At 47.4% G+C, this 72,089-nt stretch overlaps 1 protein-coding gene across 1 annotated transcript; it reads left to right on the forward strand.

Annotated features, from left to right (window-relative positions):
- The first annotated feature begins 27,385 nt into the window (after positions 1–27,385).
- serpine1 (serpin peptidase inhibitor, clade E (nexin, plasminogen activator inhibitor type 1), member 1) lies at positions 27,386–47,475 on the forward strand. Its single transcript, XM_072591436.1, has 9 exons — positions 27,386–27,487; positions 31,212–31,498; positions 35,470–35,703; positions 36,217–36,414; positions 37,299–37,497; positions 38,939–39,039; positions 40,467–40,553; positions 42,489–42,572; positions 43,708–47,475. Exons 2-9 carry the CDS (start codon positions 31,231–31,233, stop codon positions 43,743–43,745), a joined length of 1,209 nt encoding a protein of 402 aa, XP_072447537.1. The 5' UTR covers positions 27,386–27,487; positions 31,212–31,230; the 3' UTR covers positions 43,746–47,475.
- Positions 47,476–72,089: the final 24,614 nt, after the last annotated feature.

Here is a 72,089-nt window from a genome sequence, read left to right on the forward strand (position 1 = left end):
TATATACAAGATTGAAAAAATGCACAGGATTGTAAAGGACAAGAATAAAGTCGAAGCTGTGTTTGTAAATATGGACATATGTATGGCATGATCCAATGTACAGACCATCAAATCATTTATGAATAAAGTATATTTTTGAAATTAAAAAAAAAAGTTGTCCCATAGTGTCCAGGGATGTGCAGGTTAGGGTGGATTGTCTGTGCTAAATTGCACCATAGTGCCCAGGGATGTGTAGGTTAGGGTGGATTGGCCGTGCTAAATTGTCCCATAGTGCCCAGGGATGTGCAGGTTAGGGTGGATTGGCCGTACTAAGTTTTCCCATAGTACCCAGGGATGTGCAGGTTAGGGTGGATTGGCCGTGCTAAAATGTCCCATAGTGTTCAAGGATGCGTAGATTAGGGTGAATTGGTTGTGCTAAATTGACCCATAGTGTCCAGAAATGTGAAGATTAGGTGCATTAGTCAGAGATAAATGTAGGGAAATGGGTCTGTGTGGGTTACTCTTTGGAGGGTGGAGGGTGGAGGGTGGAGGGTGGACATGGGCTGAATGGCCTGTTTCCACCCTGTAGTAGATTCTGTGATTATTAACAGATACAGCCAATAATGGGCTTTTTATTCTTTTTAATTTAACCAAGTTTTCTAACCAACCCGTTCAGAATTGTTTGTCCTCTGAAGCAGGTGGGATGTTTATTTTTAGAATTAGAATTTTACTGTTACAGGAGTACAGTGAAAAGTTGACAAGTCGCCATTTAAGATGCCTTCTTAGATGCCAAGGTACAAAACTCTTAAGTTACAAATTCTTAGAGAAAGGAATGAGAAAGGTTAAGTAATAAGAATTTCAGCATTAAATTAGAAAAATAGAGAAATGAGAGTTTGGAATAACAGTCCTGCCAATCCAGACCAGACTAGGAGAAAGTGAGGACTGCAGATGCTGGATACTGCAGTGGGAATAGTGTCGTGGTAACACATTGGACTAGCAACTCAAAACCCCCAGCTAATACCCAGGCGCATGGGTTCAAGTCTCACTGTGGGGGAATCTGATAAAATGGGCTAATCCTTGAAGAAGGACTCATGCCTGAAATGTCAACTCTACTGCTCCTCGGAGGCTGGCTGTGTTTTTCCAGCACAATACTCTCGACTCTGGGTTTCAGGTCAAGTCCACACTGAGGCTGGGGGTTCAGGATGTGGCCAAGCCCAGCATTTATTGCCCATCCCCTAATTACCCAGAGGGCAGTTCAGAGCCAACCACATCGCTGTGGGGCTGGAGTCACATGTAGGCCTGACCAGATAAGGATGGCAGTTTTCTTCCCTAAAGGACATTAGTGACCCAGATGGGGTTTTCTGACAAGGGATTCATGGTCACCATCAGACTCTTCATTCCAGATTTTTATTGAATTTGAATCCTGCCATCAGCCCTGCTGGGATTTGAGGAGATGCTGCCTGACCTGCTGCGTTTTTCCAGCAACACATGTTCAGTGCTGGGATTTGAACCCAGCTCCCCAGAACATTAGCAGTGAGACCTGGGTAATGGGATGAGAGCATTGAAAAGGTTAACAACGTGGGATACTAAACAATGCTGGCAAGGGGCCCGCACAAACCAGTCAGCCAGGCTGGTTTTTTTCATCGATTTGGAATTTGGAATGTAAGAAGAGAAATATTCCACTCCAGCGCTCGTAGAGAGATGATCTACCAAATTTGCAGCCTCCACTCATCTCACACGTGGTTCATTTCATACGTCTGATGCAAGCCCATTCCATGGCGCTCAAGGATTCAGCTATTCCGAGCTTCCCTTGTTTATTTCCATAGGGAGTAGATCATTACGAATGCTATTACAGTTAGCGGAGGTCGTCACTCTGCGTGGAGGAGAGTCCGGTTTTAGAACTGACAGGTCATTTGGCCCATCATGCTCCTTCCTCTCCAATTTCCCACCTCCCCCTATCCGACAATCTTCAGCCTCAGTCCGTTGCCTTTTCCCTGCTCTGCGATTGCACTTTGTCAAATATTTCTCTGGATTATGGGTTGGCTTCCTTCCAGTGACTGTGGTCAGGAATTCCTTGGTGTGTGAGCTCATTGTGGGGAAACCGTTGCCAACTAACCTTTGCTCTTTAGTCTTCGCTTTTCCAACATTCTCCATCAGTTTTTCCTGGAGGAGAGAAAGGAAACTTGATCGAGGTGCAGTCATTGATTTATAGGTCTGCAGTACAGACAAAGACTCTTCGACCCATCCAGTCTCTGCTGGTCATAAGCAACCACCTAATTCTAATTCCATTTTCCAGTACAGCACTTGGACTGTAGCACTTGACATTGCAAATGCACATCTATATCCTTCAATGTGATGAGAGTTTCTGCTTCCCCCATCTTCACAACCAGTGAGTTCCAGATCCCCACCACCCTCTGGTGAAACCATCCTTAAATCCCCTCAAGACCTCCTGCCCCTTCCCTTCAATCTATGTCCTCAGTCATTGATCCTTCGGTCCAACTCGTCCATGCTGACCAGACATCCTAATCTAGTCCCATTTACCAGCTCTTGGCCCATATCCCTCTAAACCCTTCCTATTCATATACCCATCCAGATGACTTTCAAATGCTGTAATTGTGCCAGCCTCCACCACTTCCTCTGGCAGCTCATTCCATAAACGCACCACCCTCTGCATTAAAAAGTTGCTCCATAAGTCCCTCTTAAGTCTTTTCCCTCTCACGTATGCCCTCTAGTTTTGGATTCCCCTACCCTGGGGAAAAGATCTTGTCTACTTACTCTATCCATGCCCCTAATGATTTTACAAACTTCAATAAGGTTATCCTTCTGACAATCCAGGGAAAACAGCCCCAGCCTATTCAGCCTCTCCCTATCGCTCAAACCCTCCAACCCCATCAACGTCCTTGTAAATCTTTGCTGCACCATTTCAGGTTTCACAACATCCTTTATGTAGCAGCGAGGTCCGAACTGAATGCAGTATTCCAAAAGTGGCCTAACTAATGTCCTGTACAGCTGCAATATGACCTCCCAACTCCTTAGACGTGGCCAGCTTTATTGAAAAGTTCAATCACGTTGGTCAGACAGGATTTCCCCTTAACTTTAGAGAATGGGAATGGTATCTTGCAGAGGGCAGGAAGCTGGCATGAGGCAAAGGACGGGAAAAACTGCAGTGGTTAAACATCGACGGGGGAAGAATATGGAGCGCTGAGTGGGGCCAAGTGTCAGTTACTTTCCATCAGTGTGGACTTGATGGGCCAACTGGCCTGCTTCCACACAGTAGGAATTCTAAAAGTTTAACCTTGAATTTAGCCTCTTGAAATTGACCTGCAGTCTAGAACGGAAGCTAATGGAATGCTGGCTTTGATATCCAGAGGATTGGAATATGAGGATGCAAACTTCCAATCCCATCACCCACAGTCTCGGCCTCGCAAGGTGAAACATTTCTTCAACCACCATAGCGAGTGGTTGGGTTTGGGGGTGTGCTGCCTGCGAGTGTGGAGGGGATGTGTTCGAATGAAAAGGGATGAAGGACTCACATGGGAAAGCAAGGGCACACACACGCAGCTACCAGCGAGAAAGGGATGACGGTAATTTCCTCATCCGGAGAGCTAGCAGCAGACACGATGGGCCTAATGGCCTACGGTTTGGACTGCAACAGATCTGTGGTCGGAGGAGGAGCAGGAGCAGGAGTAGGCCATTTGGCCCCTCGGACCTGCCCCACCATTCAATAAGATCATGGTTGATCTTTCTTGTGGACTCAGCTCCTCTCACCACTCACTCGCCCTTACTTCCTTTCCTGTTCCAAAACCTATCTCTCAACGTTCAACAAGGTGGCCTCAACTGCTTCCCTGGGCAAGGAATTCCACAGATTCACAACCCTTTGGGTGCAGATGTTCCTCCTCAACTGAGTCTGAAATCTGCTCCCCCTTAGTTTGAGGCTATCCCCCCTAGTTCTAACTTCACCTGCCAGCAACCTCCCTGTTTCTATCTTATCCATTCCCTTCATAATTTTACATGTTTCTATAAGAACATAGAACATAGAACATTACAGCGCAGTACAGGCCCTTCGGCCCTCGATGTTGCGCCGACCTGTCATGTCAATCTGAAGCCCATCCCACCTACACTATTCCATGTACATCCATATGTTTGTCCAATGACGACTTAAATGTACTTAAAGTTGGCGAATCCACTACCATTGCAGGCAAAGCATTCCATACCCTTACTACTCTCTGAGTAAAGAAACTACCTCTGATATCTGCCCTATATCTATCACCCCTCACTTTAAAGCTATGCCCCCTCGTGTTCACCGTCACCATACTTGGAAAAAGGCTCTCCCTGTCCACCCTATCTAACCCTCTGATTATCATATGTCTCTATTAAGTCACCTCTCAACCTTCTTTTCTCTAACGAAAACAGCCTCAAGTCCCTCAGCCTTTCCTCATAAGACCTTCCCTCTATATCAGGCAACATCCTAGTAAATCTCCTCTGCACCCTTTCCAAAGCTTCCACATCCTTCTTATAACGCAGTGACCAGAACTGTACACAATACTCCAAGTGCGGCCGCAACAGAGCTTTGTACAGCTGTAGCATAACCTCATGGTTCCGGAACTCGATCCCTCTATTGATAAATGCTAAAACACTGTATGCCGTCTTAACAACCCTGTCAACCTGGGTGGCAACTTTCAAGGATCTGTGTACCTGGACACCGAGATCTCTCTGCACATCTACACTACCAAGAATCTTATCATTAGCCCAGTACTTTGCATTCCAGTTCCTCCGACCAAAGTGAATCACCTCACACTTCTCCGTATTAAACTCCATTTGCTACCTCTCAGCCCAGCTCTGCAGCTTATCTATGTCTCTCTATAACCTACAACATCCTTCGTCACTATCCACAACTCCACCGACTTTAGTGTCGTCCGCAAATTTACTAACTCAACCGTCTATGCCCTCATCCAGGTCATTTATAAAAATGATGAACAGCAGTGGACCCAACACCGACCCTTGTGGTATACCACTGGTAACTGGACTCCAGGATTTCCCATCAACCACCACCCTCTGTCTTCCTTCAGCAAGCCAATTACTGATCCAAACTGTTACATCTCCCACAATCCCATTCCTCCGCATTTTGTACAATAGCCTACTGTGGGGAACCTTATCGAACGCCTTGCTGAAATCCATATACACCACATTAACCGGTTTACTCTCATCTACCTGCTTGGTCACCTTCTCAAAGAACTCAATAAGATTTGGGAGGCACGACCTACCCTTCACAAAACTGTGCTGACTATCCCTAAACAAATTATTCTTTTCTAGATGATTATAAATCCTATCTCTTATAACCTTTTCCAACACTTTACCAACAACTGAAGTAAGGCTCACTGGTCTATAATTACCAGGGTTGTCTCTACTCCCCTTCTTGAACAGGGGAACCACATTTGCTATCCTCCAGTCTTCTGGCACTATTCCTGTAGACATTAGCGATTTAAAGATCAATGCCAAAGGCTCGGCAATCTCCTCCCTGGCTTCCCAGAGGATCCTAGGATAAATTCCATCCGGCCCAGGGGACTTATCTATTTTCACACTCTGCAGGATTTCTAGTACCTCTTCCTTGTGAACCTCAATCACACCTAGCCTAGTAGCCTGTATCTCAGTATTCTCCTCAACAACATTGTTGTTTTCTCGGGTGAATACTGTTGAAAAATATTCATTTAGTGCTTCCCCTATTGCCTCTGACTCCACACACAACTTCCCACTACTATCTTTGATTGGCCCTAATCTTACTCTTGTCATTCTTTTATTCCTGACATACCTATAGAAAGCCTTAGGGTTTACCCTGATCCTATCCACCAACAACCTCTCATGTCTCCTCCTGGCTCTTCTGAGCTCTCTCTTTAGGTCTTTCCTGGCTACCTTGTAACCCTCAAGTGCCCTACCTGAGCCTTCACATCTCATCCTAACATAAGCCCCCTATTCTTCTAAATTTAAATGAGTTATAGCCCCAGTCTACTCAATCTGTCCTCCACGAGAGATCCTCAAAATCCTACTATTCTCCGTGTTGCATATTCCCAGTGGAGAGTTACCCTCGAGTTCAAAGGTTAACTCTCCGGATCAACAGCATGTCATCACAAGCAAACAGAGCCACAATTCCGTTTGCTTTCAACATGTCTGTCGCGTGGCTTATTTACAAATGAGCCGGATTCTCGGAAAACAGCAGGATGTGCAAGGTCATTGGAATCTGACGGTGGGTTGGGAACTTTCTCACCGTGACAATGAAACCATTGACGGAGGAGATGGTCTCACGAAGGTACTGCAGTGGAGTTCTATTGGCCAATGACCCCTCCCCCACCGTCCAATCAAGGTCATGTGGTGGAGGCAAAGCTCCATTCCTGGCCAAAGAGTTGAATTAGCTTCGTTGTCACATGAGTACAGTGCAAAGTTCACACATCCTCACTGGGGAGACAATGGCCTTGTGGTATTATCACTTGATTGTTAATGCAAAGGCCCAGCTAACGTTCTGGGGACCTGGATTCAAATCACACCACGACAGATGGTGAAGCATGGACTCAGTAAGATCTGGAAGCAAGTGTCGAAGGATGATCTGGAGATGCTGGTGTTGGACAGGGATGTACAAAGTTAAAAATCACAAAACACCAGCTCACACCTTAAACGCATTAGCTGCGTTGACATGACGCCAATTGTTAAAGCTCATTTGATTCGATTTCCTACAATATGGAAACAGGCCCTTCAGCCCAACGCCGATCCTCCGAAGAATAACCCACCCAGACCCGTTCCCCTAACTCATACATCTATCACTATGGGCAATTTAGCGTAGCCAATTCACCTGGTCTGCACATCTTTGGACTGTGGGAGAAAACCAGAGCACCCGGAGGAAGCCCACGCAGACAAAGGGAGAATGTGCAAACTTCACACAGACAGTCACACAAGGCAGGAATCGAACCCAGGTACCTGGTGCTGTGCTAACCACTGAGACACCATGCCACCCCTATTAAAAGAACTTACAACTTACAGATCTTTTCAATATTTCAGTTACATCACACTGTAAACTTTTGCTATAAATTCTGTGTATTATGATCTTATACTCCACAACCAATTGATGAAGGAGCAGCGCTCTGAAATCTAGTGCTTCCAAATCACCCTGTTGGACTATACCCTGGTGTAGTGTGATTTTTAACTGTGCCTAAGGATAACCATGTTTTCCAACCATTGTTGGAAAAAAAATCCCCATCTGGTTCACTAATGCCCTTTAGAGAAGGAAACTGCTGTTCTGGCCCACATGTGACTCCAGACCCACAGCGATGTGGTTGACTCTTAACTGCCCTCCAGGCAATAAATGCTAGCCGAGCCAGTGATGTGCACATCCAGTGAATAAAAACAAACTCCATGATGCCATCTCAGGTACAATGTCTCAAGGTACAGATTCTTCAATGCAAATTCTTAGGGGGCAGAAAAAAGTTCAAGCATTGCAGATGGTGGGAATAAATTATAATATAGAGAAATGAAAAGTTCAGAATAACCATCCTTCCAACCGAGCCCACGCCAGCACCTCCACTGAGCCCTGACCCCAGACTGGAGTTTGGGAAATGGCTCTGGAATCACGCTGGAAGTCCACGCCAGGCTGAGAGACCCACAGTGATGGAGCCATCTGCTTTCCGTCCACTGAATGATGGCCCAGCAAGGCACCCAGCTCAGGGAAGGGCAACGAATGTTGAGAGGCACTCAACCCCATGAAGACCACCCCACATTAGGCGTTATTCCGACTTGAAAATACATCTCGGCTGTGCAGGATGTTGGTTAGGCCACTTTTGGAATAGTGTGTGCAGTTCTGGTCTCCCTCCAATCGGAAGGATATTGTTAAACTTAAAAGGGTTCAAAAAAGATTTACGAGGATGTTGCCAGGGTTGGAGGGTTTGAGCTATAGGGAGAGGCTGAACAGGCTGGGGCTGTCTTCCCTGCAGCGTTGGAGGCTGACGAGTGACCTTATAGAGGTTTACAAAATCATGAGGGGCATAGGCAGGGTAAATAGACAAGGTCTTTTCCCTGGGGTGGGGGCCGTCCAGAACTAGAGAGTTTAGGGTGAGAGGGGGAAGATTTAAAAGGGACCAGATGGGCAACATTTTACACAGAGGGTGGTGCATGTATGGAATGAGCTGCCAGAGAAAGTGGTGGAGGCTGGTACAATTACAGCATTTAAAAGACATCTGGATGGGTATATGAATAGGAAGGGTTTAGAGGGATATGGGCCAAATGCTGGCAAATGGGACTAGATTAATCTAGGATATCTGGTCGACATTGATGAGTTGCTCCAAAGGGTCTGTTTCTGTGCTGTACATCTCTATGATTCTTTTTTTAGCTGTTCCTTTCAAGGTACATTCAAACATATGAACAAGGAACAGCATTAGGCCATTCAGCCCTTCGAGCCTTCCCCACCATTCAATAAGATCATTGGCCGATCTTATTTGGTATTCAACCCTACATTCTCTGCACATCCCCACCCCCAATAGTCCTTCATCCTCTCGGTCGACAAGAATCTATCTGTCTCTGCCTTAAAAATAAATATTTAAAGTTTCTGCATCCATCACCTTTTGAGGAAGGGAATTCCAAAGACTCAATATGATTGAGAAAACGGATGTTTCCTTATTTTTAAACAGGTCAATCTGCTGGGACTCGACTTGCATGACAGGAGGCCCACACACTCAATGAGTCACAGAGTCTTAGAGATGTCCAGCGTGGATGCTGGCCAATTATCCGAACCTAATCTAGTCCCATTCGCCAACACTTGGCCAATATCCCTCTAAGCCCTTCCTATTCATATACCCATCCAGATGCCTTTTAAATTCTGTAATTGTACCAGCCTCAACCACTTCCTCTGGCAGCTCATTCCATACACGCACCACCCTCTGTGTGAAAATGTTGCCCCTTAGGTCCCTTTTAAAGTTTTCCCCTCTCACTCTAACTTGTATGACTCTTTGATCTTTTACTTATAGATTCTGTGTTGGATGTCTCCTCTCTCACTAGCACCTGAAGAAGGAGTGAGTCTCCGAAAGCTCACGATTTCAAATTAACCTGTTGGGCTATAGCCTGGCATCATGTGATTTTTGACCTTCGCACCACAGGAAGACCAGAACTGCACACATCATCCAACAAGATTGTGACTGGTCTGATCTCCCCACATTCCTGCCCAATCCCTCGTGCTTATCACAAAACTATCCTTCTAGAATCCTTACAGTGCAGATAAAGGCTATTCAGCCCATTCAGATGCCTTTTTAATGTTGTAATTGTACCAACCTCCACCACTTCCTCTGGCAGCTCATTCCATACACACACCACCCTCTGCGTGAATAAGTTGCCACTCAGATCCCTTTTATACCTTTTCCCTCTCACCTTTGCCCGTTAGTTCTGGATTCCCTCACCCCAGGAAAAGACCTTGGCTATTCACTCGATTCATGCCCCTCATGATTTTACAAACCTCTATAAGGTCACCCCTCAGCCTCTGACCCTCCAGGTAAAACAGCCACTCCTTATAATTCAAACCGTTCAACCCCGGCAACATCCTTGTAAATCCTTTCTGAACCCTTTCAAGTTCCACAGCATGTTTGCTATAGCGGGGAGACCAGAACTGAATGTAGTACAGTCAGTTCTGCTGTAACGGGTGTTTCTTCAATGTGATTCAGCTTTAACACGATTTAGACCATTATTTGCAGAATGTGAATTATCCTTACCTGTATTGGCCATAATGTGATTCTGCCCTCGGTTAGTTTAATAGGCGCGGCTATTGTGCAATTTTCTTATAACGTGGGATTGCACAAGAATGAAACGATCACGTTATATCTGAACCCACCGTACTCCAAAAGTGGCCTCACTAATGTCCTGTACAGCCACAACATGACCTCCCAACTCCTGTACTCAATACTCTGACCAATAAAGGAAAGCATACCAAACGACTTCTTCACTATCTTGTCTACCTGCAACTCCACTTTCAAGGAACAGTGTACATGCTTCCCAAGGTCTTTTTGTTTGGCTGTATCTGGTTGAGATTTGGTGTGGATAGGTGGATGGAAGGGTTAGGGTACAGCACCCAATGGTCAGCCATGGTCCCAAAGATGGCGTTGGAGGAACGCTTCCCAGCATGGTACCCCTCTGCTCCGTCCACGTTTCTTCTCTCATCCACGTCTCTTTTTCCTTTCTCTTTCCTCTTTCCTTTTATCTCACTTTCCTCTTGTCGAAGAGCAATGACGGAATTGGTCTGAATTGTGTTTAGAAGCTTCTGCATTGATGTGGTGATCCTAGTGCCCACCCACCCCCGACAAGGCATCCCGGGGTGGGGGGCAGTGATGGAGCCGGGTTTGGGTTGGTGTGGTACCCGATGGTCGTCTGCGTTGGTGAGCTCCAGCAAGGACTCGTGGTTGGTGGAGGAGAGCAGGCGCTGGAGAGTGGCAACTATCGCTCCAGCAGCCAAGGGGACCCGTACCGGATAATAACTAAACAAGTCAAATATTGAAGGGCGGAGCGAGAGGCTGAATGGCCTAATCCTGCTCCCAATGTTTGACATGGAGCCACCTTTGCCCAGGCCATAGACGGAGGCAGGGTACAGATGCCAACCTTATCAGATTTCTGAGAAAGCAAGAAACAAACTCAGGAAACGAAGTGGGGTGGCACAGTGGCTCAGTGGCTAGCACTGCTGCCTCACAGCACCAGGGACCCAGGTTCAATTCTACCCTCGGACGACTGTCTGTGTGGAGTTTGCACATTCTCCCCGTGTCTACGTGGGTTTCCTCCGGGTGCTCAGGTTTCCTCCCACAGTCCAAAGATGCGCAGGTTATGGCTGTGCTAAATTGTCCTGTAGTGTTCAGGGATGTGTAGGTTAGGTGCATTAGTCAGGGGTAAATGTAGGATAATAGGGGAGGGGAATGTGCCTGGGTGGATTCTCTTCAGAGGGTTGGTGTGGACGTGTTGGGCCGAAGGGGCTGTTCCCACACTGTAGGGATTCTATGAGGAAGAGTCAGGGACTATCCAACTGGATGGCTAGACAGGAGCGTAGGCGCTGAATGGTCTTCATCTCTTCCTATATTTGCTACCACACATTGGGAAAGCATTCCATCGTTGTTGTTGATGTTTAGTCTCTCCAGTGGTCTACTCAACTGGTTGCTAAGGGCGTTCTGTCAAATGCAGCTGTTAATACAATCAGGGTTAGGAAACTAAATAAAGGCTTGTCTGTTTGCATTAAACGTTCAGAGAAAGAGAAAATAAACCAAGCCAATGGGAAGCGTGCTCCATCATGGGCTCCAAAGAGAACTGATCTTGAAAAACTATGGTCATGAGTTTGATTCTCACTGGGGCCTTAGAGGAATTTTTCGGGGTTGGGGGAGTAGTACCGTGGCTCAGTGATTAGCACTGCTGCCAGGGACCCAGGTTCAATCCCGCTTCGGGTGACTGTCTTTTTAGAGTTTGCACATTCTCCCCGTGTCTGCATGGGTTTCCTCCGGGTGCTCTGGTTTCCTCCCACAGACCAAAGTTGTGCAGGTTAGGGTGGACTGGCCATGGGAAATTGCCCCATAGTATCCAGGGATGTGCAGGTTAGGGTTGATTGGCCATGGGAAATTCTTACGTAGTGTCCAGGGATATGCAGGTTAGGGTGGATTGGCCGTGCTAAATTGTCCCATAGTGTCCAGGGATGTGCAGGTTAGGGTGGATTAGCCGTGCTAAATTGTCCCATAGTGCCCAGGGATGTGCAGGTTAGGGTGGATTGGCCGTATTAAATTGTCCCATAGTGCCCAGAGATGTGCAGTTTAGGGTGAATTAACCATGGGGAAGTGCAGGGGTAAGGGTGAGGGGTGGGTCTGGATGGGATTGTCTTACAAGGATCAGTGTAGACTCGATAGGCCGACTGGTCTGCTTCCACACTGTAGCAATTCTCTGATTAAATTGGTGCCCCTTTATTCTGAGAAAGTGCCGTCTGGTCCTAGACTCTCCTGTGAGGGGGAGCATCCTCTCAGCACTGACCCTGTCAAACCCATTAAAAATCTGGTAGGTTTGAATGACATTAAGGGGTAACCTCATCAAGGTTTATAAAGCCCTGTGGGACATGGATTGGGTGAACAGCCATGGTCTTTTCCCTGGGGTCAAAACAAGAGGGCATAGGTTTAAGGTGAGAGGGGAAAGATTTAAAAGGGACCCAAGGGGCAACATTTTCACTTGGAGAGTGGCGCTAATGGAATGAACTGTCAGAGGAAAAGCTGTAGGCTGGGACAATGACAACATTTAAAAGGCATTTTGACAGGTACATGAATAGAGGGATATGGGCCAAGTGCTGGCAGATGGGACTCAAGTTGAGTAAACCTGGTCATTGTGGACAAGTTGGAATGAAGGGTCTGTTTCTGTGCTGTATGACTTTAAAGACACCTCTCATTCTGCTAAACTCCGGAGAGTAGAGACTCAATCTGTTTAGCCTTTACTCATAAGTCAATCCCTCCATCCCAGGGATCATCTGAGTGAACTTTATCTGAACCGTCTCCGATAAACTGATATCTTGTTTTAAACAAGGGAAGCAAAACTCCAGATGTGGTCTCCCCAGCACCTTGTACAGTTGCAGTAAGACTCTCTACGTGAAAAAGTGACATGAAACATTAACTCTGCTTTCTCTCCACACATGCTACCAGACCTGCTGAGTTTCTGCAACACTTGCTGGTTTTATTTCTGGGAAAACATCACTCCAGAATCTGCTAATTCTGCGTGCAGGAGTCAACAATTAATCAACTGCAGCATCAAGTTTAGAATCATACAGTATAGAATAGACCCTTCGACCCATTGAGAATGTACTGCCAAAAGTATACAACTACCAACACTCGTCCCACTTTCCTGCGTTAGGACCGTAGCCTAAATTCTAATACATTATAAACTTTAAGAAGCCTTAAACATCGTGACTTCACTTTGTTCTGTCTGTGTCAATCTCTGTTCTTAAAATAACCATCATTACCTGCGTTTGTGCATGTGCGGATGATCTTATTGAGTTGTCCAGCATGGAAACACACCATTTGATCCAACCCCAGTCCATGCCAACCATAATCCCAAACTAAACTAGTCCTGCCCCAGCGTATCCCTCCAAACATTTCTTATTCAGTAAACTTATCCAAATGTCTTTTAAACATTGTAACTGTACCCACATCCACCAATTCCTCTGGAAGTTCATTCCACACATGAACCAATCTCGGTGTAAAAATGTTTCCCCCTCGTGTCTTTTTAAAATCTTTTCCCCTCTCATTTTAAAAAATATGCCTGCTAGTCTTGAAATCCCCTACTCTAGGGAAAAGACACCTGCCCTTCACCTTATCTGTACCCATTATGATTTTATAAACCTCTCTAAGGTCACCCCTCAGCCTCCCACGTTCCAATGAAAAAGTCCCAGACTATCCAGCCTCTCCTTATAAGGCAAACCCTCCAACCCCGGCAACATCCTTGTAAATCTTCTCTGCGCCCTTTTCAGTTTCACAACATCTTTGCTCCAGCATGGAGGCCAGAAGTGAACGCAGTATTTGAAAAGTGGCCGAACCAATGTGCTGTACAGCTGCAACATGACCTCTCAACTCCAATACTCAACGCACTGACCAATAAAGGCAAGCGTACCAAACCCCTTCTTCAGTCGTCTCGTTTCTGGGGATTGATTCATTTCGATAATATTGTTTCTGGGATAAATGTTGAGAGTCAGTGAGCCAGGGGCTGTGTATAAGAGTGAATCAGTTTGCTTGCTAAGTCGGGACATATTGTGACCATGAGTAATGTTGCCATTTGTTAGCACTCTGAGTGACAAATCTGGCAACGCAAAAATCCACAGTGGGGAATATTCATGTCAGAGGCCATCCCTCCCTGTTTCCAGACAGAGGGTAAACATTCCAGGCCTCCCAGACTGCCTTCTGGATGCAGGGTCCTAGTGCCAGGTTGTGTGTCGTGGGAATGGTTTGTGCAAGTCTATCTTTCACTACAATCAACAAGTCTATTAGAAACAGGAGACGAAGTAGGTGGGTATCGTGAGCATCGAAGAAGGTTACCTCAGATTACAACGGGATCTTGATCAGATGGGCCAATGGGCTGAGGAATGACTGGTGGAGTTTAATTTAGATAAATGCGAGGTGCTGTATTTTGGAAAAGCAAATCAGAGCAGGACTTACGCACTTAATGGTGAGATCCTGCGGAGTGTTGCTGAACAAAGAGATCTTGGAGTGCAGGTTCATACTTTCTTGAAAGTGGAGTCACAGGTAAACAGGATAGTGAAGAAGGTATTTGATACGCGGTCCTTTATTGGTCAGAGTATTGAGTATAGGAGTTGGGAGGTCATGTTGCAGCTGTACAGGACATTGGTTAGGCCATTTGTGAAATATTGCATGCAATTCTGGTCTCCTTCCTATCAGAAGGATGTTATGAAACTTGAAAGGGTTCCGAAAAGATTTACAAGGATGTTGCAAGGGTTGGAGGATTTGAGCTACAGGGAGAGGCTGAATAGGCTGGGACTGTTTTCCCTGGAGCGTTGGAGGCTGAGGGGTTATCTTATAGAGGTTTATAAAATCATGAGGGGCACGGATAGAGTAAATAGACAAGGTCTTTTCCCTGGGGTGGGGGAGTCTAGAACTAGAGGGCATAGATTTAGGGTGAGAGGGGAAAGATATAAAAGAGACCTAAGGGGCAACTTTTTCACACAGGGTGTAGTGCCTGTAGGAATGAGCTGCCAGAGGAAGTGGTAGAGACTGGGTACAATGACAACACTTAAAAGGCACCTGGATGGGTATATGAATAGGATGGGTTCAGAGGGATATGGGCCAAGTGCTGACAAATGGGACTAGATTAGGTTAGGATATCTGGTGGGCATGGATGAGTTGGACCGAAGGATCTGTTTCCGTGCTGTGCATCCCGATGACTCAATGAGTCAGGTGTACTCTGCTGTTTGTAAGAATATGACTGATTCGACTTGGTCTCAGCTCTACTGCCTGGCCTCCACCTCCTCTCTGCCTATCTTGAATCTCTCATTAACCAAGACTCGATCTAATTTTTAACCTCTACATCCTCAGGAAGCTAAGGAAATTCAGCATGTCCACAATGACTCTCACTAATGTTTATAAACGCACAATAGAATGTGTCCTGTCTGGATACATCACAGCTTGGTACAGCAACTGCTCTGCCCAGGACCATAAGAGACCACAGAGAGTTGTGAACACAGCCCAGTCCATCACGCAAACCAACCTTCCATCAATTGACTCCATCTACACTTCCCACTGTCTCGGGAAGGCAGCCAACGTCATCAAAGGCCCCTCCTGCCCGAGCTTACTCTCTTCACCTTCTTCCATCGGGCAGAAGACACACATGTACCAACAGATTCAGGAACAGCTTCATCCCTGCTGTTATCAGACTTCTGAACGGACCTCTCAGATATCAGTCGGCCTTTCTCTGCACCTTCAATGTCACTGTAACACAATATGCTTCCATTTTGTTCTATTACCCTGAGGTACTTGTATAAGGTAGGATGTATCTGGACAACATGCAAAACAGTACTTTTCACTGTATCTCAGTACGTTTCAAATCAAATCAAATCAAAAACTTGAACACATTAGTGGCCTGACCTCCGGGAAAGAATTCCAAAGACAAATGACAGAGGAAATTCTTCCTCATCTCTGTTGTCAATGGGAAACCTCTTGGTTTGAAACCATTCACCCTCTTTCCACTTTCCTCCCAATCTGCCCCACCAAGTCCCCCCAGAACCTTATTGTTGTATTTATTCATGCATCTGAGGCGTCACTGGCTGGGCCACCATTTGTCGTCCATCTCCCGCTGCCCTGGAGGTGGCGATAACGAGCGACCTTCTCGAACTGCTGCAGCCCATTTGGAGTAGGGTAGATGCTTAGTTGGGGTAAGGTGGGGGTGGGGGTGGGGGTAATTTATTGTCCGCCATTATTTAACTTGGAGAATAACTGCCTTCTGGGATGATCGGAACTCCCAAGGTACCATTTGGGAGGAAGTTCTGGAAATCTGACCCAGTGATGTTGAAGATATATTTCCCCAAGTCAGGAGCGCCAAGGCTATGGGTCAAGTACTGGAAAATGGGGGTAATCAGATGATTATCTTTGACTGACCCAGACTCAGTTGGCTGAAGGAAATAACATTTCCTTTCCATTGCCCATTCAATAAATGACAAGGCTCCATTTGCCTTTGTCATTCACTTGCTGGACTTGAAGATTAAGTAGGTGATTCATATTGCAACTCATCAGATGTGGTCTCACACATAGCCTGCTCAAATGTAACAACACCTCTCTGCTTTTAGCTTTCATTCCTCTTGCAACAATCAACAACATTCCATTCAACTTACCAAACACTTGCCGGACTAAATGGCTCCTGAAACCTTCCATCAAAAAACCTGGGTTAGACCACAGCTAGAGTATGTGCTCTTTTTGGGGCATCCCATTTCGATGTTTTTGATGAGAGTGCAAGCATCCTTTGAAGGTGGAGTCGCAGGTAGACAGGGTAGTGAAGAAGGTGTTCAGCATAGGAGGTCATGTTGTGGCTGTACAGGACATTGGTGAGGCCACTTTTGGAATACAGCATTCAGTTCTGGTCACCCTGCTATAGGAAAGATATTGTGAAACTTGAAAGGATGCAGAAAAGATTTGCGAGGATGTTGCCGGGTTTGGGGGGCAGGTGGGGTTGGGGGGGGGGGAAGGCGGGTGGAGGGGCGCAGTGATGGTTGAGCTACAGGAAGAGGCTGGGTAGGCTATTTTTGTAATGCAGGGTTCAATTCCAATCTCACCCCCTCCCCCAGAAAGGAAGGATGTTGTTAAACTTGAAAGGGTGTAGAAAAGATTTAAAAGGATGTTCCTGGGCTTGGAGGTTTTGAGCTACAGGGAGATGTTGAATAGACTGGGTTTCGGAGGCTGAGGGGTGACCTTATTGAGGTTAATATAGAACATAGAACATTACAGCGCAGTACAGGCCCTTCGGCCCTCGATGTTGTGCCGCCCTGTCACACCAATCTGAAGCCCATCTAACCTACACTATTCCATGTACGTCCATATGCCTGTCCAATGACGACTTAAATGCACTTAAACTTGGCGAATCTACTCCCGTTGCAGGCAAAGCATTCCATATCCTTACTACTCTCTGAGTAAAGAAACAACCTCTGACATCTGTCTTATACCTATCTCCCCTCACTTTAAAGTTGTGTCCCCTCTTGTTTGCTGTTCCCATTCTTGGTAAAAGGCTCTCCCTGTCCACCCTATCTAACCCTCTGATTATCTTGTATGCCTCTATTAAGTCACTTTTCAACCTTCTTCTCTCTAACGAGAACAGTCTCAAGGCCCTCAGTCTTTCCTCGTAAGACATTCCTTCCATAACATCCTAGTAAATCTCCTCTGCACCCTTTCCTAAGCTTCCACATCCTTCTTATAATGCGGTGACCCAGAACTGTACACAATACTCCAAGTGTGGCTGTACCAGAGCAGGAGGGGCATTCAAAGGGTAAACGCAAGGTCTTTTCCCTGGGGTGGGGGAGTCCATAACTGAAGGGGCATAGGTTTAAGGTGAGCGGGGGAAGATTTAAAAGGGACCTGAGGAGCAGCCTTTTCATGCAGGGGGTAGTGCGTGTATAGAATGAGCTGCCAGAGGAAGTGGTGGATGCTGGTACAATTGCAACATTTAAAAGGCATCTGGATGGGTGGATGAATAGGAAGGGTTCAGAGGGACATGGGCCAAGTGCTGGCAAATGGGACGAGATTAAGTTAGATATCTGGTCGGCATGGACGAGTTGGACAGAAGGGTCTCTTTCCGTGCTGGATGACTCTATGACATTTACCAGACCAGGAATTAGTTGAAGGGGCATCAGGAAGTAGAGCGAAGGTGACAGTGTTTTCCTCAGAGCTGAGAAAGTTAAGGAGAGATTTAACAAAAGCGCTCAAGATGAAATGGAGGTAGGCCCGAGGCATGTCAGGGCAAAGCAGTTTTACAATAATTAGACAGACATCCTGTATGAGAGATATTTTATAAGGGCCCGTTATGAGTTAGCATAAACACAGAGGAGGCTAGAGACATTCAGCAGGTGCAGCTGCAGCTGTGGAGAGACGGAAACAGAGTTAACGTTTGAACTCGAGAGAGACCTTCCTTCAAAGAAAACTTGTAATGGTAACTCTGTTTCTCTCGCCAGACCTGCTGCATTTCTCTAGCCTCCTCTGTGCTGGTGCCACAGACTGGAAATCTGCTCGGAGACAGTGTAGAACATAGAACATAGTAAAGTACAGCACAGAACAGGCCCTTTGGCCCACGATGTTGTGCCGAGGTTTAATCCTAATGTCAAATAGAGTAACTTAACCTACACACCCCTCAACTCGCTGCTATCCATGTGTATGTCTAGCAGTCGCTTAAATGTCCCCAATGACTCTGCTTCCACCACCACAGCTGGCAAAGCATTCCATGCATATTCCATTCCACTCCATTCCATTCCATGCATTCATGTAGAGGCAGCTTTATTCTGTATCTAACCCTGTGCTGTCCCTGTCCTGGGAGTGTTTGAAAGGGAACACTGTAGAGAGAGCTTTCTCTGTATCTAACCCTATGCTGTCCCTGTCCTGGGGAGTGTTTGATGGGGGACACTGTAAAGGGAGCTTTATTCTGTATCTAACCCTGTCCTGGGAGTGTTTGAGTGTAGAGGAAGCCTTACTCTGTATCTAACCCCGCGCTGTCCCTGTCTTGGGAATGTTTGATAGGGGACTGTGTAGAGAGAGCTTTACTCTGTATTTAATCCTGTGCTATCCTTATCCGAGGAGTATTCAATGGGAACAGTGTGGAGTTAGTTTCACTTTCAGTTTGACAGAGTAGAGGGAGTTTCACTCTGTATCAAACCCACCAGCTTTCTGCCAGCATTCGATTTCCCTGCCTGAACATCCCTCATGTTCAGAAGGGAGGGCAGGTTATTTTCAGAAAGGCTCATATTTCCTGTAAATTAAAAGAGAACGTGGGTAGCAGCTGTGTGTCTCGTTCTCCAGACACTGAGTGTCAGGCATGAGGATGACAGTGAGGAGGTGGGAAGAGCGGTTTGGGCTACGAGGGGGAGTTGGGACCTGATGGATACAGTCTCAGCTCATCCAACTCATTCTCCTATTGGTTGGTTCCTAGCTGAGCAACAGTACGGTCTGAGGCTTTTCCAGAGTTCAAAAACTATGTGTAACCATGGAAACACAAACAAAAGGATTAGACAGGAGCTCTAACCTCACACAGCGATGTCAGCCAAGAACTGGAGGTGGTGATTGTGATGAGGAAAAGTCTCTGACTACGGTTCCCACGAAGAACCCAAGTGTATCTTTTGTCTCTCAGATGCAGGAATTAACCTTGCTTGGGGCCCTAGCAAGACCGCTTTAGCGATCTACCCTGCTCCTCTGTGTCTGCCCTTCCTTGACACAGGAGGGGAAGATATTGAAGCTCTTCAGTTTCTTCAGTCCAGACCCCCTCAATATATTTTAAGAAGCTAGCCTTGACCCTAATATTTTCTTATTTATAAAGGCTGATGGAATGTGCTGTGTTCCAGATCCAATATAACTGGTCGACATTAGGCAAAACACCACTTGTTCAAACACTATAGAGTTGTAGAACCATGGAGTCCTCCAGCATAGAGAAAGCCCTTTTGCCCAAACTGGTCCATGCCGACCAAAATGTCCATCCAAACCCCATTTTCCTGCACTTGGCCCGTCTCCTTCTAATCGTTTCCGAGCCATGTAATGGTCCAAATGCCTTTTAAATGTTATTAATGTACCCGCCTCAACCACTTCTGCTGGCAGCTCATTCCATATGTGTACCACCCTCTGTGTAAAAGAGTTTACCCTCAGGTTCCCTGTTATTCTTTCCCCTCTAACCTTAAACTGATGCCCTCTAGTCCTCGATTCCCCAACCCTGGGAAAAAGACTGAGTGCATTCACCCTATCCATGCCTCTCATGATCTTATACATTTCTGTAAGATCCCCCCCCTCAGTCTTCTATGCTCTAAAGAAAAAATGTTCTAGCTTGTCCAACCTCTCCCTATCACTCAGACCCTTGAGTGCTGGCAAATCCTTGTATATTTCTTCTGCACTCTTTCCAGTTTAATAACATCCTTCCTGTAGGAAGGTGACCAAAACTGAACACAACACTCCAAGTGTGGCCTCACCAATGTCCTGTACAACTGCAACATAACTTCATAACTTCTACACTCAATGCCCTGACTGGTGAAGGCCAGTGTGTTAAAAGCCACCTTCACTGCCCTGTCTACCTGTGACTCCACTTTCAGAGATCTGTGAACCTGGACTCCAAAATCCCTCTGTTGCACTGTACTCCTTAAGGCTCTGCCATTCCCTATGAAACTCTGACCTTGGTTTGACTTTCCAAAATGCAAGACCCTCACACTTATCTATATTAAACTCCATTTGGCATTTCTCAGCTCACTTCCCCAGTTGATCAGGGTCCTGCTGCAATTTCTGTTAACCACCCTCACTGTCCAAGATGCCGCCTATTTTAGTGTCATCTGCAAATTATGCATTACTAATCATGCCTTGTATATTCTAATCGAAATCATTGGTATAGATAACAAACAGCAATGGGCCCAGCACCGACCCCTGAGGCACTCCACTAGTCAGAGGCCTCCAGTCCGATAAGTATCTTTCCAAAATTACCCTCTGCTTCATACCATTAAGCAAATTGTGTGTCAATTTGCCAGCTCCCCTTTGGATTCCATGCAATCTAACCTTCCAATGCAGCCTACCATGTGGAACCTGATCGAAGGCCTTACTGAAATCCATATAGACTACATCTACTGTCTTGCCCTCATCAACCTTCCTCGTCACTTCATCAAAGAACTCTAACAAATTTGTGAGACATGATCTCCCATGAACAAAACCATGCTGACTATTCCAAACCTGTGGGATGCTGGAAAAGCACATCAGGTCAGGCAGCATCCGAGGAGCAGGAGAATCGATGTTGAAGGAACGGTTGATATATTTCCAAGTCAGGATGCGGAGGGGTTTGGAGGAGAGCTTGCAGGGGATGTTGTTCCATGTATCTGCTGCCCTTGTCCTCCTAGGTTGTAGAGGTCGTGGTTTGGAAGGTGCTGTCTGAGATCTTTGGTGAATTCCTGCAATGCATCTTGTAGATGGTGCACACTGCTGCTACTGAGCGTCAGTGATGGAGGGAGTAGATGTGGTGCCAATGAAGTCGGGGGCTGCTTTGTTCCTGGATGGTGTTGAGCTTCTTGAGTGTTGTTGGAGCTGCCCCCATCCAGGGGCAAGTGGGGAGTATTCCCTTACTCTCCTGACTGATACGCTACTTATGTCAGGGTCTAATCATCGTGTGATAGAGAGGTACAGCACAGAAACAGACCCTTCGATCCAACTCATCTAATGCCAACCCAGATATCCTAAACTCATCTCGTCCCATTTGCCAGCATTTGGCCCAGATCCCTCTCGCCACTTAGGTCATGCCACTAAAATTAAGTTTTAAGTGAATCTTCCCAGTCTTTTCTTTGGAAAGTAGCTGGGACAGAGGGAACAGGAATGGCCTACGGCTCACCGGCTTGCGTGATATAAGATGTAGGAGTAGAAGAAGGCCATTCTGCCCATTGACTGATGAGATTGTGGCCAACCTGATCACCTTCAGCTCCACTTTCCTTCCCTTACCCCTCCAATCCCTTCCTGATTATCTCAGCCTTGAATACACTTGATGACCCAGCCTCAACAGACCTCTGTGGGAAAGAATTCCATGGATTCACTCCCCTCGGTGAGAAGAGATTCCTCCTCATCTCTGGGTGACCCCTACTCTGAGATGATGTCCCACTGGTCCCAGACTCTCCCACAAAGGGGAACTGGATTCTGCACATCTCCCCATGTCAAGTGCCCCTCAGAATCTGGTATGTTTCTTCTGAAAACCATTGAGTACAGGCCCAACCTACTCAACCCCTCCTCATAAGAAAATATCTCCATTCCTATTATCTAGTCTAGTGAACCTTCTCTGGACTGCCTCCAACCTCTGTCTATTTTTGCTTCAATCAGGTGCCCAGAACTCTTCACAGTATTCGGTAGCATGACTTATGTGCGAGGTAGCTAAGAAATGATAATGCTCACATCCTTCCCATAGCTGGGAGAGCAGAATTGAATGCAGTGCTCCAAATGTGGCCGCGCCAATCTCCTGTACAGCCACAACATGACTTGGCTATGATTTGATTTGATTTATTGTTGTCCCATGTACCTAGGTACAGTGAAAAGTTTCATTTTACATGCAGTACAGGCAGATCATACTATACAATGATCATAGGGTAATAGGACAGAGCAATATAAAGTTATGGGCTGCAGAGAAAGGTGAACATAGAGTGAGACCAACATTAGATTAGAAATTTGAGAAGTTCAAACAGAAGTCTAATAACAGCGGGAATGAAACTGTTCCTGAATCTGTTTTGTAACTTCTGCCTGACGCAATAGGTTGGAAGAGATTACAACTGGGTGGGAGGGGTCTTTGATGATGTTGGCAGTGGGAGGTGTAGATGGAGTCAATGGATGGAAGGCTGGTGATGGACTAGGCTGTGTTCATAGCTCTCTGTAGTTTCTTACTGTCCTGGGCAGACCATTTGTCCTACCAAGCTGTGATGCATCCAGATAGAATGCTTTCTATGGTGCATCTGGAAAGGTTGGTGAGGGTCCTTATGGACATGCTGAATTGCTTTAGCTTCCTGAGTCTTTGTTGTGCCTTCTTGACCGTTGCATCAATGTGCGTGGTGAAGAATAGATTGTTGCTGATTGTCACTGCTCGGAGTTTGATGCTTATATACTTAATGGTAAGGTCCTAGGGAGTGTTGTTGAACAAAGAGACCTTGGAGTGCAGGTTCATAGCTCCTTGAAAGTGGAGTTGCAGATAGACGGGATAGTGAAGAAGGCATTTGGTATGCTTTCCTTTATTGGTCAGAGTATTGTGTACAGGGATTAGGATGTCATGTTGTGGACATTGGTTAGGCCACTGTTGGAATATTGTGTGCAATTCTGGTTTCCCTCCCATCAGAAAGATGTTGTAAAACTTGGTTTGGTTCAGAATAGATTTACAAGGATGTTGGCAGGGTTGGAGGATTTGAGCTACAGGGAGTGGCTGAATAAGTTGGGGCTGTTTTCCCTGGAGGGTCAGAGGCTGAGGGGTGACCTTATAGAGGTTTATAAAATCATGAGGAGCATGGATAAGATAAATTGGCAAAGTCTTTTCCCTGGGGTGGGGGAGTCCAGAACTAGAGGGTTAGGGTGAGAGGGGAAAGATATAAAAGAGACCTAAGGGGCAACTTTTTCACGTAGAGATGGTATGTGTATGGAATGAGCTGCCAGAGGAAGTGGTGGAGGCTGGTACAATTGCAACATGAAAAAGGCAACTGGATGGGTATAGAAGTAGCAAGGGTTCAGCGGGATAGGCCGGGTATTGGCAGATGGGACTAGATTGGGTTGGGATATCTGGTCGACATGGAGTTGGACGAAGGGTCTGTTTCCGTGCTGTACATCTCTCTGTATGACTCTCGGCCATCTCCAGCTCAGCAACATTGACACAGACAGGGGCTTGTCCTCCAACCCGCGTTCTGAAGTCGATGAGCAGCTCTTTTGTTTCACCAACACTGAGGGAGAGATTGTTATCTTTGCGCCACCGCGCCAAGCATTCTGTTTCTTTCCTGTATTGCATCGCGTCGTTGTTTGAGATCCAGCCTACAACGGTGGTGTGTTCAGCAAACGTGGAGATGGCGTTCCGGTGAAATTTGGTCACACAGTGGCGAGCACGCGCATGCATGTGTGTGCGTGTATGTGTGTGGGGAGTACAGTAGGGCGCTGAGTACGCAGCCTTGGTTGTGGGATGGGGGAATGGAGGACGGCGTCCTTGAGGATTATCATGGAGGAGGTGCAGTTAGGTATCTTCACTGATTGCGGTCTGTGGGTGAGAAAGCTGAGGATCCAGTTGCAGATGGTGAAGGAGGGGGGGGTGGGGTTGCAGAGACCTGCGTCTCAGAGTTTGGTTGGGATTATAGTCAGAAAGTCATAGAGTCATAGAGATGTACAGCATGGAAGCAGACTCTTCGGTCCAACCCGTCCATGCCAACCAGATATCCCAACCCAATCTAGTCCCACCTGCCACCACCTAACCTTCCAAACCCTTCCTATTCATATACCCATCCAAATGCCTCTTAAATATTGTAATTGTACCAGCCTCCACCACTTCCTCTGGCAGCTCTTTCCATACACGTACCAGTGTTGAAGGTTGAGCTGCAGTCAATAAATAAGAAGTCTGACATAGGTACCCTTGTTATCCAGAAGTTTCATCTCAACTCCTGTACATAATGCTCTAACTGATGAAGGTAAGTTTGCCAAATGACTTCGACCTAGGATGCTACTTTCAAGGAACTATGTACCTGCAGCCCTAGGTCTCTCGGTGCGTCAACACTCCCCAGGGGCCTACCATTAACGTTCAAGTTCTGCCCTGGTTTATCTTACCAAAATAGTGGGGTGGGGTAAATAGCTGACCACGTGTCTAAGAACCTGGGCAGACATTAGGGTTGTCTGTGCGTGTCTGTCTGTCTCCTGGCACCTTTGAAACTGTACAGAAAGCGTGTTCAAGAGAGAAATTGAGGAAACGGAATATCAGCGGGCTGGGTTTGATCCTCTTGAACATTTCTCAAGAACAGAACATCTGAGTGCGGCAATCTTCAGAAAAACCTCTGCAAAATCCATTAAAGCACGCTCCCTCACGCTACAGCTCACCAACCCCAGTACAAACGGGAACGTACTGTCCCTACACTGACCCCTGGACTGCTTCCCTTGCTCAGTTCCTGGACATTGGTTCACTGATGGGATAGTACGGAAGTCGGGCGAGGAAGTGCAAGGTCATTTTACTGCCACTTAGTGGAAACAGATGGAAAGACAGCCACGTCCCTGAAGTTAATTCTCTTGTCTTTTGGAACAGGAGAGTGCAGGTTCATTCTGAAATCAAACACAGGACCATCAGTATCTGCCCAGCTTGCCCAGCAGTGAGTTGAGGGCAACGCCTGTGAGGAGGGGGGTCACTTCAGGCTCCAGAATTTGCAAAGCCGGTGGCAAATTGTAAAGGGTATTTGATAACAAAACATTTCGCTCCATGTAAATTTGGACACTTGTGCGGGACTGATCACGAACATAGGGCATCCCTGTACAGTTTGCAGTATTTTTGCAGAGTGTCCTTATGGCTATGGGGATGCAGCAGCCATTTTGTGCACAGGAAGCTCCCACGACCAACACTGAAGTCATGGACAGATTGTTTATCGGTGTTAACTGATGACAGACTATTGGAAAGGGTTTTTCTGCTGTTCTTGAAAAGTGTCTGGGGGGTTTTAGGTGTACAACTGAGGGGTTGGGTATCAGGATGTCACCTGAAAGACAGCACCTCCACCAGGACAAAACTCCCCCCACTGCCTCCAAATGCAATTCCAGCCACATGTTTCTTGAATGTGTTCGGTCCCAGGTAAAGAGGGCTCAATTAGCTCTATCCCCACCAGTACTGTACCCCAGTGTTATACAGTGACAGACCTGTCCCCCACCAGTACTGTACCCCAGTGTTATACAGTGACAGACCTGTCCCCACCAGTACTGTACCCCAGTGTTATACAGTGACAGACCTGTCCCCACCAGTACTGTACCCCAGTGTTATACAGTGACAGACCTGTCCCCACCAGTACTGTACCCCAGTGTTATACAGTGACAGACCTGTCCCCACCAGTACTGTACCCCAATGTTATACAGTGACAGACCTGTCCCCACCAGTACTGTACCCCAGTGTTATACAGTGACAGACCTGTCCCCACCAGTACTGTACCCCAGTGTTATACAGTGACAGACCTGTCCCCACCAGTACTGTACCCCAGTGTTATACAGTGACAGACCTGTCCCCACCAGTACTGTACCCCAGTGTTATACAGTGACAGACCTGTCCCCACCAGTACTGTATCCCAGTGTTATACAGTGACAGATCTGTCCCCACCAGTACTGTACCCCAGTGTTATACAGTGACAGACCTGTCCCCACCAGTACTGTACCCCAGTGTTATACAGTGACAGACCTGTCCCCACCAGTACTGTATCCCAGTGTTATACAGTGGCAGACCTGTCCCCACCAGTACTGTATCCCAGTGTTATACAGTGACAGACCTGTCCCCACCAGTACTGTACCCCAGTGTTATACAGTGACAGACCTGTCCCCACCAGTACTATATCCCAGTGTTATACAGTGACAGACCTGTCCCAACCAGTACTATATCCCAGTGTTATACATTGACAGACCTGTCCCCACCAGTACTGTACCCCAGTGTTATACAGTGACAGACCTGTCCCCACCAGTACTATATCCCAGTGTTATACAGTGACAGACCTGTCCCAACCAGTACTATATCCCAGTGTTATACATTGACAGACCTGTCCCCACCAGTACTGTACCCCAGTGTTATACAGTGACAGACCTGTCCCCACCAGTACTGTACCCCAGTGTTATACAGTGACAGACCTGTCCCCACCAGTACTATATCCCAGTGTTATACAGTGACAGACCTGTCCCCGCCAGTACTGTACCCCAGTGTTATACAGTGACAGACCTGTCCCAACCAGTACTATATCCCAGTGTTATACATTGACAGACCTGTCCCCACCAGAACTGTACCCCAGTGTTATACAGTGACAGACCTGTCCCCACCAGTACTATATCCCAGTGTTATACAGTGACAGACCTGTCCCCACCAGTACTGTACCCCAGTGTTATACAGTGACAGACCTGTCCCAACCAGTACTATATCCCAGTGTTATACATTGACAGACCTGTCCCCACCAGAACTGTACCCCAGTGTTATACAGTGACAGACCTGTCCCCACCAGTACTGTACCCCAGTGTTATACACTGACGGACCTGTCCCCACCAGCACTGTATCCCAGTGTTATACAGTGGCAGACCTGTCCCCACCAGTACTGTACCCCAGTGTTATACAGTGACAGATCTGTCCCCACCAGTGCTGTACCCCAGTGTTATACAGTGACGGACCTGTCCCCACCAGCACTGTATCCCAGTGTTATATAATGACAGACCTGTCCTCACCAGTTCTGTACCCCAGGGTTATACAGTGACAGACCTGTCCCCATCAATACTGTCCCTCAGTGACAGTGAGCTGGTTAAACTGTAGTTTTTGTCGGACACTAGGACCCGCGGGCAGTGCTGTAAGTGAGACGGATGAGACAGCCTGTATTGTCTTGTTTACAATAACTACGGTGGGGGTGGGGGAGGGGGGGCGTGAACTCTGGGTGCAGTAGTGATTTACTCAGCAAATCAGCTTCCGTCCTGAGGAACATAAAAGGCAGAGGAGGGAGGAGATGTGCATAAGAGTTGTAAACTGCACTGAAGCTCTACAAAGTCTACTGTCGACAGAGACAGTGCCAACAGAGAACAGGACAGCACTGCCTGGTACTGTAAGTACTCAATGTGTAGCACTGTATCTTCAGTTGTGTGTGTGCTATTTCTGACACTATATTTGTATGTTTTTTTTCCTGACACTAGACTTGTGTGTTTTTATTCCTGACCCAATATTTGTGCGTGTTTATTCCTGACACAAAATTTTGTCTTTTTTTTGTCCTTAACACAAAATTTGTGTCTGTGTGTATGTATCTACCTTCCTGTGTAATATTAAATCCGATCGTCTACCCCTCTGTATGATCCCCTTTGCATGTGTGTACATGTCTCCCTGGGTCTGTGGGTATTTGCCCTGAAATCTTTCCGAATAACGAGGAGAAAGTGAGGACTGCAGATGCTGGAGATCAGAGCTGAAAACGTGTTGCTGGAAAAGCTCAGCAGGTCAGGCAGCATCCAAGGACTTGTAGAGGGAGGAGGAGAGCTTCTTCAAGGAAGGCATTCCTGAAGAAGGGCTGATGCCCGAAACGTCGATTGTCCTGCTCCTTGGATGCTGCCTGACCTGCTGTGCTTTTCCAGCAACACATTTTTCAGCGTCTTTCCGAATCAGTGTACCTGTAACCCTTGAGCTACTAACCAGAGAGATCAATTGTGCAAAAGTGTGGGTGTCCATCTGTCATTGTGCCTGTGTGTGTGATTGAGAGAATGTGTGTCTCTATTGCTTTGCGAGGCTGTGTTTGAGGATGTATGACTCCGAGTTTAATAGTGTTGTGTGTGTCTGTGGGTGTGTTTACTCCTGTCTTTTTCTGTGCGCTGTTTTTTTAATTTCAAAAATATGCTTTAGTCGTAAAAATATCTTTACATACGTACACAAAGCGTTTGTACAGTTACATATGAAGAAACAAACATTGGAGTTTGACTCCATCCATCAAACAAACTAAAGGCATTTCCTCCTATTCCTACAAGATGATAGTTACATACGTTTGAGGCACAGGGAGGGTCCAATAACTGAACAGACCCCCACTTAACTTCGACAGGAAGACCTCAGACAGTGGTCTTTCCCCACTGCCCCTTAGCAACAGTTGCCCTAAGCCTTCGTGCATCCCTCAGCACATAGTCCCAGACCTTGGGATGTGCCAGTCTGTAATACTGGGTCAAGGTCAGCTCCTTGTTCTGGAATACCAACAGGTTTTGGACAGACCAAAGCGTGTTGCTGGTCCTCCAGGCACAGCTGATGTTTGAACTGTGTATCTAAGATCGCTGTGCTACTGGGGAGGGAGAGAGATAGTGTGTATGTGTGAGAGTGTGCACATCTGTGAGTGACAGAGAGAGTATGTGCGTCTGTTGGCGTGATTGAGAGAATGTGTGTGTTCGAGAGTGTGTCTGTCAATGTGATTGTGATCAAGAGAGAGTGGATGTGAGAGGCAGTGTGTGTTGGTGTGATTAAGAGGAACTGTGCATGTGAGAGATGTGTGTTTGTTGTGTCTACTGATGTGCTTAGCTGGGACTGCCTCTGAGACCGACTCTCTGTAAGAAAGAGCAAGGGTGGAGGTGTCTGGAGAGAGGTCAGTTTTGTTACAAGGGACAACACAGCTGGGCTCTTACCCAGTCCCTCTTGAGATTGGTTTGCGACCGGGGTGGGGACAGAGGTCTAATTTTGTGTCCATCAGGAAGTGACTTTGTTCCAGTTCTGTTTATTTTTGCACTCCGTATGTCTAGGGGAGCTCTGAGTCACAATGTTGTGAGTTGAAGTCCCAGACTGGAGCCTGAACACTCCACTACATTGAGGGAGGGAGCCCCACACAGTCTTTCTGAGCTGGGAGGTTAAATTGAGATCATTGCCTAATCCATTCAACTGGATTAAGTGCAGATTCAACAATGCCACTGCTATAAATAATTAGAATTGTTACAATCCTCTCCGCCTGCTACCCCCATTAATACCAGGAGACTCCCCTTATTTGTTGAGTAATTATTTTCTTTCACAAACCCATAGTTCAAATAATTAACTCCAATCAGATCTGCCAGCCCTCTGTCGCGTCTGAAGATCTGTGTCTTAATACCTGCTCCCACCGCAGAAATGAATGAACTTGCATTTCCTTAGCACCTCTCCAAACCTTCCAAAACGTGCTTCGCAGCTGGACTCTTGCTGTGGTGCGAGTCCGGCAGCGTCCATTTCCCCGTGGGGAGGTCTATTCGGACCATCTGTTTGTGGTTGTCTCCCTCCGGCAAACGCACTCAGCTAGTCAACTGTAGGGGCATGACACAAGTCTGCGTTCATGCATGGTACCGCTGGTGGGGGGGTTGCCGGATTGGGGAAGGTGGTGAGGATTGCTGATTTCCTACCCCCACCACCACACTCCCCCCAGCCCCCTACCTCTTCTCAATGGTACCGAGGACAACTGAGGTTTGGGGCTGGTCTCTGCCTTCACTTCCCCACAACTCAGGCCCTTGATCTTGCTTTCCGCGTTTACAACTGGCTCATCGCCGTATCCCAGGGAGAGGGATTCCAGTGGGGGAGGTGGGGAAAAGAAGGAACTGCATTCTAATAACTCCTGGCACTGCCTCGGGATATCCTAGAGTAATACAGAGAAACCTCGATTATCCAAATGGCGAATATCCGAATTTCGCGTCATCCGAACATTTGATTATCCGAATAAAATATTCCCTGCCCGTGTCGTTCAGATAATCGAGGTTCCTGTGTACTTCACTCAGTGAGTGGCAGGGATCTGCCCGAGAGTTAGACTGCATCGTGATGCATGAGATATAGCAGCAGAATTAGGCCATTTGGCCCATCTAGAGTCAAGATTAGAGTGGTGCTGGAAAAGTACAGCAGGTCCGGCAGCATCCGGGGTGCAGGAAAATCGATGTTTCGGGCAAAAGCCCTTCACCAGGAATGAGCCCTCAGAAGCTGCCTGACCTGCTGTGCTTTTCCAGCACCACTCTAATCTCCAGCATCTGCAGTACCCACCTCAGCCCACTTGGCCCGGCTGGTCTGATCCGCCATTCAGTTATGTCTGCTCTGTTTCTCAACCCCACCCCCAATCAATCCAGGAACTTATCTCTCTCTGTCTTAAAGACACACGCAATGACTTGGCCCCCACAACCCTCTGTGGCAGTGAGTTCCACAGGGTCCCCACCCTCTGGCTGAAGAAATTCCCCCTCATCTCAGTTATTCTGAGGTGAGGGAAGAATACACAGGGCACTGAGCAGGAGACAGGAGGTTGCGACTAAGATGTAAGAACTAGGAGGAGGCCGTTCGGCCACTCAAGCCCGCTGTGCCGTTGAATGCAAACACAACTTTAACCCAGAGAGACTGCAATGATCAGCCAGCAATCCCTCCCCTTTCGAATTAAAAATCAATCTCCTTACATTTACAGAGTGCTCTGTATCCCCGGGAGAGGGGAAGGGGGGGGGGGGGGGCTGTGGAGAGTGAATGCCACAGATTTGAGCTAAGTTATTTCCCCCTCATCTCGGTTTTAAACCTTATCCTAAAAGTAGATTGCCCCAGACGGGGAAACATCCTCTTGACTTTGTCTTTTGGATCTTGTCCATCACTATTAGATCTCCTCTCGTTCGTCCAAACTCAGCATAAAGTGCTCCAGTCTCCCCTCCCAAGGACAACGTCTCCTGTCTCTGCTAGCCCTCGGTGGAGGCAAAGTGGGCCGAAGGGCCTCCTCCTGTGTTGTGGTGGAGCAGCCAATCTGTTCCCAGCGAGCTCCCGCGAGTCGGGTCAGTGTGTCTCTTGCCTGGCAGCTAAGCAGTCTGCCCTGTTCTCTCTCCTTCCAGCCAGTCCAGAGAGATCGCCATGATCAGCCGCCCATCCCTCCAGTTCCTGGTCACCTTCCTGCTTGCCACCGCAGTCAACGTCTGCCAGGCCACAGCTGGACCCCCCGTCTCCAAGCTGGGCACCGATTTCGGGATCCGCCTGTTCCGGGAAGTGGCAGCATCGGCCGGCGAGCGGAACGTGGTGCTCTCCCCGTACGGAGCGACAGCCCTAATGGGGATAGCTCAGCTCGGAGCAGCTGGGAACACCCTCAAACAGCTTTGGAGTACCATGGGATACCAACTGAAAGGTGAGCCCGGGATCCGGGGGCGGAGGGTCTGTAAATGTAACCCTGGTTTCAGCACAGATACTCCCCTGTAGTTATCCCACAGGGAACCTCACTGCTACCTGTCTGTCTGTGTGTGTGTGTGTGTGTGTGTGTGTGTGTGCTTGCCTCTCTCTCTCTCTGCATCTGTGTGTGCTTGTCTCTCTCTGTATCTCTGTGTGTGTGCTTGCCTCTCTCTGTATCTCTGCATGTGTGTGTGTGCTTGTCTCTCTCTCTGTATCTGTGTGTGCTTGTCTCTCTCTCTCTGCGTGTGTGTGCTTGTCTCTCTCTGTATCTCTGTGTGCTTGTCTCTCTCTCTGTATCTCTGCATCTGTGTGTGTGCTTCTCTCTCTCTGTATCTGTGTGTGCTTCTCTCTCTCTGTATCTGTGTGTGCTTCTCTCTCTCTGTATCTGTGTGTGTGCTTGTCTCTCTCTGTATCTCTGTGTGCTTGTCTCTCTCTCTGCATCTGTGTGTCTGCCTGTCTGTCTCTCTCTCTGCGTGTGTGTGCTTGTCTCTCTCTCTCTCTGCATCTTTCTGTCTCTCTGCATCTGTGTGTGCCTGCCTGTCTCTCTCTCTCTTTCTCTGCATCTGCGTGTGTCAGCCTGTCGCGCTCTCTCTCTGCATGTGTATCTCTCGGCATCTGTGTGTGCCCATCTCTCTGTAACTGTGTGGGAGTGAATAAGCGTGTGTCTCTCATTCTGAGAGAGTGTTTCCCTTTCCGTTCTGTGCCTGCGTTGTGTTGGAGCTTTATGCCTGCCAGCTGTTGAACAGGAAGTGGCCCATCCTGGAAAGCTGGGGAGCTCAGGGGCTCGTGTCTGAAGTGTACATCAACAGGATGGACGTAAATGTGAATCAGTCGTCCTGTCTAGTCCTGCTTTTTAGTCTTAGTCAGACAGTACACACACGACCAGGTGTGAATGATTCTGCATACCTTGTTATGTGGGCGTTGGGAGATCGGAGTGAGAGATTAAGGAAACCACCAGTGAAATTGACTGCTAACCTTGCCAACTGCAATAAAGCTAGATCTGCACTGGAGAAACTCAGCAGGTTTGGCAACATCTGTCGAGAGAGTGCGAGTCCAGCATGACTCTTAGAGTTCTGAGGTAGGGTCACTCGACCCAAAACATTACCTCTGATTTATCTCCACAGGTGCTGCCAGACCTGCTGAGCTTTTCCAGCAACCTCTGTTTTGTTTCTGATTTACAGCAGTCGCACTTCTTTTGGTTTTTATGACTGAGAGTCATGCATTGTACAGCACGGAAACAGACCCTTCGGTCCAACCCGTCCATAGCCGACCAGATATCCTAACTTAATCTAGTCCCATTTGCTAGCACTTGACCCATTTCCCTCTTAAAGCCTTCCTATTCATGTACCCTTCACATGCCTTTTAAATGTTGTCATTGTGCCAGCCTCCACCACTTCCTCTGGCAGCTCATGCAGCACCCTCTGGGTGGAAAAAGTTGCCCTTTAGGTCCCTTTCAAATTTTTCCCCTCTTACTTTAACCGTATGGCCTCCAGATTTGGATCTCCCTACCTTGTGGGAGAAGACCTTCAGTATTTACCCTATCCATGCCCCTCATGATTCTATAAGGTCACCCCTCAGCCTCTGGTGCACCAGGGAAAAACAGTCCCAGCCTATTCAGCCCCTCCTTATAGCTCAAGCCCTGCAAAACCCCAGCATTATCTTTTGTAATTCATTTCTGAACCTTTTCAGGTTTCACAACATCCTTCCTATAGCAGGGAGATGAGAATTGAATGCAGTATTCCAAAACATTCTGGGTGTTATGGTATTAAAGAGGGGTAAAGGAACAGAAAAGATTAAAGGAGATTAAAGATGCTGCAGAACAGAAAATAAAGGGAAGGTGATTGTAGGTGAGAAGACAAGGCTTTGAACTGGTGTAGGTAGGTTTTGACAGAATGAGGGTATCTCTGGCTGAAAGCACAACTATTGGAAAAAACAAAACCGGGACCGTGAGTAGGGATTTTGGGTGTAAGTACAGATGCGGGGTAGGGGGGTGGGAAGAAATCACACTGGAGGATTGAGTTCGTGTAAAAGTCAAATGTTGTGGATGCTGGAAATAAAAACACAAAACTGCTGGAGAAACTCAGCAGGTCTGACAGTATTTCAGTGGAGAGAGAAACAGCTAACGACTCTTCTCCAGAACTGAAGGCATGGAAAGGTGATTTGTTTTTCATACATTTTGTTGACAAAAAGGAGGAACCACTGGAATGGATGGAGCCCAGCGCAAAATGCAGTGGTGGTAGAGGAATCCTTTGATGTACGATAGGTGTTAATAGTCCAGAAATGAGTCAGTTCTGTTGAGATCAAAGACACGGAGATGGAGGGAAGGGGTATAACCAAATTAGAAGAACCTGTTCGTGATCTTGAGTTCCTGAATGCAATGTGGAATTCAAAAGGCAGTAAAGTGCCTAAGTGTGAGATACTGAGGTGGTGTTCCTTTTAATAGGCCTAATCAAACTGAGATGCTTTGTCTGGACTTATTGAAGGAAAGGTATTATTTCATTGGAGGTGGTTCGGAGAAGGTTCACCAGGATGATCCCTGGAATGGAGGGAGTCTTATGAGAAAGGCTAAACAGGTTGGGACTCTACTGATTGGAGTTTAGGAAAATGAGAGGTGACCTCATTGAAACATATTAGATTCTTACGGGTCAGTGCTGAGGGGCTGTTTCGCCCTCATGGGAGAGTCAAGGACCAGAGGGCACCATCTCTGAATAAAGGGAGTGTCTGAAATGAGCAGGAATCTCTCCTCTCGGAAATTTTGGAACTCCTTGCCACAGAGCTGTGGGAGCAGAGTCCTTGTGTATACTGGAGGCTGACAGGGACAGAGAGATTCTTAGCAGAAAAGTGGACCTGAGATGTTCCACGATCCTATTGAATGGTGGAGGAGGCATGAGGGGCTGAATGGCCTACTGCTGTTTTGTGCCAATACAGGACTTGCGTCTGCATGGCTAACTGAGGGCCTCTGGTGGCGGGAGTTCAGTACTGCTGAATCAAACTTGGCCTGAGACATGACAGTCAGGTCCAAGCACCCCCATTGAGCTCTCCCCCTGCCCAGGTTCTCACTAAGACAGGCAGCAGGGGCAAGGGCGGGTGACAATAAGGCTCGTTAATCATCATTAGAAGTCACGAAGGAAGCTTGAAAGGGAACTTTCCCCTTGTCAGAGGGTGGATGCATGGGAGACCGATGTCTTGTGGAATAGTGGTGTTGTAAGATGGGAGTTAATCGCTGTCAGTGCTGGGGATGAGGGAACATCTTCTCTGAGAGAGAGTCATCAGTGCGCCAGGTGGAGCTGCATTTCTGCAAAATCTTGCTGTGTGCAACATGGCCACGGCGAGTCCCACTTGCGGCAGTGGCCAACCCCTCACAAAGGACCTCTTCGCCTGCCTCTATCTGCAAACTTCGCAGATCCAACTCCGCGGTCACCATCTCTCTTGACCTTGCCCCACTTCTATCCAGATTCTCTTTCTCTCTCTGTCTCTTTCTCTATATTGTTTTTTCTCTGTCCCTTTCTCTCTCTCCTTCTCTCGGTCTTTCTCTCTCTGTCCCTTTCTCTCTATCTCCCTATGTCTCTCTCCATATCTTTCTCTCTATTTTTCACCTGCGTTCTCTCAATCCGTCTCTCGGACCTCCCTTTGGTGAGATTCATGGAGATCTTCAATATGTTGCACCCTGTTATGACTTCACTCCATAACAACAATTTGCATTCAGATACCAGCTGGTTGCCAGGTAGTGACGGTGGCTTGGGAATGGAGGAGCTGGAGCTGGGAGTGGGGGGGGTTGCCAAGGCGAGCATCTAACCGGAATGGAAGGGTGAGTCTTTGGATCAGATGGACAAATATTTGTCCAGGGAACGGGTGTCTTTAAAGAGACACGGGCAGGACCCAGGCACCTGGAGCTCCAGGCTCAATTGGATTTCTTCTTTCTCTGGGCAGACAAGGGTGTGCCGCTGGCCCTGAGACATCTCCAGAAAGATCTGACCGCCAAGAGCAACCGTGACATTGTCTACTCGGCCAACAGTGTGTTCATCCAGAGGAATATGCAGCTCCCAAATGCCTACCTGAAAAATTATCGCCGGGCATTCAACGGCTGGCCCAAACAGATCTACTTCCAGGATGCCACCATGGCTACCTACCTCATCAACAAATGGGTGGAAATACAAACCAGAGGTGGGTTCCTAGCAACTGTACTGCTCCATCTATATAGCACCAACTTGGAGGGATGGGATTGGGCAGCTGTCCCTGTCCTCGGAGTGTTTGATGGGGGACAGTGTAGAGGGAGCTTTACTCTGTATCTAATCCTGTGCTGTCCCTGACCTGGGAGTGTTTGATCGGGTGACAGTGTAGAAGGAGCTTAATCCATGCTGACTCTGTTCTGAGTATTTGATATGGCGGTCAGTGTAAAGGGAGCTTTACTGTGTATCTAATCCCAAGCTGACTCTGTCCGGGGGGGTGTTTGATAGGGGTGAAGTGTAAAGGGAGCTTTACTCTTTATCTAACCCCATGATGTCTCTGTCCTGGGAGTAATCAGGTAACAAGGTAAAATTTGACCTAATGGTGCTGAGCGTAATATTGGGAAAGAATATTACTTCAAAACCAAACTTGTTAGGGATGGGGTGATCTGGGTTTTAGCATTGTGTTGCTAACTGGATTTCTGGTTGTCTTGGTCCTTCCCCAATCCAGGCATGATTCCCAAATTTCTCCGCCCAGATGTGCTTGACCCAGTTCTGACCCGCATGGTTCTGATCAACGCCGTCTACTTCAAGGGGCTCTGGAAGCTGCCGTTCCCTATTGAGGCCACCCACCGGCGGGTATTCTACAAGGAGGATGGCACTAAGATACTAGTGCCCATGATGTCGCAGAGCGCTAAGCTGAATGCCAGTGAGTGAACTACTTCCTCCACTCTGAGTCCGTGCGTAATCCTTCCCCTCTGTTGTTCCCCTCTCAGCTGCCTGGATACATGACTCCTGAGATTCCCTCCCTGAAACTCCTGGTCCCTCACCAGCCGCTCCGGAAGACCCACCTCTTCCTCGTGGTCTGCTAACTCTCCTGGGAATTCACCAGCGTCAGTGCTGCCAATGGGGGGGGGGGGGGGGGTGCGGTGGCAGCACAGAGGTGACAGCTAACCCCAGAACTGGGGGAGGCAACGAAGAGATGAAACCAGAGCAGTTCAGGAGGGGAGGCCGTGGTTGGGCACATCTGCGGCACCAGCTATTCTGCCCATCGAATCCGTGCTAGAACACCTCCGCCTGCTACCTAATCCCCCACCTTCCTTCGCTCCCCGCTGACTCAGTGGGCTGTGGAACGTGCGTGGGGCATGAAGAGGCACCATGTCAAAGCTGCGGCTCCCAGGCCCCAGTTCCGTAACAGCAGAGATGTTCATAATATCATGAAGGATCCGAACCAATGGGCAAGACCGTAAGGAACAGGAGTAGGCCATTCGGCCCGTCCAATAGGATCCTGGCCAATCTAACATCCCTCATGTCCACTTTCCTGCCCCTTTTCCTGTACCCCTTAATCAAGAGTTTGTTGCAGCCTTCAGTTATATACAAGGACTCTGCACACCCCTCTCCCCAGTTCTTGGTAGCAAGAAACTCCAAATACGCTCCACCCTCCAGGAGATGGAATCCCTTAGTACCTTTAGTCTGAGTCGTCCAAGCAAGGAAAGAGACCCTTCGGTCTGTCTTGTCTGTGCCGACCAAGTTTACCAGACTCAGCTTGTCACATTGGGCCTGGTCACCAATGGCGTTGCTTTCTCTCTGCAGGCGAGTTTGTGACCCCCAGCGGCGTGGACTACGACGTGATCGAGCTGCCCTACCACGGCGAGACCCTCAGCATGTACATCGTGGCGCCCTTCCACAAGAATGTGCCCCTGTCCGCCCTCACAGACATCATCACCGCCTCGCTGGTCGACGAGTGGGCACAAAGCCTCGAGACCGTCAAGCGCCAACTCGTCCTGCCCAAGTAAGTGAGGGGGATGGGGCGGCAGTCTGCGCAAGGGGCAGCACTCGTCCAGAGGCGGGGTCTGTGGGCTTCCTGGTTACCCTTGGGGGTAGGCGGGGAGGTTAGTCCCTGTGCCCGGACAGATCTCCGGCCTAGCTGGCCTGGGCACGGTATACCATTCGGCTCCTTGAGCCAGTTCTACCTAGTTCGATCTGGTTTTGACCTTTCAGTCCATCACCCTTAACCTGTGCCCCCTTCTGCATTTATGCTAACGTAGAAATCTGTCTAATTCAGACTTAAAATCATACAGATAGGATCTTTGACTAACCCAGCAGATTTAACTCTTGCCTGCCTGTCTCTCAGAATGCATTGACACTGTGTTGAGAGGGTAGTTTTTTTTTTGAAAGTATTTGTGCTGGGATGTGGGCATTTACAGGGTCAGAAACAGACCCTTCAGCCTGACTCATCAATACCCACTAGATTTCTTGAACTAATCTAGTACTATTTTGCCAGCATGTCCATCTAAACCCTTCCTATTCACATACCTGTCCCTATTTCTTTTAGATGTTATCATTGTGCCAGCCTCTATCCCTTCCTTTGGCATCTCATTCCATACACGCACCACCCTCTGTGAAGAAGTTTCCCCTCCGGTCCCTTTTATATCTTCCCCTCTCGCTCTAAACCAATGGCCTCTAGCTTTGGACTCCCCTACCCTGGGGAAAAGACCTTGGCTATTCACCTTATCCATGCTCTTCATTTTATAAACCTCCTGTAAGGTCTTCCCTCAACCTCCAGAGACAATACCCCGAGCCTATCCAGCCTCTCCCTCTTGCTCAAACCCTCCAGTCCTGGTAATATCCTTTTAAATCGTTTGTGCACTCTTTTCCAGTTTAATACAAGCCTTCCTAAAGTAGGGAGACCAGAATTGAACACAGTATTCCAAAAGTGGCCCTAAATATGTCCTGTACAGTCGCAACATGAGGCCCCCAACTCCTATCCTCAATTGCCCTTCACCAGCCAGGCTTGTTGAGAGGGGCAGCTGAGAGCCAATCACATCGCTGCAGGCCTGGAGTCACGAGTAGTCTAGGACAGCAGATCCATTTGTGAACTAGGTTGGCGGCTTTTACAGAAATCAACTGCTGTTACACGGTCACCATCAGGGGGCGATCTAAATCAAATTGAGATTTCACCATCCCCTTGCAGTGGGAAGTTGCTGGATGGTCAGTCCAGTGGCATCATTGCTGAGCCCACCACCTTACCCAGTTCAAATCCCACCTCCGGATATGACCTCCTCGGAGATGCGTCAAAATAATTCCGAGACGCGTCAATTGTAAAATAAACCTGATGGTGACAACCTCCAGTTAATTGAATCGGGGGCTTCGAACACTGGGGTAAAATCTTCACTAGGTGTTTTCACCACTGTGTTTATACATATTCATTTTCTCTCTCCTTCTCCTGGCAGATTTTCCCTGGAAAGTGAGGTGGATCTGAGGAAGCCACTGATGGCCTTGGGAATAACGGACATCTTTAACGCAAGAAAGGCCGACTTCAGCAAGATTAGCAGTAAGTATCTGAGGACATAAGGGCAGATCATTGTGGACCGAGGTGGGGAGAACCGTCTTCACCCAGAGAGTGGGGGGGGGTGGGAGGGGGGCTTGTGGTATTCTCTGCACAGAAACCGGTCAAGTGTGTGACTTCAAGAGGGAGTACTTGGGACTCAAGAGATTGAAGGGGAGAATGCAGGAACAGGGAGGCTGAGTTGGATGATCGGCCTGCGATCAGTGAATGGTGCCTACTCCTGCTCCTATATACACTACAGCAAACCTTTTGTTTAAACCAGTGCCCTCGATTACCTGGCACCTTAAATCATGAACAGATGCTCTCAATTAACTGGCATGCGGTCCCCTGAACCGACCTTCTCAACCAGCCCTCTCGATTAGCTGGCGTCTTGTTCTTAACCGGCACTTTCCACACAGTGCACTCTGAATCAACCAGCACAATGTGACTCAAACCTCTCTATTAACCAGTGCCTTTCAGAACTGGCCCTCTCGATAACCCGGCAAACACTACAGCTTTCAAATACCAGGTGTTATTCAGTCCAGTCATTATAGTTTATTTTAATTTATTGACCTTTAGCGTAAATATACTTGCTGTTCAATTGAATGGCTGCATGAAATATCAAGAGTTGATTCAATTTCAAGTCACTTTCTCCTCAAATATTGCAATATCCAAATAGTTGTAGAGATGCACAACCCTGAAACAGACCCTTCCGTCCAACTTCTGAGATATCCTAACCTAATCTAGTCCCATTTGCCAGCACTTGGCCAGTTGAAGGAGTGAGTAAGAAGGCAGTATGTCTAAGTTTTATTTAAGGCAAAGCTGCATTATTATGGAAGTGACTTATGTAAAGTATAACAGTGCCACGTATACCCCCTGCATTACATTTCTTAATGGGTGTTTTCACATTGATGTGGATCACTTCATTATCCAAAATATCTGATCATCCAACACATTCCTGGTCCTATAGGTGTCAGATAATAAAACGTTTGCTGTGCTCTCTCATCAGTAGGCTTAGCACAATAACCATGGAACTTCACTGGTTCCTTTCTGGGACGGTGTGAATGCAGACTATTCTGGGAAGGGCACCAGGGTGGTGGTGGTCTGGTTGGGGATGGGGTTCAGAGCGAACTGGCAAAGGTGGCACAGTGGCTCAGTAGTTAGCACTGCTGCCTCACAGCACCAGGCACATGGGTTCGATTCCACCCTTGGACGACTATCTGTGTGGAGTTTGCATGTTCTCCCTGTGCTTGTTTGGGTTCCTTTCAAGTTTCCTCCCACAGGTTAGGGTGGATTGGCCGTGCTAAATTGTCCCATAGTGCCCAGGGATGTGCAGGTTAGGATGGGTTGGCCATGGGAAATGCAGGGCTCTCTCTCTCTGACTTAGTTGGACCACAGCCTAATCTCCTTTTCCCTCCCCTCTCCCGGTGCAGCAAGTGAGCAATTGTTTGTGGCAAAGACTCTGCAGAAAGTCAAGGTTGAAGTCAACGAGAGTGGGACAAAGGCATCGGCCGCCTCTGGTGAGTTTCAACCTGCAAATTATACCGGAACATTCAACATAACCTTCATCCCAAGGCGTTCCTGAGTTTCAATCCAGAGGGAACTGTATAGGCAGGGATTCCTTGCTGCCCTTTAGTGAGTTGCTTGTGCCTTGCACCTCTCCAGACTCTTGTTTTCATTCACAAGATGTGGCATTTATTGCCCTTCCATATCTGCCCCAGGGGCAGTTGGGAGTCAGTCACATTGCTGTGGGTCTGGAGACACGTGTAAGGACAGCAGTTTCCGCCTTTAAAGGGGCATTAGTGAACCAAATGGGTTTTTCTCCAACGATTGTCATCAATTTCACGGTCATCACTTAGTTCCAGATTCCTTATTGATTTCAATCTGGCCCTGATGGGATTCGAACCCAGGTCCCCAGAACATTACCTGAATTAACAGTCTAGCAGTAATACCACTAGGAACATCACCTCCCCGTGTTGGCTGGGAAAGTATCTATTGCCCATTCCCAATGGCTGAGAGGTCAGTTTAAGAGTCAGCCACATTGCAGGTCAGACTGGGTGAGAATGGCAGATTTCCTTCCCTAAATGGGGTCATGATTGAACCCAATATGACGTTTGCATACCTTCTGCAACAATCAATCCAATTTGCACTCAACGATGTTGGTTGGGTGGTTGGTAATGAGCAAGCTCTTCTAGTTCAGACAAAAATAAAACTGAAAGAACTGCGGACGCTGGAAATCAGAAACAAATTGCTGGAAAAAAAAAACACAGGCAGCAGGTCTGGCAGCCTCTGTCACGAGAAATCAAAGTGAACCTTCCTCCAAACGGTCAGAAGTTCTCTTCTGGTCGAAACTTAAGTTCTTAAAGTTTTAAACTTTCACCATCTGTTGATTCAAACCCACATCCCCTGACCGTTAACTCTGGGAACATTCAGCCCTGAGCCTGCTCTCTCATTGAGAGCACACCGATCTGTTTGCATTCTGAATTCCCATCCACACCCCTGACAGCTCTCTGGTTTTTTTTCCCCCTTCACGGCAAGAATCTTACCTTCTGCCTGAATGAAAATATTCAATCTATCGCCTCCTACGGACTTGGAGCAGGAGGAGGCCATCAGGTCCTTCAAGCCTTCATGGCTGATCTTTTCATGGACTCCTCTCCAGTTACCCTCCTGTTCATCATCCTATGATTCCTTTACAGTTTTAAAAAAAAACTTACTTATCTTTGCCTTGAAAACATTCAATGAAGTAGCCTAGACTGCATCAGTGGCCAGGAATTCCACAAGCCTTTGGGTGAAGAAGTTCCTCCTGAACTCAGTCCTAAACCTGCTCTCCCCTTGTTTTGAGGCTGTGCCCAGTCGTTCTAGTTTCACACACCAGTGGAAACAGCCTTCTATGTTATGTACTTCCTTCATCATTTTATGTTTCGGTAAGATTCCACCCTCCACCCCTTCATTCTTCCAAATTCCAGTGAGGATAGAGACAAACTTCCAAAGTCTCTCAACCCGCAGAAATAATTCTTTGTATTTCTGTAGTGTCCATGGCTGTCAATGCTCTCCTTTGCCTTGGTGTGCCAGGCCATTCTAGGCTCCATTACGGGCTCAGCCGTGATGGCGTGTCTCCGTAGTGGGGAGGTTTTCTCATGCCAGTGCAGCTGAGCACTTCTGCGCCTGGCATTTTGTCCTGGCATCTGAACTTTAGAAGCTTTTGGTCATGAAGGCAAGATGGCAGCAGGAGAGAGACTCTCAACTTGCCCCCCCACAGAGCCACCCTGTGTTTGCAATTACCTCGTCACAGCCGCAGTGTTTACATACAGTTGTCACCTTGCCCCCGATATTTCTCAATGTTTTTCACAGCGTCTCATTCGAGGAGGCTTCAACTGGAAGTATTATTGACAGCTGGTGCAAGAATGAACTGTGTGATTGCGGTGATGGGCTGACATTTTGCTTTTTCTTCGCAGCTGCCATCCTTTATGAGCGCATGGCGCCATTCGAGGTTGTGATCGACAGGCCCTTCCTCTTCTTAGTGCGGCACAACCCCACAGGTAAGGCAACAAGAGGGTCGTTGGGGAGGTGGCTATGTTGGATGCTTGTAGCGCTAGGGACGACAACAGGAACGTGGGTGCTAGGGCTTGTTCTGCCATTTTGGAAACAGGAAGGCATTGACCAATCATGGCTAACCTGTAGCACACTCCCATTTGCCCAACTTTGATGCTGAAGATTTTTCTTTCTGTTCCTGTGTCGGCATCACTGACTAGGCCAGTGTTTATTGTAGTTCATCCCATTGCAGTGGGGTTGTAGTCACATCTAGAGTCGAGCTTTCCCCTAACAATTGATAATGATTTCATGGTCATCAATTCCAGATTTTTATTGGATTCAAATCCCACTACCGTCTGCAGTGTGATTTGAACTCCGATCCCCAGAACCTCTTGGCTAATAGCCTAGCGATCATACTTTGGGGCTTCTGGGTGAGTGGGATTTGTGTCAGCACTTGGTCTGACGGAGATACTCAGTGGTTTTATGGTCGTTACACCATAGTATCGAAGTGAAAAGTCTTGTTTTGTGAGCAGTGCAGGCGGATCATAGCAAACAAGGACATATAGATCACAGGGTGCTTAGAGCGAGTCAAACAAGGGTCTGGCTGCACAGAGCAAGATCAGCACAATTTGAGGTTAGAGAGGTTCATTTAGCAGTCTAATAACAGCAGGGAAGAAGCTGTTCTTCAACCTGATGGTGTGTGTTGAAGCTTCTGTCTCCTCGGCCTGTACCAAGGAATTTGGAAGACCGCATTCCTGGGGTAGGAGGGGTCTTTGATGTTGGCAGCCTTTCCATAGCAACGAGAAGTGCAGATGGAGTCCATGGATGGAAGGTTGGCTTCCATGATGGTCTGGGTGGTGCACACAACTTTCTGTAGTTTCTTACAGTCCTGGGCAGAGCAGTTGCTGTACCAAACCCTGATGCACCCGGATAGAACGCTGTCCGTGGTGCATCTGTAGACATTGCGGAATTTCCTCAGCTAGGTAGATACCCACATGTCGGTGGAGATGCTGCATCTTGTCAGGGAGGCTTTGAAGATTTAATCCCAAGGAAGTTTGACAGAAGGCCAATGGGCTCTGAGTGCAGCAAGGTTGAGTTTTTTGTTTCTATATTGACGTCCCTCCCCCACCTCTCGTTCCGTAGGCACCATTCTCTTCTTGGGCCAAGTCATGGAGCCGTAGAGCACGATGCCAACTCTGAAAAAGACAATACTCAGGTATCATCTCTGTGGAAACCCACATCGGAAGGTAGAAAAAAGAAACTGGAATTAACTGAGAAAAATGTACAATGAGGGAAGGAAGATTTTTTTGGAATCCGGGGATGATATCAATTTTGTGCCTGGATCTTGCTCACATTTAACCAGCTGTGACTTGAACTTCAGCCTTCATTAGACGTCATTTTCTAATCCACGGTCACACGAGTAATCCCCATTCATTGCGAAGTCTCGCTGCATCCAATCACCAGCCACTCGGAACATCTGATGCCATCTGAGTTTGGAATGGCATGTGTGCCTGGTTCCAGCAATGCAACCCTTCCTCCTCCTTCCTCTCCATTGGTGCATTGAATTCTGACATCTCCCCAACCAACTTCGCTCTGAGCAGAAGTACTCCAAAACCTTTGCCCTCAATCACTGCGGCACTTGGGCCAATTGCTTGTCACCTTTATCGCACAGATCCCCCCCCCCCCCTCCCCCCCCCACCTCAAGTTACACTCCAGCCAAAGGGCACACAGCAAGATCCCACATAACCATTAACGAGCGAGTCAAGCGACTTGAGTTGAGGGTTAAACGTTGACCAATTCACCCCATTGAAGATGATGCTGAGTTCAGTCAGGATGGATACGGGATGTTTTTGGTTTGAATGAACTCAGTTACACCCTGAATGGCCCAATTGCATTTCTGCAGGAAGAGGTGCGTTGTGACATCCCTAGACTGGCCCCCTCTTCTTCCACCCACTTCCCCCCCAACCCGCCTCTCTATGAGGGAAATACTGCACTGGGGGAGTGTGAGGAGATGCAAAATTGCATGTCACCACACCCTGTAACACAAATTTGGACTGTCACACTCACCCCACCCCCTTTAAATTCCATTCCATATTCCTCCCCACATCAATTTCCAATTGTCATCTGTCCGTTCCTACCCCTGTGCCAAGACTCTATGTTAATTTCCACACCATTGAGGGAGGAGAGGTTGAAATGCTGGGGGACCAGCTATCTGCTTGCTGACTGTGAATGTGCAGGATGTTTCCATTCTTTCTTACACATATATCTGTATACCAAAACTTGCACTGTTGCTTCACTTTGGAAAATATGAAACCTCATCATGTAGTTTGTAATATATTTTCAGATCTGTGTAATTTATTTCTTTTGACTTTAGAAATTGTTTTGTATTTAAATAAAGAAAAAGCTCAAAGGTGAAGTGGGAGCATTGAGGAGCGAGTGATATTTTTAGTGGGGATTTCAACCATTCCGTTGTGTTTCTAGCAAGTGCATTCTGCAAATATAGGAATTGGAGGGAGGTCATTCAGCCCTTACTGGGGAACCTGCTCACAAAGGCACACTGAGTTATGGACATTGCCCTTTAACAAACCTGGTAAGAAATATTATGACATACCTCTGGGGAAGGTGAGGCTTGAACCAAGGCCCAAAAGAAAAACAAATTGCTGGAAAACCTCAGCACCTGTGGAAGGAAATCAGAGTTAATGTTTCGGAACCATCTTTGGAGCTGTATGAGGACAAGGGGATACTTGCTGTTATTGAAAGGGATGAAGACTCACTGTATGAAATGCCAACTGATTTCTCTCCACGGATGCTGCCAGACTTGTTGAGTTTCTCCAGCAATTTCTGTTCTTGTTCGCAGTTTCTTTAGTGTTTAAATTTGGATCTTGGTTCAGAGGTAAGAATTTACCACAAGAGCACCTATTTCGTGATTTGGAGATGCCGGTGTTGGACTTGGGTGTACAAAGTTTAAAAATCTCCCAACACCAGGTTATAGTCCAACAGGTTTACTCTGAAGCACTGGCTTTCAGAGCGCTACTCCACAACCACCTGATGAAGGAGTAGCACTCCGAAGATAATGCTTCCAATTAAACCTGTTGGAATATAACCTGGTGTTGTGTGATTTTTAACCTATTTCACCATTCAACTTGAGAGTGACTTCACATCATTCCAGTGCCTATTCGAACATAGAACAATACAGCACAGTACAGGCCCTTCGGCCCTCGATGGTTTCACAGGTTGGCACAACAATCTGAAGCCCATCTAACCTACACTATTGTTCCCCATCTCTCACTACACTGGCCTGGCAGTGTTGAAATTTTCAATTGACCTCCAACCCACAATTTCTTTTAGTGTGGCTGGAGGATGGAGTTAATTTCAGATTCCTACTCCTCTGTGTGAAGGTGCACTTCCTGGTATTAACCCTGAGTGACTTGGCTCAAAGTTTAAGATCATCTGCCCTGGTTCTACACTTTCCCTTTACCCCAGAGAAAACATTTCTCCCTATTGTCCCTTTGAAATTCTGTAATCATCTTCAAAATCATCAATTTGATCAGCCCTGAACCCTCTCCATCCTGTTCCTGTTGGGATATCTCCGCCTAATATCCCACACTTGCAAAAAGAAATGCTAAATTTCTGGAGGATATGAGAGACAAATGGGGTTCTTTTTGTGCTTTTTAACCAGAGAGGTCATACAGCACAGAAAGAGACCCTTCAGTCCAACAGTCCAACCAGTCCATGCTGAGTATCCCAAACGGGGTGGCAAAGTGGCTCAGTGGTTCGCACTGCTGCCTCACAGCGCCAGGGACCCAGGTTTGATTCCAGCCTCGGGCGACTGTGCAAACTCCACACAGACATTCTCCCCATGTCTGCATGGGTTTCCTTTGGGTGCTCAGGTTTCCTCCCACAGTCCAAAGATGTTCAGGTTAGGGTGGAATGGCTGTGGGGAAATTGCCCATAGTGTGCAGGTTAGGTGGGTTAGCCATAGGAAATGCAGGGTCACAGGGATAGGAGGATGCTCTTCAGAGGACTGCTGCAGACTTGATGGGCTGAATGGCCTGCTTCAACATTGTCGGGATTTCATCCGAACTAAACTAGTCTCACCTGCCTGCTCCTGGCCCATACCCCTCCAAACCTTTCCTACTCATGGATGAAGAATGTTTCAAAATCGGTCATCCAAGCCGCAAGCTGATTTAAAGCATTTCATGAGTGGTTCGTTTTTACTTTCTGCTGCTGTCCAGCTCCAGATGTAGGACTGAGCTGAGGAGGAACTTCTTCACCCAAAGGGTTGTGAATCTGTGGACTTCACAACCAGTTGAAGGCAAGGGTAGATAGATTTTGGAACAGTGAACGAGTTAAGGGTTATGGTGAGCGGGTGGAGCCCAGTCTGTGAGAAAGGTTCGCCATTGAACGGCAGAGCAGGCTCAATGGGTCAGACAGGCTACTGCTGCTCCGAGTTCTCATATTCACTTCCGACTTGGCCCTCTGGTCCTGAAATCGGAGCCCACTGTAGTACACACAAGGCATTGTGGGTAGCAATGATGCCTTGGGTCACCAACTCATCAGAGTTACGTATAGTAGCTACCTTTTCCAAGGCAAGACTGCATTTGTTTTTGTTCGGGAATCAGTTTTAACATCGAAACGACTTGGCCAGGCCGAGACTAACCAAGAGCAATAAAAATGGGCAGTCATCCTGAATTTGGGAAACATTCAGCCACAACATTGGTTCATTTTTTTTGTATGGTATGAATGTTTACAGTCTACCTAAGCTTGAGAATGTGTTTTTTATATATTGTTTGCGTGATACTGTATTTTTCAATTCACTGTGAGAGTGTGTAAAAATAGAGCTATTTGTATGTTCTATGTTTGTGTCTGTGTTTTGCAATAAGTTTTGAAATAAATATCTCCCTTACTATATTTCCTCAATGATTTACTCCACTCACTTCCCTCCCCTTCAGGGAAGTATTGACCTCTAGCTACAGGGGAATGTTTTTCCATTTTTCTCAGAATTGGTCTGTTCCTTATTTGAATGAGAATTTGTTTGGTGATCCCTCTAACTCAGATGTACAATGGGGAACCAGTCCTCACCAATGCTGAAGCCAAGCCTCAAGAACCAATCTTCAGCCTGGGATCACCTTATCTTGAGATGTTGACCAGCTGAGGATCTAATCCTGAGACACTGACCATCTGAGGATCCAATCCTAAGACACTGCCCACCCAACAAACCAATCCTTATTCACTCAAAGAACCAATCTTGAGACACTGACCATCCAATGATCCAATCTAGAGACACTTACTCCCTAAAGGACCAATCCCGAGACACTGACCATCCAATGATCCAATCCGTAAACAGTGACCACCCAAAGGACCAATCCCGAGACACTGACCATCCAATGATCCAATCCAAAAATACTGACCACCCAACAAACCAATCCTTAGGTACTGAGGACCATCCAATAATCCAATTCTGAGACACTGTCCATCCAATGAACCAATCCTGAGGAAGAGCCTAATGAACCAATTATGGAGCAGACCCCGTAGTCGATGAACCAATCCTGAGGCTGAAACCATTCAACGCACCAACTAAGAACAGAGACAATGCATCCAATCAAATCCAAAGGGGCAGGTCTGTCCTAATCCTGGGACAGGAATCACTCTCCATCTATTTTACGATTGGAATGCAAAGACCAGCAATGACTGAACAGTAACCAACTGCTCTTATCCCCTTTGACTCTGATACAGAAGCGTGTATCTTTGTATCTGGCTAGGAGACAGTAGACAAGTGAGATGCAATGAGGTTCTGAATATATGTCTAACTGTGGCCACTTACTCCTCACAATTGACCACTTAGAAAGTGCACTGTCACACTCTGGCTTCTATATTGGTGTTGGGTGGGACGGTGGTCAATGTTGTGCAAGCTCTGCCCTTTCAAGGCTGGTTGTGGTTGGGGCCAGTGCATCTTTGCCAAGTTTCTGAGGCTTGCACATTCCAAAGCCAATCCCGGACACAGCCTGTGGTGAATTCCTGGCTTGCAGGAGTAGGTCTATGGAATTTAAACCCAAGATTGTTAAAGGAGCAGGGAACAATTTGGATTGAATAAAGGAGTTACCCACTCCCGAATTAGCTGTGGTATCTTCATTCCACAGCTGCCCTGTTGTGTCTCTAACAATCGGTCAGTCCAAAGGAGCAGGAGCAGGGATACATTTGGCAAAGTTCTTGGAAGTAGGGAGGGAGAGTTAAAACAGAATAATTTAAGGAAGGAATTCCAGAAGTTGGGAATGGGATGCTTGAAAGAATGGCCTCTTGTGATAAAGGGATAGATTTTGGTGTTCTACAAGAATAAGACTATGTTCTGCTGGATAAACTGGGACTTTTTCACTGGAGTGGAGGAGGTTGAAGGTTCGGAAGAGATTTACCAGGATGTTGCCAGGAATGGAAAGTTTGAGTTAAAGGGAGAGTAGCAGTTTTTTCACTGCAGTGTAGGAGTTTGAGGGTTGGCCTTTGTAGAGGTTTATAAAATCATAAGGAGTATAGATAAGATGATTGACAGGTGCCTTTTCCCTAGGAACGGAAGATTTCAAAACCAAGGAGCACATTTTTAGGGCGAGAGGAGAAAGATTTAAAAAAGACACGGGGGCAACGTTTTCAGTGTAGAGTGGTTCGTGTGTAGAATGAACTTCCAGAGGAATGGTGGATGCAGGGTACAGTTTAAAAGATATTTGGGTAAGTACATGAATAGGAAAGGTTTGGAGGGATAGGAGCCAGGAGCAGGCAGGTGGGACTAGTTTAGTTTGGGATTATGGTCGGCATGGACTGGTTGGGCCGAAAGGTCTGTTTCCGTGCTGTATGACTCTATGACTTAAGACTGCGAGTGTGAAATGACTCAGTGCTGCTTTGGACTATAGAGAATTTACAGGCTAAATGCAGGCCATTTGGTCCAGCTGCTCTGTACTAGCACTTATAACTCAACACGTGTTGATTCCAGACACAGTCAACTCGTACAACTTACTCTTTTCAAAGCCCCTTATGAATGACAATTGTTTCATTTACGTGGACACATTGCTTAAATACACTTGGTCACTGGCTGATAATGCTGAGAAGGTTCTCCTCCGACCAGGGAAAGTTGCGGGGAAGACTTATTAAAAATTTGTAAGTTGATGAAGGACTTAGTCAGAGGAAACTGGGAGGAACGGTTCCTGCTGGCAGGAGGGAGGACAACCAAAGCCAAAAAACAGCAGCAGAAGGCAAAAGGTGGCACGGTGCCTCAGGGGTTAGCATTGCTGCCTCTCAGCACCAGGAAACCAGGTTCAATTCCACCCTCGGGTGATTATCTGCGCGGAGTTTGCACATTCTCCCCATGTCTGCGTGGGGGTGTATGCTCCAGTTTCCTGCCCTAGTCCAGAGATGTGCAGGTTAGCGTGGATGGGCCATGTCAAATTGCCCATAGTGTTCAGAGATGTGTAGGCTACGTGGATTAGCCATGGGGGGGAATGTGGGGTTACAGGAATAACATGGTGGGGGGGGGGTGGGGTGGGTGCTGTCCAGACAATCAGTGTGGACTTGATGTTCTGAATGGCCTGCTTCCACACTGTCTGGATTCTGTGTGCAGGTTAGGTGGATTGGCTGTGCTAAATTGCCCATAGTGCCCCAGGCATGATGGGGAATGCAGGGTTTTTCGGTAGGCTGCTACTCCACCTTAAGAGTATTCAATGATCACAGGCTTCCATAGGGCGTGGATATTGAAAGGGAAGACGTGCTCTTGGAAGAGTACGTGTGTAGACAGTGTTCACATTGTCCAGACAACCAAAGGATGCATTGCCAGTAAGATCAGAGAGGGGGGAGCTGCGGGGAACTTCCTTCACAACAGAAAAGTACAGCCTGCAGCTAAAGTGGAAACAGATTCAATATCAATCTGAGGTGTCGAACAATCTCCTCCCGTTGATCTGTGGTGGTCACGGCAACAAGAATTTGGCTTCTCTTGACAATCGATTCAAGACTTGCAGGCTAAAAAAATCCAGACTTCCTCTTTCCTTAAGATCCAGACCTTTTTGTCCTCTCAGCTTTTTGGCTCTTAATTCTGCCATGGTTTTAAAAAAAATTGTTTTGTTGTTATTTTTAAAAAAAGACCGGCCTCTCATTTTCCGCCTGGAGACTCTGTGGCCTTTAGGACTCAATATCCAGTTCAATAATTTCAGGGAGAAAGTGAGGACTGCAGATGCTGGAGATCAGAGCTGAAAATGTGTTGCTGGAAAAGCGCAGCAGGTCAGGCAGCATCCAAGGAGCAGGAGAATCGACGTTTCAGGCATGAGCCCTTCTTCAGGAATGAGGAAAGTGTGCCCAGCAGGCTAAGATAAAAGGTAGGGAGGAAGGACTTGGAGGAGGGGCGCTGGAAATGCGATAGGTGGAAAGAGGTTAAGGTGAGGGTGATAGGCCGGAGTGGGGGTGGAGGCGGAGAGGTCAGGAAGAAGATTGCAGGTTAGGAAGGTGGTTCCCAACCCTCAAACTCAGCACCGCCTTCCTAACCTGCAATCTTCTTCCTGACCTCTCTGCACCCGCCCCCACACTGGTCTATCACCGTCACCTTAACCTCCTTCTACCTATCGCATTTCCAACTCCCCTCCCCCAAGTCCCTCCTCCCTACCTTTTATCTTAGCCTGCTGGACACACTTTCCTCATTCCTGAAGAAGGGCTCATGCCCGAAACGTCGATTCTCCTGCTCCTTGGATGCTGCCTGACCTGCTGCGCTTTTCCAGCAACACATTTTCAGCAATAATTTCAGGGCCCGAGCACCCTCTCCCGGCCTGTCGTGGCTTCCTCTTTCTCGGCCTGGCGTGGCGGTCTCTCGGTGGTCCGTGGTGGTCTCCCAGCCTGGCCTGGTGAACTCTCTCTTGGCCTGGCCTGGTGATTTCCCAGCAGCCTGGCATGATGGTTTTCTGGCCCGGCCTCAAAGTGAGGCCTGGCACAGTCTGGGGTCAAAGCCCGACATGGACTGGAGACGAGGTGGGGACTGGGTTGGAAGGGGTGTGAGTCTGAACTCTTTATTTCCCTTTTTTTTACTAATTTAGTCCTAAGATCTGTAATGCTGGACGTTTTAATTTATTCATTTTTCTCATTTTCTTACCTCAGAACTTATACGGAAGAATCCATACCTTGTACCTAAGATGGCGTTGTGAGTGCCGACTTGTAAAATTTTCACTGTACTAATTTGAGTATATGTGATAATAAAACTGATTCAGTTCAACCCCCACACACCAGCCCTTGGCATCACAAGGACTGCTACCACAAACAACCCATTGTCAGTCTCTAACAGTCCCCATCAGCAGCTTCTGGTTCTCCCAGGCTGACTATTATTCACCCCTTTGTCAGTCCAGCTGTTTCTCTCTCTGCTCTATTTTCAACTTTTGTTTACTCCTCCCACAGCTCCCACCTTCAGCAAATGTACTGACCTTTTCCTGTACAACCAGTTCTGAGGACTGGTCCCAAAATGTTCTGAAGTAGGGTTACTGGACCCGAAACGTTAACTTTGCTTTCTTTCCACAGACGCTGTTAGACCCTGCTGAGTTTCTCCAGCAACTTCTGTTTTCATTTCTGATTTCCGGCATCTGCAGTTCTTTTGGTTTTTCGATTTTGACTCTGTCAAACAGCCCCTTCCTGCGCTGTGGAGATTCTGTGATTTTCATGCTGCAACAGCCACTCTGAATGACTTTTCCAATTCAAGTTTTTAGTGTCTGTTATGTTTAGAAGGATGCCTAGTAGCTTGCAGGTCCTCGCCTTTGTTACCAGTATATTTTGGCATGCCACAGTCTTGGGTCAAGATCTGAGAGGCTATCATCAGCTAATCCCTTCCATTACAGAGATCATCCTACAGATAGGGCGGAACTGGGAGAGAAAGGGCTGACCTAGTCATTCCTTTTAGATTAGATTACTTACAGTGTGGAAACAGGCCCAACAAGTCCACACCGACCCGCTGAAACGGAACCCACCCAGACTCATTCCCTTACATTTACCCTTTCACCTATCACTACGGGCAATTTAGCATTGGCCAATTCACCTAACCTGCACATTTTTGAATTTGTGGGAGGAAACCGGAGCAAACCCGTGCAGTCACAGGGAGAATGTGCAAACTCCACACAGAGGCAGGAATCGAACCCGGGTCTATGGCGCTGTGAGGTAGCAATGCTAACCACTGTGCCACCGTGCCGTTCATTTTCTCGAGAACAGATTCAGGTGGCTGGTGCTCAATGCTGGCCTTTACATCCACCGTACTGGAGTACAAGGATGCAGAAGTTATGCCTCAGTTATAGAGAACCATAGTTAGACCCCACTTGGAGTCATACAGCACGAAACAGACCCTTCGGCCCAACTCGTCCATCCCAACCAGATAGCCTAATTTAATCTAGTCCCATTTGCCAGCACATGGCCCTTATCCCTCTAAACCCTTCCTATTCATATAAACATCCAGATGCCTTTTAAATGTTGTAACTGTACCAGCCTCCACCACTTCCTCTGGCAGCTCATTCCATACACGTACCACCCTCTGCGGGTAAAAGTTGCTCCTTAGGTCCCTTTTATATCTTTCCCTGCTCACCTTAATCCTAAGCCCTCTAGTTTTGGACTCCCCTACCTTGGGGGGGAAAAGGCCTTGCCTATTTACCCTATCTATGCCCCTCATGATTTTATAAACCTCTCTAAGGTCACCCCTCAGCCTCCAACGCTCCAGGGAAAAAAGCCCCAGCCTATTCAGCCTCTCCCTACAGCTCAACCCCTCCAACCCCGGCAACATCCTTGTAAATATTTTCTGAACCCTTTCAAGTTTAACAACGTGTGGGGACTGCAGCGGTTCAAGAAGGCAGCTCACCACCACCTTCTCAAGGACAATGGGGGACAGGCAATAAGTGCTAGAGCCACTTGGCATCCCACAAAGGAATTTTAAAAACTTTCCGATAGCAGGGAGACCAGAATTGAATGCAATATTCCAAAAATGAAAGTGGAGTTGAGGGTTATGAGATAGGCCATTCTCTCACTGAATGGTTGAGCAGACTCGATGGGCTGAATGGCCTGGCCTTGCTCAGATATTCTACGGTCTTACAGTCACTAACTGGATGCTATTCCCGAAATTGACTGAAGTCCCTGCGGCAGACCAAATTCCATTGTTCAGCAGACAGAAAAAAGAAACTTTAAAGAGTAGACAGAGACAAAAACATGCAGAAATATCCTATTCACTTGTGTGTGCATACCGAAAGGTTGTGTAAACAGAAGTTTAGGCTCCGACTCACGCCATAGTCTTAAAATAAAGCATCTCCCAAGAGAATGCATGATCTAAATTCATCTGCTGACAATCAGTCTCTCACCAGCACTACAATGCATCAATTCACTGCTCCTCTCTGCCCTGAATCTGTCACCACTGAGGAGGGAGCAGGCAGTGATTCAGAAGGACGGGAAAAAGGCGAGACTCACTTGCACTGCCAATGTCTGAGCAGTAGGAGGCAGGAATCCCTCAGGAAATCCCTACAGATAATGTCTGGCCCTAGGAGAATATGGAAAGGTGTCTGTACAGATCAAGGGAGTCAGTCCACTCCACAGAGACTGGGGCATGTGAGCCAGGCTGAGAGATTAGCTCAGTTGGCTGGACGGTTGCCTTGTGAAGCAGAGTGATGCCAACAGCGTGGGTTCAATTCCCATCACTGGCGGATGTTCAAATGAAGGACTCTCTTTCTCAACCTCTGGCCTCACCCTGAGGTGTAGCAGCCCTTGTGTTAAATCACCAGCAGTCATCTCTCTCTAGTGAGACCATGCTGATGTGACCTAAAGACTATCAGAGGTGAAGATTTGCACAGAGTCAAAGCAGGCCTGCAGTTGTAGGGTGGGTCGGGATCATGTTGGTCCTGGGCGAGAGTGTTGGCAACAAGCTGCATGTGGCACTGCCAGTCTGCCTGGCAACATTGCAGAGGTTCGGCAGGTCCCAGCAACCACTTTGGAGGAGTCAACGAATTGTAGTCCAGAGGCTGGAATCTTTGGAAAGATAGCTTTGATAATGTCCTGGCCCCGCTGCCAACTCATGCACTTTCCCTGCTCAATCCCAATGGCCTCCAACTTGGGATGTCCCCTTCCTGCCCTCAAAGGTCCCTCATAATTTAAGTTAGATAAATATGAGGTGTTGCATTCTGATGGGTCAAACCAGGGCAGGACTTAGACACTTAATGGTAAGGCCCTGGGGTGTGCTATAGAGCAAACAGAGCTGGGGTACAGGTACATAGCTTGTTCAATGTAGAGTCACAGGGAGACAGTGTGGTGAAGAAGGCATTTGGTATGCTTGTTTTCATCAGTCACAGCACTGACTATAGGAGTTGGGACATCATGTTGCAGATTGGTGAGGCCACATTTGGAGTATTGGTACAGTTCTGGTTGCCCTTCTATAGAAAGGATATTATTAAACTTGAAAGGGTAGAGAAAAGATTTATTAGAATGCTTCCTGGACTGGAAGGTTTGAGCTATAAGGAGAGGCTGGGACTGTTTTTTCCCTGGAGCATATGGGGTGACCGTATAGAGATCTATGAAATCACGAGAGGCATGGAGAAGGTAGATAGCCAACTGTTCTTCTTCCATGGTAGGAGAGTTTAAAACAAGACAAATCGGTTGGAAGATGAGAGGGCAGAGATACATGAGGGTCTAGAGGGGTAATTTTTTTCACACCCAGGATGGTGAGTGTCTGGAATGGGCTGTCAGAGGTAGTGGTGGAAGGGAGTACAATTTTGTCATTTGAGAAACATTCAGACAGGTACATGGATGGGCTAGGAGTATAGGGATAACGAACAAACACCGGCAAAAGGGACTAGTTTAATTGTGAAAACTGGGCGGTATGGACAAGGTGGGCCGAAGGGCCTGTTTCCATGCTGTAAACCGCTATGCCAATCTATGCAACCCTACCTACTCTGTATAGCCCCTCATACATCCACGCCAACTCGCAGGACTTTCACCCAGTATGCTCTCTGCACAGGAACAATGAAAATCTGTTGTTACTACAACCCTATAAAAGTGTCAATCCGCCAAAGCATTAAAATATCAACAATGGAAGCAATAAGCAGTTGACACCTCTTTATCTTGTAGGCAAAAGTGAGGACTGCAGATGATAGAAATCAGAGTGGTGCTGGAAAAGCACAGCAAGTCAGGCAGCATCCAAGGAGCAGGAAAATCGATGTTTCAGGCAAAAGCCCTTCATCAGGAATCCTGACGAAGAGCTTTTGCCCGAAACATCAATTTTCCTGCTCCTCAGATGCCGCCTGACCTGCTGTGCTTTTCCAGCATTTCTTTATCTTGTGTCAATAAACGTTGAACCGGTGACAAAATGTTCCGTAGAAAGAAAAGAAAACATTAACAATCTATCAATCAAGAAATATTTTCCCTTCTGTTTTCCAACAAACTAATGGAAGTCTGGGCTCCCAGCCAAACTTTCCTCAGCTAATTTCCTTTAACCAAGTTAGACTCATTCCATGAGCCTTTTCTCCGGGCCCTGTTTTTTGTTTCCTTTTTAAGTATATATCTAATTCCTTTTTGAAACGTATGACTGATGATTCAGCTCACTCCCAGTCTTTCAAGATGAGTGATCCAGATCAGAACACCATAATGTCTGAAAAAAGAAGCGTCTCCTCATCTCTTCCCCTTGACTTTTTTTCAGCCAAGTAATTTAAACTCTGGTTCTCTGGCTGTTACGCACAAAAACACAAAGTCGTGTTTTGTCTTCTTCTCTCAGCATTACATTGTGGCTTCTGGAAGGAGTATCCAACCCTGACCAGTTGTCAAAACAATGTTTCTTTCACAAAAAAAAAGTTTTAGCATTGGTCATCACCGACAATGAAATGAAGGAACGGTAATTTTCGTTTGCTCTATTAGAGCAAATATTGGGAAAGACAGCATGGCGGCTCAGAGGTTAGCACTGCTGCCTCACGGTACCAGGGACCTGGGTTCCATTCCAGTTGAGGGCAACTGTCTGTGTGGAGTTTGCACGCTCTCCCTGTGTCTGCGTGGGTTTCCTCCCACAGTCCAAAGATGCACACATTAGGGTGGATTGGCTATGCTACATTGCCCCATAGTGTTCAGGGATGTGCAGGTTAGGGTAGATTGGCCATGCTAAATTGCCCCATAGTGTCCAAGGATGTGCAGTTTAGGGTGGATTGGCTGTGCTAAATTGCCCGATAGTGTCCAGGGATGTGCAGGTTAGGGTGGATTGGCCATGCTAAATTACCCCTTAGTTTCCAGGGATGTGCAGGTTAGGGTGGATTGGCCGTGCTAAATTGCCCCATAGTGTCCAGGGATGTGCAGGTTAGGGTGAATTGGCTGTGCTAAATTATCCCATAATGTCCAGGGATGTGCAGGTTAAGGTGGATTGGCCGTGCTAAATTGCCCCATAGTGTCCAGGGATGTGCAGGTTAGGGTGAATTGGCCATGCTAAATTATCCCATAATGTCAGGGATGTGCAGGTTAGGGTGAATTGGCTGTGCTAAATTGTCCAGGGATGTTCAGGCTGGGTGGGTTAGCCATCGGTAATACAGGGTTACAGGGGTGGGTTTGGATGGAATGCTCGTCAGAGGGCGTCGGCTCGACAGGCCAAATGGCCTGCTTCCACATTGTAGGGATTGAAGACTGAGTTGCACCTATACCCTTTGCAGGGATTTCTACTATGGGGGGAATCAATAAGTCTTCTCCCCATGTCTGGCCAAAGCCACCTGTCCTGGTTCTGGGGTATCCCTCCGTCCAATCCTGGCACCACTTGCCAATTGCTGCTCGCACAGCGATTTGTCATTCAGCAGGTAAATGCTCAAAGGTTGATATTCCTTGTGCCCATCTTGGAAGGGTGCCATGCCTCTAGACATGGGTTGGCAATCCATCATCGCCCCTCACTGCCGGTGCCACTGCTATGGCACGGTGACCCATAAAGCCACATTGCCCATGGCACATACCCGGCATTGGCTGACAATCCCTTGCACACACAATCAAATTCTTTCACCGAAATTAACCACAGCGCCACATTATACCTGTCAGGATTCGGATACATAATTCTTTGAAAGTTGCATTACAGGTAGACAGGGCAGGTAAGAAGGCGTTTACCACACTTGCCTTCATTGCTCAGACTTTTCAGTGTGGGAGTTGAGACGTCATGTTGAGTTAATACAGGACATTGGTGAGGCCTCTTCTGGAGTACAGTGTCCAGTTCTGGTCACCCTGTTATGGAAAGGATATTGCTTAACTGGAGAGGATGCAGAAACAAATGACCAGGATGTTGCTGGGAATTAAGGATTTGAGTTACAAGGAGAGGCTGGATAGGCCGAGACTTTTGTCACCGGAACGTCGGCCTTTGAGGGGTGACCTCCCTGAGCTTTACATAATCCCGAGGGTTATAGATAAGGTGAACGACATGGCTCTATTCCCTAGGGTGGGGAAGTTCAAAACTAGAGGGCATAATTTTAAGGTGACAGGAGAAAGATTTAAAATGGACATGTGGGAAATCTTTTTATACAGCGTTTCGTGTGTGAAATGAACTGCCAGAGGAAGTGGTGGCTGTGGGTACAGTTACAACATTTAAAAGACACTTATACAAGTACATGAATGAGAAATATTTGGAGGGATATGGGCCAAGCGCAGGCAGGTGGGACTAGTTGAGTTTGGGATTATGGTTGGCGTGGACTGGTTTGATCAAGTGGTGTGTTTCCGTGGTGTATGACTCTATGACTGTCACAGACATGTACAACATGGAAACAGACCCTTCAGTCCAACTCGTCCATGCTGACCAGATATCCTAACCTAATCTAGTCCCATTTGCCAGCATTTGGCCCACATCCTTGTAACTTCTATTCATGTACCCATCCAGATGCCTTTTAAATGTTGTAACTGTACTAGCCTCCACCACTTCCTCTTGCAGCTCATTCCATAAACGCACTACCCTCTGTGTGAAAATGTTACCCCTTAGGTCTCTTTTAAATCATTCTCCTCTCACCTTAAATCTAAACCCTCTCGGCTTGGACTCCCCTCCTGTGGGGAATACACCTTGGCTATTTACCTTATCTATGCACCTCATGATGTCATAAATCTCTACGAAGTCACCCTTCAGCCTCTGACACTCCAGAGAAAAAAGCCCCAGCCTATTCAGCCTCTCCCTAGAATTCAAACTCTCCAGTCCTGGCAACATCCTTGTCAATCTTCTCTGAAGTGTGTCCAGTTTAATAACCTCATTCCTATTACAGGGCAATCAGAACTGGACACATAAGAGGCCCCCAGTCCTGACAACATCCTTGTAACTCTTTTCGGCACCCTGTCAAGTTTAACAACTTGCTTCCTCCAGAAGGGCAACCAGAATTGTATGCAGTGCTCTAAAAGTGGCCTCACCAAACCCTTATCTACATTCTATATGAAGGCCAACTGAGTGCTTGATTTCCCCTTCCAGCCAAGGAACATCGCACACAGGCAAGCACTCGGACCAGTCCAAACATGAGCTTTTACTGTTATTTAGTGAAAGGAAGCGCAAGGGAAATACACACGGGCTGCAGCTCGCTACCACAACGTGAACCAACTGCTAGCGTCATGTCCTTGACAGTCCGTGATGGTCTTCTGTACCTGATTTTAGTTGTATTGTTATGTATGCTCAAGTAGAGGAGTACGATGGAAAGTGTATAATGTTGTCACGTGAGGCATCACAAAAGAGAAGTACAGCACAGGAACAGGCCCTTCAGCCCTCTAAGCCTGTGCTGATCACCATGCCCTAACTAAACTAAAAAACAATCCTTCTTCCCTTATTTGGTCTGTATCCCTCTCTTCCCTCCCTATTCATCTAACCATCCAGATGCCTCTTCAATTTCGAGAGTGTGGTGCTGGAAAAGCATAGCCAGTCAGGCAGCATCCGAGGAGCAGGAGAATCGATGTTTTGGGCATCCTCATTGACGCCAATGTGCCTGCTTCCACCACCCCTTCTGGCAGTGCGTTCCAGGCTCCTACTGCTCTCTGCATGAAAACCTTCCCTCACACATCTCCCTTAAAGCTTCCTCCTCCTCTCACCTTAAACCTGTGACCCCTTGTAATTGAAACTACAACCCTGGGAAAAAGCCTCTGCCTATCCACCCTGTCTATCCCTCTCATCATTTTGTACGTCTCTACCGAGTCTCCGCTCAGACACCCTCTTTCCAGTGAAAACAATCAGAGTCTTTTTAACCTTTCGTCACAGCCAATGCCCTCTCAAGACCAGGCAACGTCCTGGTGAACCTCCTCTGCACTCTCTCCAAAGCTTCCATGTCCTTGTGGTAGTGGGGCTATCAAAACTGCACACAATACTCCAGATGCAGCCTAACAAGGGTTTTATATAGCTTACAACCACCTTAGGGACAAGTACCTAGGTACAGAATCTATGGAATTCCTTGCCCAGCTACTTCAGTAAACGTTTTTAAAGCTAAAACAGATTTATTTCGAACCATAAAGAATTTAAGGGTTATAGTGAGAGCGCGTGTTAAGTGGATCTGAGTCCATAAAAAGATCAACCGTGATCTTATTGAATGCTGGAGCAGTCTGGAAATGCCAGACGGCCTACTCCTGCTCCAAGTTTTTATGAATCTTAAAAAGCAGGTAGAAAGAAAGAACAAAGTTAAAAGTTAAACCTTGCAATAATTATAGTACAGTATAAAACATGTGAAATAAGGTTCATGGCTGGCATGTCCTGCAACCAAGTAGCTGTAGCGCCCAATACAGTAGGTTGCGGGACCCCTGAAAAGCGACCATACTTCAATCAGTATTCCGCTGGCAGTGTAGCACAATGGAACACCATGCGGATGTGACAGGTGCTACAGAAATACAATTCTGCCTGCCTGCCAAGGAACACCTTCTGTGTTCCTGCCTTTGGGTTCCGGGTGTGGAACGTTTGCAAGGTGAGATGAATAAACTTGGGTGTCTCACTGAAATCTGGTGGCGTGCCAATGGTTCAGCGCAGTGTAAAGTTAGCTTGATGACAGCTCGTTAATCATAGCTTTAGCCTTTTACTCAACAGTGACGAGGGTTCCAATGAAAATCTGTGAAAGCTGCGCAGGCCATTTCAATTCTTCCCCTGTTCTTTTTCAAATACACCTGCTCAAACACGAAATGCTGCACGGGCACGGTGTATTGAATTTCTGTGGACTACGGCACTGGGTTAAGACAAAGCAATACAAGATATTGGGTTTCCTCTTTACTAGGTATGGTTCAGCTGGATATGTAGAGCTGTGTCACAGAATCACACAGCGTGGAAACAGACTCTTCGATCCAACCAGTCTATGCCAACCATAATTCCAAACTAAACTAGTCCCACCTATCTGCATTAACTTCAAACATTTCTTATTCATGTACTTATCCAAATGTTTTTTAAATGTTGTAACTGTACCCACATCCACCACTTCCACTGGAAGTTCATTCCACACACAAACCACTCTCTGTGTTAAAAAAAGTTGTCCCCTCTGTCTTTTTAAAATCTTTCTCCTTTCACCTTAAAAATATGCCCCCTAGTTCTGGAAACCCTCACCCTTGGGAAAAGACATCTACCATTATCCAAACCCCTCATGATTTTATAAACCTCCTCAAAGTCACCCTCCACTCCCCCCCCCCCCAATCTTCTACCCTCCTTTGAGAAAAGCCCCAGCCCTTCTTTATAACTCAAACCGTCTATCTCCAGCAACATCCTGGTAAATCTCTTCTGGGCCCTCTCCAGCTTAATAATATCCTTCCTGTAAGAGGGTGATCAGAACTGGACACAATACTCCAGAAGAAGCCTCAGCAATGTCCTGTAGAACTGCAACATAACGTCCCAGTGCTGGGCCAAGAGTTCAGAAGGATGAGAGGTGATAATATTAGATCAGGTAAAATCTGAGGGGACCAGATAAGGGGTGCAGGGAATGCTGAAATGACAGCTCCCCTTTTAGCAGAGACTAAAACAAGTGGACACAGTTTAAAGTTGAAGAGTTTCTGATTTAAAATGGAAATGAGAATGTTTCCTTTTCTCTGAGGGAATCAGATGTCTTGGAACAATAGTCATTTGGCAGTACAGCACTGGAGTATCCTAAGAAAAGGCACATTTCGTATCATAGAGATGGACAGCACGGAAACGGACCCTTTGGTCCGACTCGTCCATGCCGATCAGATATCCGAAATTAATCTAGTCCCATTTGTCAGTATTTAGCCCATATTGTGGGTGGCAGGGTGACTCAGTGGTTAGCACTGCTGCCTAACAGCACCAGGGACCCGGGTTCAATTCCCGCCTCAGGCAACTGTCTGTGTGGAGTTTGCACATTCTCCCTGTGTCTGCGTGGGTTTCCTCCGGGTGCTCCAGTTTCCTCCCACAGTCCAAAGATGTGTAGGTTAGGAGAACTGGCCTTGCTAAATTGCCCGGAGTGAATGTAGGGGAATGGGTCTGGGTGGGTTGCTCTTCGGAGGGTTGGTGTGGACTTATTGGGCCGAAGGGCCTGTTTCCACACTGTAGGGAATCTAAAAAAAAATTCCTCTAAACCCTTCCTATTCATAGACCCACTCAGATATCTTATAAATGTTATAATTGTACCAGCCTCCACCACTTCCTTTGGCAGCTCATTCCATACACGCACCACCCTGTGTGCGAAAAAGTTGCCTCTGAAGATTCCTTTTAAATCTTTCCCCTCTCACCTTTAACCTATGCCCTTTAGTTCTGGACTTCCCTGCCCTGGGGGAAAAAGACCTTGGCTATTCCCCTTATCCTCATGACTTTATAAACCTTTCTAAGTTTATAACCACAACCTCCGATGCGCCAGGGAAAAAAACTCCCAGCCTCTCCTTATCAATCAAACCCTCCAGTCCCGGAAAAATCCTTGTCAATATTTTCTGCACGCTTTCGAGTATGACAACATTCTTATGTAAGTCCTGATGACTCAATGCCCCCATTCTCTCTGGCAGACATATGGCAATGATCTATCAATGCGTTGAAATTAAAATTCCAACCCCAATTATCAAAATCCCTGACTCCACCCCCAGCTGCCAAATCCTGCTCAAACTTATCACACCACCCAACCTCCGTCCCCACAGTTCCCTTCTATCTCCAAATGCTGGCAGATGGCACTAGATTAACTTAGGATATCTGGTCGGCTATGGGATGAGTTCGGTGAAGGGTCTGCTGACTCTAAGGCTCTAAGACTCTGTGGTAATAACATTTTAAATAGGTGAGCTGGAAAATGAAAGACCAGCAGTGCGGTTGCTACTGTAGGAGTAAGGTTTATATGACAGTTGTCGGAAAACCTGATGGCTGACAGTCTGATAGAAACAGTGAGGGAAAGGATGTGGGCTTTCAGGTTGAATTCGCTACAATTTTACACATGGGGCTATTTCCACCACAGCCAGTGACCTCAGACAGAAATGCAGTCTGTGATAAGGCGATAAATGTCCTGCATGTAAATGAAACTCAGAAGTACAGGAAAAAGTAAGATTTGAGAACAGTTTATGAATAGTCGAATCAGACTGTTTTAGCTGAGCCGTTCGGTCCAAAGGGATTGGGACTGAAGAAAAGTCATGAAAATATTAACATGATAGTGCCCAGCCCTGTTGGGTTTCTCATGCCTTCTCTGTGTCTGCTTCAGATTTCCAGCCTCTGCAGTGTTTTGCTTTCATTTAACTTTAATGAATCCAACAGTGAAGTCGCCTCTGTTCTGTCACAACCTGAACCTTTAAAGACCAGACCAGCATAAGGCCCATCTAAAAAAGGGTGGTGAGCCCCTGGATGATGCCAGAAGAGGTGGTGGAAGCAGACACAATAGCAGCTTTCAAGAAACAGCTGGGTGGATAGATAAATAGGAAGGGAATTGAGGGATACAGATCCTGTAAGTGAAGAGAGTTTATGTATGGAAGGGCAAAATGTATCAGCGCAGGCCTGGAGGGCCGAATGACCTGTTCCTGTGCTGTACTGTTCTTTGTTCCTTGTGCTCAGCTCAAAACATCAATACTGTTCACTCTTTACAGATCTGTAAGACCAGATGAAATAGGAGAAGCAGTAGCCAGTCCGGCTCTTTGAACCTGCTCCAACATTCCTCACGTCCACTCTTCTCATTTTTCGTCCCCCCCACCCCAACCATAGATTCTTAACCAGTCGAGGAATCAGTCTATCTCAGCCTTCAATATACACCAGGTCTCCGCCCCCACAGATCTCTGCAGCAAGGAGTTCCAAAGACTGTCAACTCTTGGAGAGAAGAAATTCCTCCTCAGTCTTAACTTGTCACCCCTTTATTCTGCGACTGTACCCTCTTCTATGGAGGGAGAACATCATCTCAGCATTGACATGCAGGAATCCGATATGTTTCAATGAGATCGCCTCTCATTCACCTAAACTCCAGGGAGGAGAGTCCCAAACTGTTTAGCCTTTAAGACAATCCCTCCAATCCGGGGATCATCCAAGCCAACTTTCTCTGGACAGCTCTCTTTCAGCACAAATCCTACTTTCGCTGGGGATTAAGGACATGAACAGTAGTGCCAAGGGCTGTTCATGTAGAGGCCCACATTAATGGTCTAGGGAGCAGTGGGATACATCAGGTCCGTCATTGAAATTTTAGATTCAATTAATTAATCATTCTGGAGTTGAATGCTGGTTTTAGTGACCTTGACCATAAAATTATCGTCAATGGTCACCCATCCAGCTTGCTATCCCCTGAGGGTTCAAAATTTGACAGCCTTACTCAGCCTGGCATACTTGTGGTTTGAGACGCCCAGCTAATGTGGTTGACTCTGAACTGAGATGGCCTAGCTGTCCCTTCTGTTTAGCTGACACACCACGGACAATTGGAACCAGATGGACCGCAGCGGTTCAATTTAGGGGCTCACGACTGCTTTCTCAAGGGTAATTAGGGATGGGCAACACATTCTGTCCTGGACAGCAATGCCCACATCCCAGGGAAGGCTGACGATCTGGCTGCAATCTCATACTGACGCCTGGGCCCAGTAAGATGTGAATTAAACCACCTCAATTACCAATCCGGGCCACAACAGAAACTGTGCGGCTACATTCCCACTGTGAATGAAATGTTTCTGGGAAATTCACTCATCCGTACCATTAAAAACAAAAGGTTTTTTTTTTCTCTGCCCTCTAAGACAACCATGTGCTGAAGCTAAAATTAAAATGGTGCCCACACCCTGAAACCAAAGGCTGGGATAACTGGGAAATTGAACACATCCGCCAAAGCAAACCCACACAACCCCACCCCTGCCAGGGCCAGTTTGCTGTGGGAGATGTTAGGAGTTAAATCGGATTCTAAGTATTCGCCCACAAGGCAGTTTTTGCCTGCGATAGCATCACAACATGTATTCTATAATTCCCATGTTTTTGACAAGTTTGGAATAGCAATCTGCTGGGCGGCACAGTGGTGCCAGGGACCCAGGTTCGATTCCACCCTCGGGCGACTGTGGAGTTTGCACATTCTCTCCGGCTCTGCGTGGGATTCCTCTGGGTGCTCTGGTTTCCTCCCACAGTCCACAGATGTGCAGGTTAGGGTGAATTGGCTGGGCTAAATTGCTCACAGTGTCTAGAGACGTGCAGGCTAGGTGCGTTGGCTATGGGAAATGCAGGGTTACAGGGATGGAGTGGGATGCTGTTCGGAAGTTTGGGATGGGCCAAATAGCCTGCTTCTATACTGTCGGGATTCGATGATTCTACCTAAAGTCTTAGATATGACAAATTTTTCTGTACTTGAAGGGGAATGTATAGATATGTGGGGTGTCCTATTTACACAATGCACACATCCAGGGTCTTTAACACAATTCAAAATAGCCAAAAGTTGCGTCCCAGAATGTCCCAAAGCATAAGCACTACTATCTAGGAGAACAAGGCATGCAGATGCATGGGAACATTTCACTGTTCAAGGTCTGCACCATTGTGACTTGGGAAAATATCATTGTCCTTTCAGTGTCTCTGTGTCAACATTCTGATCCTGTCTCTCTGGCAGCACTGTGGGTATCCGTCCAGCACACGGAGCCCCCAGCAATTCAGTATAACCCCTCAGACTAACCTCCTGATCAATGTGGAAACGATGCCTCATGTGGACTGAGAGTGGAATAGGAATTTATTGCCACAAAACAAAAATACAGAGAAACGTTTCATAAGTTGCCATACCACAGTGTCTAATGAGTAAAGTCATAAAAACAGCAAAAAAAAAAATCAGAGTTCCGTTAACGACTCCTGATTTCCAGGCACACTGGAAAAGTAAGCCAGAACCACCGTATCAGGCCGGCTCCGCCACTCTGGACCGGGATCACCACGCCGGTCCAGGGCGAGACATCCACGCCAGGCCGGAAACGCCACACCAGGCTAAGACCTCCATGCCAAGCCAAGATGAGACCTCCAGGGTGGGCTGAGACCTCTGTGCAGAGCTGAAGACGCCACAGCAGGCCAAGACAAGACCTCCGCGCTGAGCCGAGACTCCCCTGCCAGGCCACAAACGCCACATCAAGCCAGCCCAAAATCACTACACTGGGCCAGAAATGCCACGCCAGGCTGAGATCATCACACTGGCCCGAGACCTCCTTCCAGGCCGGAAATGCCAAGCCAGGCAAAGATCACCACATCATGCCGGAAACGCAATGTCGGGCTGAGATCACCACACCGGGCCGAAACCTCTAAGGCAGGCCGAGGCAAGACTTCCAGACCGGGCCGAGATGAGACTGCCATACAGGGCTGAGACGTCCACACTGGGCCTAGTCGAGACCTCCACGCTGTACCGTGTCCTCCACTTTGGGCCATTGGAAGACCCAGAAGCTACATCGGAAGTGAGGTCCATAAGACCATAAGACATAGGAGTGGAAGTAAGGCCATTCAATCATGGCTGCTGGGCACTTCAACTCCACTTACCCGCATTCTCCCCGTAGCCCTTAATTCCCCGAGACAACAAGAATCTATCAATCTCTGCCTTGAAGACATTTAGCGTCGCGACCTCCATGTCAAGATCAGACCTCCACAACGGGACGAGACCTCCTGGCGCCGTTCCGGACTGTCGGAAGCCACCTCATCACTGGACCTGGGCTGTGATGACGTTTAAGGAAGGCGAGGTACAATAATAAATGGGAATATTAAAAAAGAAAAGACATGGAAAGACAAAAAAAAGTAAAGCACATGGAGTTGATGAACTCCTGGGCTGAAGAGCCTGCACATTATGCTGGTACTGTACCTCCACCTTGGAAGGAGGAGAGTGGTTGGGCCTCATGTTTCCACTGTGCAAAGCCAGAAAAGCTGCCTCCCATTTCCATTTGCACATCTTGCTTACTTCCTGATCTGATTTATGCACCCAGAGTTAATCTCCTCCTGAACGCCATTGTCAGGGATGCGTGCGAGATGCATCGGAAAATACAAACCCACTTAAATAGGAACTGCAAGTCTTCAGGACTGCCCTCAATGTTGTAAATTACATTATTTTGACAGGTCTGGTGCCAAGACTAGGGTTACTGCTAGTTGTTCTGATGAAGAGTACGCACCCAAAACATCACAATTCCTCATTTCCATTCGCAGATGTTGCCGGAGCTGATGGGTTTTTCCAGTTCTCATTTTGAATCTGGATGCTTTTTCAATGGTTTGGCAGCTTAACCAAGTGATGGGTTGTGCTACATTGGCCTTAATAGGTCCCAGGCTCTGTCACTGACTCACAGGATACGGCATAGGTGGCCATTCAGCCCATAGTTCCTGTGCTGGCTTTTGGAAAGGGCTATTCAATTCGTCCCACTCCCCTTGCTTTTCCTCCGATCTCTTACAAATATTTATCCAATTCACCTTTTGTAAGCTACTGTTGAATCTGCTTCTCTGTCTTTCTACTAGCAATGCGTTGCAGATCACAGTATCTTGCTGCATCAAAAGAATTTTTGCCCTTCTCATACTCTGCTTCTTAATGTCTTAACTCATTGGCCTTTGGGAACAATTTCTCTCTATTAACCCTCCAAAAAAATACATGCAGATCTCAGGCAAGGCAGAAGCGATTCTGCTAATATCGTCATTGGGCGATGCAGTTATAAAGCAAAGGTTGACCCTCTTCCTCTGAGAACCAAAAACGACTCACCCAAAGGGGAGCACCTCGCCCAATAACCTGTTAAAACAAGTTAATCTGTTAATCTGAGAGAAGGGTGCAATCCATTTTTTTCAGCAACTGCCTGTGGTTAAGTAAAAGAAATCCCTGATGCTCACTTTACAATCCACAAGTAACAATTTACTTATCAAACTCTTAACAGTGAACAAATTAACTAAACTATTAACAGACCAAACAATTCCCCTTCACTACTAACTATTCCTGAAGAATGCAAGGTTCTAATGGTTTGCTGTTCCAATTAATACATGACCCACTTATATAACGAAACAATAGAATTTAGTCTCTCGAAACTACAGCCTGATTACCTGTCTTCCAGAACTTTGTGTGTTTTCCCTGCTGATCCTTCTGTCAGGTCTACAGGGAGAGGCTGAGTAGGCTGGGGTTATTTTCCCTACAGTGTCGGAGGCTGATGGGTGACCTTATAGAGGCGTATAAAATCATGAGGGGCATGGATAGGGTAAATAGACAATAGGTATTTTCCACAAGGTGGGGGAGTCCAGGGTGGGGGCATAGGTTTGGGGTTAGAGGGGAAAAATCTAAAAAGGACCTAAGGGGCAAATATTTCACACAGAGGGTGGCTGAGAGTGCCATAGGTAGATGAAGATGGGGGTAATGGTGATAGATCAAAGAGGAGAATGGAATGGATAGATGGAAAGGGAGATGGACAGGTAAGACAGGCCATTAGGGCAGTGCCAAATTGGAAGGTTGGATCTGGGTTAAGGTGGGGGAGAGGAAATGAGGAAACTGGTGAAATTCAAATTAATCCCCTGTGGTTGGAGAGTCCCAAGATGGAAGATGAGGCTTTCTTCCTCCAGGTGTCAGATGTTTAGGGTTTTGTGATGGACTTAAACTTAAAACCCTCTTGCCCAGCCTTTCGGTGCAAAATGTTTCAATTTGCTGCTCTGTGTATTAGCAAGCTCAAGCTGCTGCCAGACATCTGTTTTAACTGCAAGCACAGAAAAAAAAACACCTTCTTTTAAAGGGACCATGCAACACCTTCCCGATTTGACCATTTTATACACAGGATCTTTACATCTTGATGCCCTGCTCCAACCACGTGCCACCTTCTTGACATCCCTTGAGTCAGTAGTCAGAGCACCTCAGTGAGATTCAGTGGCAGCTGCACCCACATGCAAGTGACAATCTGTGCCTGGGAAAGATAGGTAACCCAGCAAGGGTCATTGCCAGGCGAGCCAAAGCACAGAATGAGGCAGTGTCTAATGAGTGTTGCGCCAGAGAAAGTAAGGGGCAAGTCAATGTTTTTTTTTATTTCAAAAATATACTTTATTCATAAAATGATTTGATGGTCTGTACATTTGGTCATGCCATACATATGTCCACATTTACAAACACAGATTTGAATTTATCATTTATACAGGTCTGTGCATTTCTCAATCTTATGCATATATTTGGCTGAGGCATCAGCAGAGCCCAAAAAAACGTCCGCATGGGCCCCCTGTTCTTCTTTAGGCAGGCCGATCTTACACGGTGGTCTTTCCCCACCGCGCCTTGGCGGCAGCTGCCCCAAGCTTCAGCACGTCCCTCAACACGTAGTCTTGGACCTTGGAATGTGCCAGTCTGCAACACTCAGTCGGGGTCAACTCCTTCAGCTGGAAGATCAACAGGTTTCGGACCGCCCAGAGAGCATCCTTCACCGAGTTGATGATCCTCCAGGCGCAGTTAATGTTCGTCTTGGTGTGAGTCCCGGGAACAGGCCGTAGAGCACGAAGTCCCATGTCACGGCACTGCTCGGGACGAACCTCGACAAGCACCACTGCATTCCTCTCCAGACTTCCTCTGCATAGGCACATTCCAGAAGGAGATGTGTGACAGTCTCGTCCCCCCCGCAGCCACTTCGAGGGCAGCATGCGGTGTGGCAGAGAGTCCGAGCGTGCATGAAGGATCTCACAGACAGAGCCCTTCTCACCACCAGCCAAGCCACGTCTTGGTGCTTGTTGGAAAGTTCTGGCGATGAGGCATTCTGCCAAATGGCTTTGACAGTCTGCTCAGGGAATCGCTCGACAGGATCCGCCCTCTCCTTTTCCCAAAGGGTCTCAAGGACACTACGTGCTGACCACTTCCTGATGGACTTGTGGTCAAAGGTGTTTTTCCTCATAAATTTCTCCACGAAGGACAGGTGATACGGAACGGTCCAACTACTCGAAGCGTTCCGCGGCAGCGAGGCCAGGCCCATCCTTCGCAATACCGGGGACAGGTAGAACCTCAGTACGTAGTGACACTTGGTGTTTGCGTACCGGGGATCCACGCACAGCTTGATGCAGCCACACACAAAGGTGGCCATCAGTGTGAGGGTGGCATTGGGCGTGTTTTTTCCCCCATTGCACCGGTCTTTGTACATTGTGTCTCTTCGGACCCGGTCCATCTTTGATCTCCAAATGAATTGGAAGATGGCCCGGGTGACTGCAGCGGCACAGGTCCTGGGGATAGGCCAGACCTGTGCCACATATAGCAATACTGAAAGTACTTCACTCCTGATGACCAGGTTTTTTCCCGCGATGGAGAGCAACCGTTGCCCCCATCTGACTAGTTTCTGTCTCATCTTCCTGATCCGCTCCGCCCAGGTCTTGGCGCACGCCCCAGCCCCCCCGAAACAAATACCCAGCACCTTCAGGTGGTCAGTCCTGACGGTGAAGGGGATAGAGGATTGGTCGGCCCAGTTCCCGAAGAGCATGGCCTCGCTCTTGCCTCGGTTTACCTTGGCTCCCGAGGCCCGTTCGAACTGGTCACAGATGCACGAGTCTGTGCACGGACAGCAGATCCGAGCAGAAAACAGCGACGTCATCCATGTACAGGGAGGCCTTAACCTGCAGGCCCCCGCTGCCAGGAATAGTCACCCCTCTCAGGCTCGCATCCTTCCTGATGGATTCGGCAAATGGCTCTATGCAACACACAAACAAGGCGGGTGAGAGGGGGCATCCCTGCCTGACTCCAGATCTTACAGGGAAGCTATCTGATTCCCACCCATTGATTGAGACTGCACTGACAATGTTGGTGTAGAGCAGTCTGATCCAATTTCCGATTCCCTCGTGGGAATGCCCTACGGGGTAGACCATTTAGGACAGAGATGAGGAGAAACTACTTCACCCAGAGAGTGGTGGCTGTGTGGAATGCTCTGCCCCAGAGGGCAGTGGAGGCCCAGTCTCTGGATTCTTCTCACCACCAGCCAAGCCACGTCTTGGTGCTTGTTGGAAAGTTCTGGCGATGAGGCATTCTGCCAAATGGCTTTGACAGTCTGCTCAGGGAACCGCTCGACAGGATCCGCCCTCTCCTTTTCCCGAAGGGTCTCAAGGACGCTACGTGCTGACCACTTCCTGATGGACTTGTGGTCAAAGGTGTTTTTCCTCATAAATTTCTCCACGAAGGACAGGTGATACGGAACGGTCCAACTACTCGGAGCATTCCGCGGCAGCGAGGCCAGGCCCATCCTTCGCAACACCGGGGACAGGTAGAACCTCAGTACGTAGTGACAAGGGGCAAGTCAATGTTAACCACACCAGAGTGACGGTCAATGCCAGGTTGACTGTGCACGACTGAGAGTCAACATTGGGTTGACCACGCTGGACTGATGGTCAATGTCAGGTTGACTGTACACGGCTGAGGTTCAGCGTTGGGTTGACCACACTGGACTGACAGTCAACGCCAGGTTGACCACACACGACAGACAGAGAGCATGGTTCGCCTTGCACAGCTGATATTGGAAACCATTCCTTGGTAAAATGACGTACTATCAGGTGATGGTCCTTCCCCTAAGTGCTGATCTCCCTATCAACGTGCAGTCATTTTAAGAGACCGGCCTCGTATTTATGAAATGGTCCTGTATCTCCAGGAAAGGAAATGAAACAAAGCAAGATGCAATAAAGGAAGATTGAAAAATATGAGACGGAATTTTCTTTGGTGGAGGCAGAGGATGGGAGCTGAACGGAAAGTACCGAGTACAATCGGAAAGACTCGAGTTCATGGATGGCGTCAATCAGCTGCACATTCTTACGCATGCGTATCTCCGGCCAGCTTTGAGGGGGATGAATGGTAAAAGGAGGGCTCAGCGGAAACTGCCGAGTGTTGCCGGAAATACCCGAGTTCTCCGTGACTTGCCAAGGGCCGCATGCGCATGTCCGCGCTCACCCACATCGATGAGGGCTGAGCGGAAATTACCGAGCGCGGTCGAAGATATCCGAAATCCGCGAGAAACTCTGTGAGCCTCTCTGTCTGACGCATGTTCCTCTCCATTCCTTCCCACGAGTGGCGAAAGGTTGGCGAGTAGGGTCACAAGCGGAAGATGCCGACCGGGGACGAAAGAAGCACTTATATCGCATGCGCATGGCCAGCCCTCTCCTGTCTTTGAGATGGAAGGGGAAAAACCAAGCGGAAAATGCCGAACAGTGGCGAAAATACCCGAGGTCCGGGATCACTCGCTATGACGCATGC

The sequence above is a fragment of the Chiloscyllium punctatum genome, chromosome 21, assembly GCF_047496795.1.
Source record: "Chiloscyllium punctatum isolate Juve2018m chromosome 21, sChiPun1.3, whole genome shotgun sequence".
Classification (NCBI taxonomy): domain Eukaryota; kingdom Metazoa; phylum Chordata; class Chondrichthyes; order Orectolobiformes; family Hemiscylliidae; genus Chiloscyllium; species Chiloscyllium punctatum.

Bases quoted from the DNA above. Each gene is read 5' to 3' on its own strand.
- serpine1 (XM_072591436.1), top strand. From the start codon at position 31,231: ATGATCAGCCGCCCATCCCTCCAGTTCCTGGTCACCTTCCTGCTTGCC. The intron at 31,499-35,469 runs GTGAGCCCGGGA...TTCTCTGGGCAG, and splicing joins CATGGGATACCAACTGAAAG to ACAAGGGTGTGCCGCTGGCC. The intron at 39,040-40,466 runs GTAAGTATCTGA...CTCCCGGTGCAG, and splicing joins CGACTTCAGCAAGATTAGCA to CAAGTGAGCAATTGTTTGTG.